The sequence below is a fragment of the Emys orbicularis genome, chromosome 25, assembly GCF_028017835.1.
Source record: "Emys orbicularis isolate rEmyOrb1 chromosome 25, rEmyOrb1.hap1, whole genome shotgun sequence".
In the NCBI taxonomy this organism is placed as follows: Eukaryota; Metazoa; Chordata; order Testudines; family Emydidae; genus Emys; species Emys orbicularis.
The window spans coordinates 13,864,341-13,934,289 of NC_088707.1; the positions used below are offsets into that span (position 1 = coordinate 13,864,341).

Genomic DNA, 69,949 nt, shown 5'->3' on the forward strand with positions numbered 1-69,949 from the left:
TCTACATCATCTGGCTTTTTCCCAAATACAGAAGAGGAATATTTATTGAACACTTCTGCTTTGTCTGCAGTTCTACCATTTCCATTTAGTAATGGACCAATACCATTGCTAGGATTCCTTTTATTCCTAATATACTTAAAGAAACCTCTTCTTATTGTCCTTAACTGTGCTGGCCATAGATGCCACCTTGTGTCCTTTTGCTTCCCTTATCAATTTTCTATAAGTCCTAGCTTCTAATTTATATTCATTGCTATCAACTGCCCCCTTTTTCCATTTGGTATCTATTGTTTTGTTTTATATATATATATATCTGTTTTCGCTTTGAATTAACGGCTTGAGACCTGGTTTATCAGAGATTGTTTTACACTTCATGATCATCCAAGACAGCTATTCTCCACATTAATGATGCAGCTGGACAGACCAGGCATGGACCACTCTCTGCAGCAGCCTTCCATTTATCAGCTCCACAGGGTGATGAAAGGTCTACGCCAAATCTATAAAGCCCTTGGAAAGAGAAGATGCTCTTGTGGCTAAAGCCCCTGCTAACCTGGAAGAGAAGCCCTGGAAAGCCTCTGCCATGGATTTCACACAGAGCCCATACACCATTTGCTGCAGAATGGCTGTGTGGGAGCAGCATGCAGGCAACGCTTCCAGGGTGATGTTCTCTAGAGGTCTAAATCCAGCAGAAAACATGAAGATTCAGGGGCCCTGCTTCCCAGCCAGACGTCACTGATTGTCACAAAGCACCGGTGCTGAAGCCTCTCCTCCAGGCTCACTGGGACATGGCCAGTGGGCAACATCGAACAACGCCACGGGCATGTCGGTGGCACCGCCCACGAGAGGATCTCCAAGCACTTTACCGATGTCTGTTCACTTGGCCGCACAGCCCCCGCTGTCGGCAGATATTAGTGTCCTCGGTTTACACATGTGCACACCGAGGCCCCAGGAGAGGAAATGACTTGCCCAATGAATCCGTGCCAGACCTGGGTGCAGAACCCAGGAGTCCTGACTCCCAGCCCCTGCTGTCTGTCCTAAGCAGACAACCCGTCCTTCCTCGTGTGTGTGTGTGTGTGGGGGGGGGAGAGACTGGGCTCTTCCCTCCGTATTAACATTAGCAAAGGGGGCTGTGTAATTCCTGCCACTGCCCAGCACCACCGACCACCAGAGCATCTTCTAGTCCCATCACCTCCCCCAGCACTCGGGCACGAGGGGCCAGGCACGGCCGGGTGGCACGGCCTACCCCTGGGGGGCGGGCGGCAGAGGCTTGGGGCCATGGAAGGGAGGGCCCAGGGGATGGGAGCCCCATGGTTAAAGGGGGCTGGCAGCAAAGCTAGGGCAGGGAGCTCAAAGGATTGGGAGTGGGAGGAAGGCCGAGCCCGCCCTGGGGTGGGGAGTCTGCTATGAGCTTGGAGTGCGGGAGTGGCTGGGAGACAGGGACGGACGGGAGGTTGGTGGACACCCTGAGGTGCTGGTGGAGCTGGGACTTTTCCTGCCTGTTTCTCGTGGCTCAGGGAATCCTGGGCAAACCCGGGGGCCTGGGTTCTCAGCCAGGGGGTGGGGTCTTGATTTCACAGGAGACCTTTCCGTGTGGGAGGGGAGCTGGAGTCTGGCAGACAAAGGGTTAAGGTCCCTGGAACTGGTGCCAAGTTACCAGCCCCCTCTCCGCTCTCTCCCCCTCCCCGGCCGGTGACTTTGCTGTAACCCTAAAGTGCAGGGCTGGGAAATGTCCCTGGTGCGGCGGGGAAAGGAGGTCCAGCCCGGGCAGCCTCCAGCCCTAGCCCAGCAGCACTGAGAGCAGGTAAGTGCCAGCAGGCCACACCCAGGTCCCCTGGCACACGGCTCTGGGCCCAGTGAGTGCTGGGCAGCGCCCCCCGAGCCAGCAGCCTTGTCAGACGCTCGGGGCGCCCTGGCTGCCTGTGCAAGGAGGGAGGTTCAGTGTCTCAGGTCACGGCGCTTCGCTCGGCTCTGCTGGGGGGGGGGGGGGGGGCTGGAACTTTCTCGGCAGCTTGGCAGAGCTGTTGGCACTGGGGAAGTAGCCCAGGGATCCTCGAGGGGTTTGGAGATATCCATCCCTGGGAAGCCTGGCCATGCCGCACTGGCGCCCAGCGGCCCTGGGGCAGGTAACGGCTGCGGACCTGCTAGGCATTAGCAGCAGGAAATCTGCTCCAGCCCCGTCCCCTGCACACCGGGCACAGACCAGGGGATGGCGGCTCCTGCGCAGAGGGAGGCAGGTTCTCTAGCAGAGGGAAGTCAGGACCCCCCCCAGAGGATGTACCAGCTACAGGTATTTTACTGCACCCCTGGGGACCCTGATGCTCGCTCCCCACTGTCAGCTCAGCCTGCCCTGCTTTAGGATCCCAAGGACAAACAAGGACCTTCGCGGTGTCATGCTCACAGTCCCGTCACTGACTGTAGCGACAGCTTAACCCTGGACTGTGGCTCATGATGAGCATCCAGGTCATCTGGGAATTGTCCCGCTGGATCAGGGTCTGGTTTGGTGCTGGCACCAAACAGGCCCCAGGTACAGCCTGGCCTTGGGCTGGTTGGTGCGAATGCCGCGTCCCCGGCACTGCAGGCCCAGTCTCACCCACCAGTGCCGCTGGGAGCTCAGCCTGAAGCCCAGCAGAGCGAACGCGCGGCCCAGCGATGCAGGGCTGAGGCACGGGAGCAGGCGCTTGCTGCAGCCGCAGGACGAGCCCATTGCTGGGGGCAGCAGGACACAGCACAGACCGAGTGGGTTCTATTCTGGGAACCTCCCTCCCCCCCCCCCCAGCCCCCGGCAATAGGAACAAGTGGCCAGCAGTAGCCCAGCCCTACACATGCCTTACCTGGGCAGCTCCTGAACGGGCCCCAGGGAAGCAGGGTTCCTGGGTTCTACCCCTGGCCCTGCCACCAACTCGCTCTGTGACCATGGGCGACAGACACCCGCCGCTCTCCGGGCCCCAGCTGTGAAGTGGGGAGAGGGAGGGGGGCGTGGGTGGTTCCTGTGGTAAGACACTTGCAGCTCTGTGGGGAGGAAGCACGAGGAAGTTATGCAGAGCCCTGGCTGGGGGCACCAGGCAGCCCCCGGAGTACAGCTCTGTGAGGAAGGGGACGCTGGAGGAGGGGAGTCATTGGCTGCTGGGGTTGGAAAGGTGGCTCATGGGGCCTGTTTGGCTGCAGGGGCAGGATGGTTATGGACGAAAGCCAGTGGGTCCCTGAGCGCGAAGGCACCGTCTCCACCAAGCTCCTGCAGAAGGCGGGTGCGGCCCCGTTCGTGCCTGTTGGTGAGTGGGTGTGAAAGGGTGTGACTGGGAGGGCAGCGTGCCCTGGGACCCAGCGAGGGGACGGCCTCAGGAGCTGCTTCCTGGAGGCAGGAGGCAGGACCGGAATAGCAGAGCTGTGGCAGGTCACATCTGAGCCAGGGGAGCTTATATAGCACCTGCCCTGCCTGGCCCTGCATCTGCCCCGCGAGCTGCGTGGCCATGAGAGAGACGTGAAAAACCCTTCCCCACCCGAGCCAGGGCAGCTCCCGGCTTCCCACAAACGCTGGGTGCAGAGCGCTGGCTGGCGTGTGAACGGACCCGTCCTCAGAGCCCCAGGGAGGGGAAGAGCTTGTAACGACCGGCCCGTATGCTGACCGGCCCCTGCAGGTGGAAGCGCAGCACTGATGGTGCTACGGGTGGGGGCTGCTGACGGGAGCGGGGTAGCCCAGAAGCCAGGAAGGGTAAAACAAACCAAAACTAGCAGGGAGGCCCTTGGCCAGCAGCTCACGCTGCAGCATCAGTCTCCTCCAGGCCTGCGGTGTGCCCAGGGGAGCCTCCCAGTGACCCAGCTGCCACGCGCTCTCCCTCCCACAGGCATCGGGGGCTTTGCCATGGTGGCCGCTTATGGCCTCTACAGACTGAAGGCCAGAGGAAAGATGAAGATGTCTGTGCACCTGATCCACACCCGCATGGCTGCCCAAGCCTGCGTGGTTGGCGCCATCACACTGGGTAAGTGAGGGCTGGGGGTTGCTGGGGCCAAGATGCACATGGGCAGTAGCTTAGGGAAGCTGGGAGCACTGCCGGGGGCTGCACTCTGCGAGGCGACGAAAACCCCATCAGGGCGGAGGATTCTGCAGCTGCTGGATGGTGCGTTGGCATTGGCCACCTCCTCCTGGGGCCGCGGCCTGAGTCACGCAGAGGAAGGGGGGGGGGGGGGTCACTCAATCAAAGGGGTTTATTTGAAATTGCTGCCAGATCAAAGCGATTTTTGTGTGTCACAGACTTGGGCCATGAAGTCCAAGGTCCCTGCCCTCGAGTACAAGGGGAGACGCTGTGTCCCCACCCAGGACTGCTGCTGAATATCACCTAGTGCACCTGAATCACCCAGACTGTAATGGGGCTGGGGCTGTGAGCGGCCTCCCCTTCCCCGCCCAGTGACAACGCAGCCCCTCTCTGCCAAGATGCCAGCGGGCAGGGGGGCCAGGCAGCTGGGGCCCATCAGCTGGGCGAGGAAAGCAGGTGGAAGGCTGATGGGCCCCAGCGAGCAGCAGCTACGCTCTCTGGAGCACGCAGTTAGCAACTTCCAGCAGGCCGAGTGCGTCAGCGCAGACGGTGCCGAGGCCACGGCCGCTGGGAAAAGCTCTCAAGAGGCTTAGTCCCTGTCCCCGACAACTCCAGCTCGGCGATCCTGCATCAGCTCGCTGGCCCCGAGTCTGGTTGACACTGCGAGCCCTTGCGGCGCGACTTGGGCAATTTGATTTGCCCTCCTGCACAGCCCCAGCCGGAGCGTTTCAGCCAGCGCTGCCTGCAGCGAGGCCAGCCGCTTGCCACCTGGGCGAAGGCGAATCGCCCGCAGCCTGGGGGTAGCTGTTCTCTCCCCCTTTGCCCCTCCCGTTTCAGCTGCCTGCTCCTCCGGAGTGGGTGAAGTGATCCAGAGATCTCCAGGACAAACGACGCTCTAGAAATACGGGTTATTTATCTGGCACGTTCCTGGTGCCGTTGTCCCTTTCGCTTTAGGGCCTGTGCTGATGTCACTGTCTCTCTTGCAGGTGCAACCTACACTATGTACAAAGACTACCTGCTGAAACCGGCTGCAGACAGAGCCCAGAAATAGACACGAAGAAGCTGCAGAGGTGGAGATGGAGCATCTTAGGGCCCCAGCACAGTATTCTTCCCTTTGCATAACCTAGGCCCTGCCGCCCAGCGCTCCCAGGGGCTGCTGTTGTGTATGTAACAAATCCTGCTTTTCTGGTTTATAAAGTTACAGTTCAAGGGAGGCTTGGCCCAGTTCTTGGAACGTGCTTGGAGCTGGTGCAGGGGAGCTACAGGCGGCACTTGGAGCTGGTCAGTAAGGCAGGCAGTGCAGCGCAGGGTCTGGGGGGCAGGACGCCTGGGTTCTAGTCCCAGCTCAGGGAGGGACTGCAGCTGGGCAGGGGGTGGGGGCGAGGGCTCACACTGCTGCATGAGGGATGAATGGTGCTAAGGCAAAGAGAGGAAGGGTGCCCCAGTGGGGGCCCGGGCCCCAGGCCCTGCTCTGCAACAGGGTAACCACCCCTCCTCCTCTCCCTTGCCCGGCCTGTAGCCTGGGGGTGGTACTGTGACAATGAAGGCCTGCCGCAGGGCTGGGAGAGGTGAGCGGCAGGGTCCTGGGCCAGAGCCACGCCAAGGGGCCGAGATCTCCACGGAGAGAGAACAGGGCTCAGGGCCCCCGCGGGCTTCTTACCAAGGTGCACTGAAGCCAGGCCCAGCTGGTCTCCCTGGAGCCGAGCCCTCTCATCCAGCCCTCGGCAGCCATAAGACAGAGACCTGCTCTGTTACGCAGCCCTGCTCCCCGCCGCTAGCATAGGGCCAAGGGCCATGCCCACAGCCTGGCACAGCGCACAGGTGCATGCCCATAGGACAGGAGCTCGGTGCTGCTGCCGGGGGCCTGACAGCCCCAGGACTTTCCACCTCGCCTCAGCTCAAGCCAGCCGGACCCACATGAGTGAATAAGGCAGGTGCTCAGCTCCTGCTGGCTCCAGAAAGGCCTGGGAGCTGCAGCCAGGGATGAGGAGGGGACCTGGAAGGGCCATGGCTAGGGCAGCCCAGCAGGAGGTCGTGGGTCCACCATGAACTGACACAGGGGAAGCGCAGACACATGGAGCTGGAAAGAGCCCAGGGCCCAGCGCAGTGTTCGCTCCACGAGACCAAACCCAGCAAGCTGGCGGGTGAACAGAGACGCCCCCAGAGCAAAGGCCCCAGACTATGCGGAGAGGAGGTACAGCCCGAGCAAGGGCAGTGCGCACTTCCCAACACTGACCCAGAGGGGGCAGCACTAGGGGTGAGGGCAAAAGGTCAGTGTCCACCATGGGCCATTCAGAGACTGACAGGAGATGGGACAGTTACTGTGCCCTCCTGCGAGCAGCGTGCAGGCTGGCTGGAAGCAGGAGACGCGTGAGATCTGTGACCGAAGGGGAAGGGGACATTACGATTTGCAGAGCTACGCTGGAAGGGAAACAGGAGAGCACAGGCACTGCACAGTACGTATGAGCCAACAGCCACAGGGCTGCCGAGAGGCTCAGGCAGCACCAAGCCAGCGTACCGGTGACCCCCAGGCTGCAGAGATGGGAGCAGTGACCCTGCCACGCAGGAAGCCGGGGTGATTCACACTAGTGCATCCTGCTTGTTGGAGAGAATCCACATGGGGGCTGCACCCAGCACACGCCTCCCCCTGAGACAGATGGGCCAGAGGATGGGTGCAGCTCACAGTCCAGAAGCAACCATCAGAGGGTCTTTGTTTCTGTGCTGTCTCCCTGGTTCCAGGGGTCACCATGTGGGCGCTGAGCCAAGCCTCTCTCCCCTCTGGGCAATGAGACCCCCGGGAAGAGACATGCCAAGGGAGAGGGGTTTTATTCAGTCATTACAAAGCTCAAAAATAAACTCGTACAAAATAGAAATAAAAATCCAGACTGGCGGCAGGTCCAGACTCCTGCCACCCGCTCCTTGCAAGGTCACTAACAACCCCCCAGATACAGGCCATCTCCCTTCCTCGGCACCCCAGGAGAGGCTCTGCCCCGCCCGGGAAGCCTGCACACGTCACTGGCTGCAGGAGCTTGGCGGCAACTCCCAGCTTTATCAGAGGCACCTGCAGGCGGCTAAACGCAGCATGAAACCCCTGCATGAAACTGCAGGTTGTCCCCAGTAACCCTAACGCCATGTTCCCTGGGGGAACACGGGGGGGAGGATTAACCCCTTTGGGCCTGGAACTGCCTCGTGTGGCTATAAAATTCACTTGTACACAGCAGTGGAAGTAACAGTCTGCAGGGGACCAAGAGTGATATCAGCCGTGTCCATATTCTGTCGATCTCGAGTGCAGACTCCTGGCCTAGGGAGGCACCAAACACACAGAGCCTGTAAGCTCGCGGGTAAGGGTCCTTAGCAGAAGTGCACGGCACATGCAGTACCAGGGCAGCCGGACTGCGAGGGAGGAGATGTTTGCAGGATGAGGAGAGCAGGGGAAAGAGCTGGGCCGGCAGACACTGGAGCAGTCTCTGGTTAGCCTCTGCGGCAGCACGGTCACATGGGGTAGTTCAGAACAACATCCTGCTTGGCCAGCTCCAGCAACATAGGGTCGTCGAAGAACTTGCTGATGCTCACGTCCTCGCTCAAGCCCTGCGGACGGAGAAGCAGCAGCATGAGCTGGAGAGGTAAGAGCCAGCAGAGCTCCCAGAGATCCGAGCAGCCCACCCTGGCGCGTTCAAAGCCCTGCTGAAAGACACCCTGGGAAACAGCACAGCCAGAGCACTAGCCCATTCCAGCCCCAGTGCAAGGGGATGGCTCCGTGTGTCAGGCGGCGTACGGAGTCCAAAGCACAGCTGTGGGCGAGGGGCACGTTGGGCCCTGGGAACTGTGCAGATAGGGGAGAAGAATCGCAGAGTGGGCGAGGCTGCTGCTGGCCTTACCTTTCTGCGCCTGGTCTTGATCATGAACTCTCTGGCCAGGTGAGGTGCTGGCTGGGGCTCCAAGGGCCGGATGACGATACTCTTGTCCAAGGGGTCTCCAGGCACTATCTGAAACACGGGCCAGAAAGTCAGCATGGGAGAGAAGAGCCACTGAAGGATCCTGGGAGCTACCCTCAACTAGAGCAAACCCTCGTAAATCCGAGTCCTGGCGACTCTGCAGTCACTGCTGCTGACAGCCAGTCTGCCCGCTCTCCGTGTGGGGCTAGGAAACTTAGTCTGCCACAGCATCACTAACTGTGCCTATGGCACAAGGGCACCCTGGCACAGACCTGTTTACACCGTGTGCAACTGGGTATCGCAGCAACACAGCTGCAGGCCTGCTCAGTTATTGCCACCAACCGTCCCTGACGGGTTAATCCTGGCTACGTCCAACCTCTTTCGGTTTGAGCATGTTACCACGGTGCCAGGCAGTGGAGAAGAGGGGTTTGCAGAACGCAGTAAGGGCTAGTCTACACGGGCAATGCTAAAGCGCTGCCAGCGCTCTAAAAAACCCACCTCCACGAGGGGCGCGGCTCCCAGCGCTGGGGCACTGTCTACACTGGCGCTTTACAGCTGAAACTTGCAGCGCTCAGCGGAGTGTTTTTCCACCCCCGAGCGAGAAAGCTGCAGCGCTGTTAATTGCCAGTGTAGACAAGCCCCAAGCTGTGTATTGGTTCAAAGCGTCACAATCAGCTTTAGGAAGGTACACGCGGGCCGATTTGTTGCCAGTCAAAACCAGGAAGGGTTTCGTTTTCTGAAACACAAGGTGTGTAACCCGTCTCACAAGCGTGGAGGCCAGATCCTGAGCCTAGACCCCAGGACCTCTGGAACGTGCATGCCAACCATCAAAGGAATTTACTCATCGCCGCAGATACGGCCGCCTGCTGGCAGCTCCCACTTGACTGGAGGTGCTGGCTCCGGGCTCATTCTAATGGGAACGTCCAGGCTAAGGAATTACAGTCCAGCCTAGTCGTTCAATGTCTGAGGTGCCCGATAGCAGGGAGCTATTGCCTGCTCCTGCCGAGGGAGGACTTGCTTGACTAGTCTCTTGCAGCCCAGCAGGCCCAGGTTTAGGCATCTCTACCATGCCAGTACGGTCGGAGGCCCACAGCTCAGCCGGCACTTTCACAGAGTAGAGAGGCATTGAAACAAGTTCTTTAATAGGTAACGGCTGAGGCGGAGCCTGTGGGCTCAAGGGCCCTGCACTGCAGAAACCTGGATCCCAGGTCCTGGCCCTGGTTTCTTGCTCCCCGAGTTGAAGGGCTGGGAGTGCCATTGAGGCAGCTTCCTCTGTCACTAATGAAGGACCCATTCGTGCCCACTAAGCAGCGGTGAAAGGGATCCCATCCAGACCACCTCATCCAGGGGGAAGCTGCAGCATGGATCCTCCTGGCCTGAGGCCTGGGACCAGTCATCTGGCTAGCAGCAGTAAATTTACAGCTAACATACAAACGGGACAGGAGCAGAGGCTCCTCCCAACCCCAGCCTGCAATCATCCATTCCCTTTGCTCGTGGTACCCAGCGAGGCTGGTGGGGCACAGGCCTTGAACCCAAAATGCCCCCCCACGCGGCTGCAGACGGTGGAGACGCTCACCTGCCAATGGTGGAAGACGGACAGAGAGAAAGCCTGTCCCTGCGTGTGAGTCCTCAAGTCAGTCTCAAACCCAAATGAGTCAATGGCTGGGATAAAGGCTTTGATGGTGTAAAGCGGGGAGCCTGGGATTGGAGCGTCCTGAGTCACATGACCTCTGGCGAAGAGTCACAAAGAATTAACCCTCCCACATCTGTTAAAACATCCCCTTGACATCACCTCTGTTCACCCCTCCACTGTCAGCACTGCAGGAGAGAACCACACACACAAAGGACCGAGTCTGATCTCTAACACCCCCTATGGCTGCAGTGGGGGCTCCCCGAGACACCCTCCCTCCGGCATTGGGGGGCAGTCGAGACCCGCCAGTGAAGGTTTCATGCAATGCCACTGGAAAACTAACACCGTGACTGCACGTATTGCAGCTCTGATTTCCTCACGTGGCCTGCAATGCCAAGGGGACATTGCTTCCGGGCAGAGTCACCACCTCGCAAACACACACACGAGGGCATCCCGCAGAGCCATGGTCTCCCTGCAGCTTACCTCCGCCGGGCCAGCACAGTGTACACTGCAGACACACAATCAGCAGGGGCCTGGACCTCCACAAAGTAGTACGGTTCCATCAGCCGAGGAGTGGCCTGGGAAAAGGAATGGGAAATTAGACGCCAGGCACACACCGAGCCCAGGCCCCAGGTGTTCCTACCGGCCAGGAGGCAGCACAGGTGTGTGAACAGGACACGGTCAGCACTGTGGGCACATAAGGGAAGGACCAAGTGATCCTGACCCCGCTGGCCAGGCTCCTGACCTGCTAAACGCCTTGCAGCAGATAAACAGAACGTTGTGCAGCTGCAGCGGGCGTCTGATGTGTTCTACGACCATCCCAGAGCAAACCCGCAGAGGGAGGATCCCTCGTCTTGGCTCAAAGCATCCAAGCTCAGAAGGCCAAACACAGTCATGGACCTGGAATGACACTGCTATTGCTGTGCCTGCCTCCTTCTCTGGGGACTGGGGAGATTAATCGATGACTGAGCTGATTTAGGCTGTAAATGTCTCAGGGCAGGAATTCACCACGCACCTCCGCGGTACTTACCGCCCACCCACCCAAACCCCCCAGTTCCACACGGCCCCCGAAGGAGACAGAAGCTGTGTTAGGCCCCGGCCTCACTATGCGCAGCACAGTCCTTACCATGAGGAAGGCGGAGTACACAACCCTCCTCGCTGTTGGGATAATCTGCCCTCCTCCCCGGTGCAGCGGCTCCTGAGCGATCACGGCATCCAGGATCTTAAACTTCACGTTGCGGATCACTGGGCGTGGGAAGGAAGAGAGCAGGGAGTGACTGACGCCGTGGCTGGAGGCAGTCCCATTAGGAACGGACGGTTAACCCTTCCGCAGAGACCAGCCCAAACCGCCTAGTCCGGGACCATCACGCCCAGCGCAGACACGCAGCTGGGGTGCACAGGAACAGGAGAAAGGCCAGAAAGGCCCACTGTGATCATCTCGTCTGACTTCCTGTGGAACCCAGGCCACAGAACGTCTCTGTTCGAACTAGAGCCCACGTTGTAGGAAAACATCCAGTCTTGATTTAAAAGTATCCAGTGATGAAGAATCATTATTTCTAGTGTAAATTTGTCTAGCTTCAACTTCCAGCCATTGGATCTTGTTACACCTTTGTCTGCTGGACTGATAATGGAGTCTTCAAAGTTTTGTTCCCCATGTAGGTACTTATAGATAAGGCTGCGAGTTTGTCACGGATTCCGTGACTTTCTGTGACCTCTGCAGCCCTCTCCCCTCCCCCACCCCCAAGCAGCTGCAGGAGTTTGGGTGGGGGGCTCAGGACTGGAGCACAGGAGGGGGTGAGGACTCTGGATGGCACTTACCTTGGGGGGTTCCCTGGAAGCAGCGTCATCCCTCGTCTCCGAGGGGGAGGCAGGCCAGGGGGCTCTGTGCGCTGCCTACACCTGCAGGCACTGTCCTCGCAGCTCCCATTGGCCATGGTTCCCGGCCAATGGGAGCTGCGGAGCTGGCGCTCAGGGAGGAGGGAACGTGTAGAGCTGCATGGCCACGCCTCTGCCTAGGAATGTCGCCGCTTCCGGGAAGGCGCGGAGCTGGGTAGGGAGCCTGCCAGCCCCGCCCCCATCCCCCCAGCACCAGCGTTGGTCCCGGGCTGCGCGCCACCCCACCCTCTCCCCAAGATCTAGTCAGGGGCATACAGTACAAGTCATGGACAGGTCACGGGCCGTGAATTTTTGTTTACTGCCAGTGACCTGTCCATGACTTTTACTAAAAATACCCGTGACTAAAACGTAGCCTTACTTATAGACTGTGATCAAGTCATCCCTTAACCTTCTCCTTGGCCAGCTCTTTTAAAACGCTTGGAGGCAAGTTCTCTGGATCTGCTGATTTAAAAATGTCTAGCTCTCGTACTGCTGTTTAACATCCTCCTTAGTTACGGTTGGAATGGAAAGTATTTCAGCAGCATATGACATCTGATTTTTCCCCAAACACAAAACAGAAATATTTGTGACTTCTGCCTTTTCTGCATTGTCAGACATCTAGTCCAACCTCCTGTATAACAGGCCAGAGAGTTCACCCAGCGAGTCCTGTTTGGACAGCAACACACCTGCTGGTTAAACTAGAGCAGACCTTTTGTCCTGGGGCATATCATAGATAGATAATTTGGCTGCCAAAGGGGAGAAGAATTCATTCTTCTTGTTTTATTATTTGCATCTGCCCGAAGATCTCTTACTTACACTCATCACAGAGGGGTCCTTCCCTTGTGCCCCACTGGAACCCCTGTACGATGCTGTCCTTCACAGAGCCCAGCAGGGCCTTATCCACCTACACAGAAACAGACACATTACAAATAAGCGATGGTGCATCCAGCTGCAGCAAGGGAAAGAGAGGGACCATTCTCAAGAGTGAATTTTTAGAGGAGTAGCATTGCTTTGCACTTCTGTATTCTTTTCCTTTGACAGAGGGGTACAATAAGGCAGAGAGCTCAGAGCCCACATTTCAAAATTTGGCCCCTCGATCCATAAATCAAAGTGGCTTGACTTATGTGGGTGCTAAGCAACAGGGCACTTAAGCCACAAGTGGCTGGGCCCAAAGTCAAGGCAAGTCAGTGACAAAGCTGGGACTAACTAGCCCATAGATGCCCTGACTGCTAGCCCCTGTTCTAACCAGTAAGACAGCTCTCTTGCAAAATTACAGCTCCAGACCCCTCCTGCCAGGGCCCGGGGAAAACATGTCGCCTCTGAACACCGGGGTGAACAAAGTTGCCCCAAGTCATTGCAGTGTGACTGTGCTCCTTCCTTTCCCAGGGCTGCCGTTCCTCACCTCCGAGGGCAGCGTGTCATCTACCAGAATGTTTGGGCCAGTAGCGTCTGGCCCAAAGGCCCAGATGGAGCGGGCAGCCAGCAAATCCCAGTCATACTTGGTCTGGAAGAACTCGCCCAGCTTCTTCCTGGTGGGAAGGGAACAGATGGAAAACGTTAGACAGCCCAGTTCCTGGCTCAGCGGGGAGAGACATGCAGGCACAAAGCAGCCTCACAGCTCCTCCTGCTCGTAGGGCGGCTCTACATTACAGTTAGGTCAACGTAAGGCAGCTGCAGTCTTGCTCCCGCCGACGTAAGTGCTCTACCACACTGACATCATAACTCCACCTCCACCAGGGGCAAAAGGCTTATGTTGGTGTAGGATACTCGGTACCAGCTGTGAAATTGACGAGAAGGACCCCACTCCCCTGGAAAGATGGGAGGCTGGACCCTGCACCTGGCTGGGAGCCAGGGCGAGAAGTCGGGGCGGCCCTGCCCGCTCCCTGCATGGAGCCTGACAGCCTTGTCAATTGAGCCCTGAAATTGACAAGACTGCCCAGATCCCTGGGGGAGAAGCCAGCTCCTGGAGGAGAACCGGAGTGGAGAAGCCTCAGACGGTTTCCCCCTGTTCCCAGCGGGGAATGGGTAGGGGAGAAGCCCTAGGTGGCTTCCCCCGCTCCCTGAGGGGAACGGAGAGTGGGGAGAGTGGGTAGCCGACCAGAAGTCTGTGGGGCAGCCGGGCTCCTGGCAGGGAGCTGCTAGTGGAGCTAAGAGACGGGGCTCTCAGCTCCACAGACTGCCCCTTTTAGGTTGGTGGAAGCGCTCCTGGCGAGGCCGCGCACCACTGACCCAAGGAGGAGTGTGGCACGTGCCACCACAGGAATTACTGTGGTGGCTATAAGCTGACTTAGGTGTGTAGTGTAGACATAGGCTTAGCCTCAGGGTGACCCACGGACTGGCCGGGTAGCACATTTAGAGACACCATCCCTATTAGGTTCCTCTTCCTCAGGGTTCTACACTGATGTTGTGTGACTTCCAGAGCTGTACATTTCCCTCCAGTTCTTCCCCAGCTACTGCCCTCTCACACATACAAAGCCTCTGCTCTCCCCAAATTAGCCAGACCTGTTCCAGGTGATCTGGACCACCTCGTTCTCAATGTCCTCCGCGAGCCCCTTCTCCAGTGGCTCAGCAATCATTGTGATCTTGTTCCTGTGCAGAAAGAGACAATGCCAATCAGCTAGTAGCAGAGATGGGAGCTTTCCCAGAGGGCAATCTGCACAGTTAGCAGCAACAGACTGAAATGAAAGGGGATGAGGAACCCAGAGAAAGTTACAATGGAAAAATATGTTCCCCTCTTGTTCTGTGGGAAACCACTGTGTTCTTACAACAGCTGCGTGCACCTGGGACGTGTGTGGCTGGGAGATAGAGCCAGCCACACACACACGCCTCAGTTTACTGCCTGTTTATATTTCTAGGACTGACTCGCTCACAGCTCTTGGAAAGCCAGGAGACTCAGAGTCCTGCCGTGGGAATGGCAGAACCTGGAGTTCAGCAGCCAGAGGGTTTGCAGATGACGACGTGCAGTGGAATGTGATTAGAATGAGCCCCGGACACTGGGAAGCAGTCCTTTTAACCAGCACGTGTCAAAATGGAAAGTCCAGGTCACAGAAACTCCTAGCAGGTCCCTTCCTGAGGCTGGTGTAGGACTGTGCCCTCTTGTACACTACAGAGTGCTGGAAACAGGGGTTGCCAGACCAGATCACATGCAAGGTCTATCTAGCCCAGTACCCTAATGTGGGATAATGTGTCTCTTCCCCCCTCCTCCTAACCACACCAGAGACTGGCTTCAGTCCAGGGGAAGGGATCCCACTGTCTCCCATGGGGACACCATTTCAGAGTTGGACTATCAGGTCACTAAGCCATACTTCTTATTGGGTGTCTCAGCAAAACACTTCAGGGAGGAAGTTTCCACAACAGTCTCGCAGAACGTCACAACCGGATCAGCAACCTTTAAAAACAACAACAGCAGCAGTTTGTGTCTTTTCTTTGAACTTTTCAACTTCACAAACACACTTTACACAGGGACTGTCTGAAACCTTTTAAACCTCCCATTGTTACCAGCAATGCCTGAGATCACTAGAATCAAAAGCAACGAGAGAAAAATCAGGGGCCTGTTTTGTTCAATGTTTCCTTTGGGCAACTGGCAGCACTGGGTGTCGAGTCCGTGTCCCCACTTCTCTCAGCTAGTTGGGCTGCCCTGGACAGATGTGGGTCATTGTGGGTCTTTCACAGCAGCAACGGAGAGAAAAACATTTAAAAACCAAGGAAGTTTGACCGTGAGGCCACAAGGGGCTCTGGGCAGGGGTAGCTCTGAAAACAGTTCTCAGGGATTGAAACTGACTGAATTTCAACTTGACAGTGTCTCTTTAAGGCACCTGGATCCAGGAGAGTGGCTCCCTAGGTTATACTCTGAGCCCCATGCACTCTGCAGCACCATGGGACCAAATTCTTCAGCAAACACCCCTAATGTGAATGTATTGCAGCTCCATGAAATATTCTTCGGTCCCACTCCTCCCCTCCCCAAACACCTGCCCCCAACTGGGCCTCAGGGCTGAAAGTGCTGTGACCTACTATGCAGTGGGGATTGTTTCCAGCAATGGCTATTTCTAACAATGGATTTTTTCTCTGTGTTCTCCAGGCAGCCCAGCTCTGTGGGCCTCAGTTGTCATGGTGTCATCTGGGCAGCCTGGCTCAGAATGGCCGTTCCCCCACATACGTCAGAGGAAAGGGGAGCTTGTCGTGAGCTTAGGTGGTTCCTGTCAGTTCTCAGGCCTTGGTTACTGGCTGTTCTACAGGCAGCATAGCTGCCCAGCCTACACTTTACTGCTCTGCAGCTCCCACTCCGTGGAACAGAAGCTCGAGAGCTGCAGTAGGTCTCGGCAGGAAACAAAACGCCGGGTGCCTGCATCCGGCGAAATGGTAACTTCTGCAGTAAAAATGCTGGATTCTACGGCATCTTGGAAAAACACCAAACAGCCAAGCTCAGGAGCTGTGGAGATGACAGGATCTAGGCTGTTCACCCCTCTCTGAGCCAGCCACTGAGGCTCTCTGCAGACTCAGACCTGCACTGGTTACACTCTGTTCAGGTTTTCAAAGTTATCTTTGCAGCCGTAAGAGCGAGAAGCTCAAATTTAAAAACATGGAGCTGAGATTCTGAGGCACGATTCTGTGCCAATAGACGCACAGGGCCCTGGCTGTCCTGGAGGGATGCATTTGCTTTCTTTGCTATTAAGAAATAAAGGGAAACTTCTCCCCATCTCCCTGCAACCCCTGGAAAGGGAATAACAATTCTTCGCCCTTCTCTAGTGCCTGTCATCTGAGGATCTCAGACATCCGAAACCTCACCCCTCCTGCGAGGTACGCACGTATGTCTCACAGAGGGATAAAGCGAAGCCTGCAACAGAAGGTAAGTGGCGAGTCCGAGGTCAGACAGCAAGTCAATGGCAGAGGTAGGAATAGCACCGCGAAGTCTCAGCCGTCTCTCTACACCTCAGGGGCTGCAGTCATAAGACCCTGTGGCGCAACGGGCCTGGGGCAGCAGCTGATTGCCACACTCCCAAGGGGGAGGAGGTCCCGTTTTATGTACCCTCAGTAATGACGACAGGAAAGGCTCGTTTCGCTTCCTCACCTTGATATCAATCTCCGAATACATCTTCCGTAAGTCATGCATCACACAGTCCAGGTACAGCTCCCCTGTCCCCAGGATCACGTGCTCCCCAGATTCTTCCACCTGAAACACCAGAACAGATGCCCCAAGCTACAGCACGGCATTCCTTCTGACCTAGCCCCTTCTAGCCTTGTCCACAAGGCCAAGGGAAATGTATTATAGTCAGAGAACCTAGAGGGAAAGTTCCAGGCTCCTGAGTCTAATCAACAAGGCAAGTGGGGCCAGCTCCTGGCTTGCTGAGAAGGAAGACCAGCCCCAGTCCTAGGTTCCCAGCAAGGGACACTGCAGGACATGCTGCAGAACCGTTTGGCTGTGAGGGAGCACCCAGTTACTCCGCTCCCAGCCTCTTCTTGCTGGAGATACAGGCTCTGTGGGAAACCTGTACCTTTGCCAGGCCTAACCCCTCCCAGCAAAAGATGCTCTAGGGCAGTGGTCTCCAAACTTTTTTGATCGCGCACCCCTATCAGTAAAAAATTTTTGAGCACGGACCCCCTGCCGCGCCGGCTCTACCATTTTTGCCAAAGCAAAAAAAAAAAAAAAAAAAAAAGCCGCTCAGACTCCCGCCCGAACTGCCGAAGCAAAAAAAAAGCGCTCCTCCTGCCACGCACCCCCAAGGATCCTCTTGCGCACCCCCTAGGGTGTGCACACCCCACTTTGGAGACCACTGCTCAAGAGGTGAACCCTACATCATTCCCTAGGAGAATCAAGCTCGGCTAGTCCATGCAGACTAACAGCAAGTGGGTTTCAGGGGAGAGAATGGCAAAGCCAAAACTGGGCTGGTTTTGAACATGTAAAGTGTTAACTGAAGATAGCACAAGGGGGCCCAAAGAGCAGCACAGCCGGGGGCACCTGGATCAGCCTCGCCTCAGCCACACACCTTGGTGGTGAGCGACGGGTAGCTCTTGTTGACTTTCCGCAGGCCATCCAACATTTTAGGGAGCTCCGAAGGGTTGACTGGCTCCACGGCTATTTTGATGACAGACGTGGTGTTGAACTTCAATGGACGGAAGATCTGAGCCTGAAACCAAATCAGAACAATCAGTAAGATTCTGGTGACAAGGGAAATCTCTGCTTTGTAGGACGACCACCCCTTGGAGCCTGGAGTCAGCCACAGGACATGCCCATCATTGCTGGGACAGCACCATGAGCAAGTGCAGGCTAGTAGGAGCCCAGCTGCATCCCCTGCATTCATAGTGGGGTTTGTTGTATTGACAGACACAGCCAGGCACCCTGAAGACTGACAATCCACAATGGGGCTGCCTTGCTCATGGGAGAAAGTAACATTCTGGTTGGAGGAAATCGCTGCCCCCCAAGCTGACCATCCTAGACCGCCAGCACGTCTGTCGCCCCTTGACACTCCCCTACTCAGAACGATGCTGAGTCACACACGGTACCTCCTCATTGCCTCTAGGCTCTGTGATGGTTGCAGTCTTCACAATGGGCTGGTCCACCCCCTCTATTAGGATCCAGTTGCCGGCAGGGACTCGGTTCACCTCTATGTGGTATCTGAAATACAGAATGGGATAGCACACCCATTAGTCACCGCTGTCCACACCTCCACGGCCCCTCATAATGCTGTCCGGCTCTGTTCATCTGCCCTCATCAAATCGCAACCTCTCGCCCCCTGGTTCTCAGACAAACGCGTCTGCACCTTCTTCCATGCTGCCTGCTCCCTGTGGAACGCTCCTGTGCTGAGCGGGAGACTGGCTGCACTCCTCTCCTGCTGCAACTCCAAGCACGCAGACAAAGGCCCCAACAAGGTTCTAAATGGGTGCTTATGTCTATGGCCAGATTAACCCATCACTGGGACCTAGCCTAGGCAAACATACACTTCTCCTGGCCCAGAGGGGATGGGGAAGGGCTGGAGAGTCAGTGTGCCCCACACTCACCTTGCAGTGGCAGCTCCTGTCCTGCAGGGGGGTGGGCCTGGCTCCCTGCTTCAGGTGTCACAACCTCTTGTATGGGGGTCGCAGCACCACTCGGGTTTGGCCAGCCCTTCAAACCTGAGTGATGCTGCGACCAACGCTGGGCCCAGCCCCACAGGATAGGAGCCCCCTACATGCTCGGTCTCCAACCCTCCCGCACCCCACCAGGGCCACCTCTATGCACCGGGCCAGGATTAGCCTCGTGGTGCTGGGGTGGAAGGTGCATATTTGTGATGATGGATCACAAAAAAGGTAGCATGCAGTTGGCGGGTCACTTAGTCAAAAGTTTGGGACCCACTGATCTATCGGATAATGGGAAAAGAAAATGCAAACACATCCATAGCTGTGCTGATCATATCCCTCTCTGCACCCTTTGAATGTCACTTATCCTCTCCCATTGTAAGATCTTTGGGGCTCAACGGGCATTTTGGATCAATTTCATAAACTCAACGGAGCCCCAATCCAGTCCGTCAATCTGGGACTTTTCCCCGCACTAAATGCACCCCTCCCCGCCTCCAAAGCCCCAAGCTTTTCTCCTGCACACTGCAGCATCAAGAACAGCAGCAGTGAGTGGGAACTCCTCTCCCAGATTGCCAAGGTTTGTCCTCTTCACTGATCCCCTGGTACCTTGCCACCGAGATCCAGAGCCGTCCCACAGTGCAGATCTGGGAATCCTCTTCATCCTCCAACGTGTAGTTTTCTCCCAGTACCTTCACGGGCTGCCCTGCATGGATGGTCCCACTCAGCACCCTGCCAAAGGCGTGGAACTGGACCCCGTCGTCTGTGCTGTACATTTTCGTGGTGTGACACATTAGTGGACCCTTCCCCCCCAAAAAGAAAGCAAAGTAAGTCACTCCCAAGACATACACTCACAAAGCAGTGATTAGACCCACGTGGGATTATCAGGAACTCTGTCTGAAAATCCACGAGGAACAGTTTTTGGGTCCTCAATTTTCTTCCTCTGCCTGGAATTCCCTCCCCATTGGCCAGACCCCTTGAAAGAGCATGGTTACGTGCATTTCTCCGGTGAATACTGAGGCAGATTGGTGCTTTCCTCATGCAGACACCACCATGGAAGCCTGTAGCCGTGCTACCTCACAATACGATCCCTGACATCGCAAACTGAGAAGTTTGGGCCAGGCCTCTACCTGGATGGACCACTTTAGAAAGGGGGGTTGGAGAGAAGAATGCCATTGCTGAACTGCCAAGTCACGCCTTAGCCTAAGACCCAGTGCTAGAATTTCTGTGCTGCTGGAGGTCCCATATTTCAGATGAGACACAAAACCCAGGTCATGCCTGGGTCGCATGACAGTTTGCACTGGTAAAACTCTGCTTGGGTAATTAATTTTCACTAGTTACACAGACCTTAACCGGGGTACGGCACTCTGTCTCTCTCTCAGCAGTTTAAAGGCGATGATATACTATTTACAGGTCAATTCTTCACTTTCCTTCCTAAGCTGCTGTCTAGCATTGGTGGGACTGTTAAACAGCTGCCGAGTGCCACCCCAGAGGAAACTACATTTGAAGAAGTGATCCCTTTAGTACAAAAGACAATATAAAGGCAGATACTCTGCTCAGGCTAGCTCAAACCAATTTTTCAGGTCAAATTTTCATGCAGAGAATCCACCTTCATCTAAAATGGCAAAATAATTGTCCACAAAAGGTCCCTAACATCCAGCCATCACAGTGCAGTTCTCAACTGCTGGGAAGTTCTGCCCAAATCTCTGCCTTTCCCTGCACATTCTCCAAGAATCCTCTCTCTCTACGGCTGCCCTGGCAGGTTGCTGAATTTCTCAGAGTGGAGAGATTTGCTTCAGTAGCAGAGGAGAGATTGTGAAATGCTGCTGGATGCCTCTCTAGGAGGCGGCTGCCTTGCCGACCCCAGGGAAGGAGGACTTCTCTGCTACCCCATGCTGCTTTTGGAGATGTAATGGTAAGTGAAAGGGGTCCTTACATCAGGGTCACACTCGCTCATGGCCTCCCCCAGGTCTGAGTCGACGCCGCCGGTGTAGGTGTGCTCGATTTTGGTCTTGGCTCCCACCTTTGGGGAGGGAATGTGCTGCACACACATGTCCACAAAGCCTAGGAGAGCAGAGCTTCATGAGAATGCTGCTAAGTGGAGGAATCCAGAGTTTAGCACTGAGGGGGCTTGAATAAAACACAACATCTTTAACCCGGAGGACTAGTCAGTCTACAGTCCTGGGTGACACAACTCACTTGGGAGCGGACAGCTTATACTGGAACTGCCAACAGGACACACTGTGCTGCTGGCGAAGGATCAGTGAACCTCCACAGGAAGCCAGCCCTACTGGTTTTTCACTGCACATTGAGGCATTCAGGGGCAGCCTTTCAGGAGAACACGCTAAAGGCAGAGTTGAGGGCATGTGTGCGCAAATGAATTACTTTCAGGGACTTCCTGGCATATTGTACCCAGTGCAAATCAATGTCATGTACAACGTATGGCCTGGAAACTATACCAGAGCTTCTGGGCACCTAAGTCCCACTTCCTCCAAAGGGGAAAGTCGGTCAACTGAGTTTAGATGCAAAGGCCAAGACCTTTAAAAACTAGAAACCGACAATTCAGCTCTAAATTCAAACATAGGCACCGAAATAAGCAGCCTGACTGGTGGAGCAATGGACACCACCAGCACCAACTGAGAAGTGAGGGGAACCTGCAACGTGGGGACATCACCACTGAAAACGGAGCCCTAATGCTCTGCCAACAGCAGGTTAAACTGGCACCTGGGGCATCCAGCTACCCGCCCAGAGTGCTGGCAAGAGCACTGCACAGCTACACGAGCCCAGCAGCTAGGGCAAGGGAGAAACAGGACTTACCTGTGAACTCCCCAAAGAACTTCTTGCAGACAAGCCTTAGCAGGGGTCGAATGTTTAGCTTCAGCTCCTCTTTGGTCAGGTGGATGCCCAGCTCATCCAGAGTGTGGGGGAGGGTGGTGTCCACATCACCAACCACCTGTGGGACGGCACACACCACCACCACAGTTACTGAGAGGTTCACTGCCATTGTCTCCCGGGTGCAGACAATGGTACATCCGAGCCATTCAAATGGCGATGGGCTAGGACATCAGTGTGAAAGGACTGGGGGGCCTGCAGCTAACATCTGGCCTTTTAGCCTGGGAGAGGGGTTCAGATCAGTTTAGTTCCTGCAGTGAAACTGGTTGGGTAGCTTAAAGTTAGTACTTGGTGGTCACTGGGACACATCCCCAAACCAGCGCACCTGGTGCAGGTCCTGCTGAGGAGAGCACCATGAACGGAGGGCGTATTTGGAACGAGGAGCAGAATAGGTGCAGGAGGAGAAGGGGCTGCCCCCTCAGACACAAACATTTGTGACTGTGGCATTTTCCTAACAGGACAGCAGACAGCTGTCATATGTAGCGCCATCTAGTGTTCAGTCTTTAAACACTACAGGCTTCAATTACTTGGTACTGCAGTCACATGAAAGGAAAGGGGAAAGCAAGCGTGTACCTGCGCCAGGATCTTGTACAGGGGCTCTAGGACAAACTCCACAAAGCTCCGCTGGGAACTGCTGGTCGGGGCCTTTTTAGTGAACTTTCGTCTGTGCAGGAAAAGCCAAAAGGAAAGATGTGAATGGAAAATGCTCTGCCACCCAAAAGCACTATGACCTCTGTGATATGTACACTAGCCCCTGCGTGCCTGGATATTCATATTTCCCCCTTCCTTTCCTGGTCCTTACGCAGAGTGTAAGATCTGCAGGGCAGGGAATCTGACCTGACCTGTCCCGGGGAGCTCTGTGCACTCCTATGGAGCTATACACATTATTCAAAAAAAGGGACCCCAATGAACCCTCATGGGCATTTAGTAGGAACTGGTGGTCCCTAGGAATTGAACCTGCAACCCATCCAAGGTACCCACAACCACTCAGAAAAACAGGAAATCGAGCCACATGCCATCCCGCATCCCCCTCCAAAATCCCGGGGAGCTAGAGCAGGCATGTCTATGCCCCAGGGTAAGCCCAGCAATGACAGCTAGCGATGCCTGTGGAGGAACATGAGCGCTCTGCCACCAACTGGCAGGACACACAGCAATGTGGATTCACACCTAGTAGAGGAGAGGCTCAACTCAGCCTCTTCCAACTCCTCTGTGGTTCTACAGGATGGGGGGGAGGGCAAGAGATGCTGCTTGGACAGTAAGAAAGCTGGTGAACAAAGATCACTAAAAACACTACGTACGTCTTGGGGTTGAAGTAGATGTCACCCCAAAGCCGCTTTGCAAACTCCTGGTAATTGATGTCTCCTACAAGGGAATAAAGAAATAACCTCGGCGATCACCCGATGAAATACCTCTCTCCACTCATGGGGTCATGTTTTCTTTGTCAATGGTCACGGGAGTTCAGAGCTGCAGAAGGGCACTGGCTCGACAGCTCTGGAGGCTGAACTTCAGGCAGCTGCAGCGCGAGATGCCCTGACACCAACCCTCAGCAGGAAAACCATGCAGGGGTGAGAAGGGAGTGCGGGGTCTGTGGCCTGACTGCTGACAAGGGGATCAGTCAGGGCCCAGGGCGTGCGTTCAGTTCCAAGGGACACTGGAACTCTCTCAGAAAAATGATGACTGAAAAGAGCCGACCAGCTGGATCCACTCGCTCTCCAACTGACTTAACGTCTCATGCTAAGCACTGGAGGGCAGCTGGCATAGCATGATCTCCACCTCCCGCCCAGGCTCATTGCAATATTTTCTGCCTAGGAGCATCTCTCAGCATCCCCTCTCCCTCACTTCCCTAGCTTTTAGATCTTAAATCCACACATGAATATCCCTCCTCAAATGCCCCGGGAATAGGCGGGACTGTAGCTCTAGATTTCACGTCATGCTGAGTTTACAAGTGATAAGACATCAGCACCCACTCACACCACTTCCACTAAGAGGACAGTCCATTAGCGTGCCTGACCAACCGCTGCCCGCATGTTAAATTAGCCTGAGAGTCGGGAAAACCTCAGGCCGGGCACCAAAGGATGCCATAATGAAAGAGGATCTTGTTTATTCCATCTTATGGTGCATGAGAGCATCAGCCCCCTGATCTCTGAACAAAGGCTGCTTTTCATGCCCCCCCAAAGTTGGGCCAGCTGCCTGGCAGCACCTCCTAGATCCCAACTTCACCACAACTGCAGCCCCGTGGAACACTGCGAACCGGGGACTCGCCAAGTTCTAGCTGGCCAGGCTAAGCACATGGCTATTCCTTTACTGCCTGCTCTTTCAAACCAGAGACTGCCTCAGGCTGGCATCGAGGGAGCAGAGATGCAAACCACAGCCAGGACAGTTACATAAAAAAGATCCAGGGGACAGCTCGAGGGCAAGACCCCGCAGGGCCAAGCTTCCGCCTCCATACAGCTGAGTCTCAAATCCGGAGAACAGGGCTTTCCTCAGGGCAATGCTGAAAGATTCTTAACCCTTTCAGCTCTGAACCATTTTGTTACCCCATGCAGAGTGCAGCACGTACGCAAGCGTTTATCTAGAACAGCGACAGTGGGTTTTCTCCACTATAGACATACGTACCACCCATTCCAATATTTACAAGATAAAGAATTACAGGAGAAAATATTTATCCAGCAATGTTCCTCATCGGGATTCCGGTTTCCTCAACAACCAGAAAGTGGCTGGTGAGAAATACCCCAATTGGGCTCTGCAATAACTCTCAGCTCCCTAAATGTTTCTGAGTGCCTGTGCTAGCATATAAGTGCCTACACGAGCCAGCAGAGACCTGAGTTGCTGTAAGTACTTGAAAGGGCTCCACAGAAATGAATGGGACTTGAGATGTTGATGTGTGCATGGTTTTTGGCTGAGTCTTACCAAACGTGTCTGCATAAATCTTTGCAAAGGAGCCAAGCGTGAAGCAGATGCTGTACTGGGAACTGGAGAAGCAGACGTTCCCCAGAAGAGGGGAGAGGATCAGGTTCTCGTCAGTGGAATACATGCTGAAACAGAGAGAGCTTTTATGTACAGCATAATTCTATAGCGTGATGGAGCAAAGACTGGAGCTATAAACAGAGGAAGACACTGTCAATGAACCTAAACCCAAACCACTGGAGGAACTCTGCACTGCCCACAGGGGCCTACAAGAGGGCTCCAGCACTAAGGAGATGTGTTTTAGGGTTGGTTGGTTGGTTGCCAGAGAGAGAGAGAGAGAGACAGACAGACAGACAGACACACACACACACACACACGTATTTTGCAGTTTAATTAACTATTGTTTTCTCTTTTTAAAACACATCAAACAAATGGAGAAGGAAAAAAACCTTTTGGACAATTGAGGGGAAGAGACCAACAGAGGACAAACAAAGCAGGGATGGAATAAAATGAAAACGTGAATCTGCAAGATGCCACTATCCCAACTGCCAGTGCTGCTCTGTAGGGTGCCTGTTAAAGCAGCGGGCAGTAACACATGGTGTGTATGGAGAGCAGTGAAATACTGCCTTCCTCCCTTCTGCCCTGTTCAGCAAGGGCCCCACGGCACCAGGGGCACAGCCGTACGCAGGGCGGCTTGAGACACAGCACTACTTCACAGGGGATTTAGCAGATTGGGACGCCCAAGTCCCACTACCTTTTAATGGAAATTGGACACTCAAATCCCTTGGTCAGCTTTGAAAAAATCTCAGCCCAGTCTCTAAAAAATTATCTAGGGCTTCATACCATTTTGAGGACATCCACCATGGGACAGGCTGGCCCTGTCAAAACACCAGAGAAGGGGAAGGGGAAGGGCCAGGCCCCCCCGCACCAAAAAATTACATGCACACACTGTAGAAGAGTGAAGTCCTTTCCACCAAATGTGTGTTAAGTGAACAAATCCATTCCAAGTTACGTGTCTAGTGCATGCACTTGCTATGGGTGGAAACCATTCCATGACATTCGACTGTAATGACTTATACTTTTGATTTTAGCATGAGTGATGCTCAAACACAGACTCCAAGATGGACTAAGTGGGCCAAGGATACCATGCTCCAATGACCACCCCCCACCTCACAGATCTGTACCTGATCAAGCCGTTGACCTCATCTACTATGTGTCGGAGTTTGTAATAGGCATCGGTGGGGGGAAGCTTCAGCTCCAGGATCAGCCGATCTATCTTATTAATGCACACGGTCACTGCCAGCCTCTCCTGCACTGCGTGCTTGATCAGCCTCTCTGTGTTCAGCATAACCTGCGGAAAACAAGGAGCATCACCAGACGAGCTAAAGCCCTTGATAACACGCTACATGGGGCGTGACAGACAAAGCAGTGACCCTTATCCAAGAGGCCAGCAGCCTGTAGAAAAGTCTAAGCTCGGCCACCAGTGACCTGCTAATAATTTGAATTTTAGAAGTATGTGTTTAACCCCACAGCATTCCTTTAAGTCACCCCTTCCAACACCTCTGATATAAATAATCATCTTTATTTCAGATGTGGGGGGAAGTGGAGGTACAAAGTAGTTAAGCGAGTAGTCCAAAGTCACAGTGCATCAGTGTCAGACCTGGAAATAGAACCCAGGAGCCATGACTCTCTGCTTCAATAGCTAGAAAATGCGCCCCTTTCTAAATCAGCCTCCAAAGAGCCCCCTCACTCATGCAAGTGAACTCTACACAGATTGCTTCAGCTAGATTGAAGTCAGGATCAAGGAGGCCAAGAGATTCTGAAATACATCCACAGGGGGTAAAAGAGACTAACACTTACCCCCTCGGCCGCATCAATGAAAAGCACAACTCCGTCTGAAATACGAAGGCCGGCAGTAACCTCATCAGAAAAGTTCACATGGCCTTCAAAACAAAAGCAATCAAAGCTCAGTGATCCCAGTTCACAGAGATCACTCGCTGGAGTGGGGAAAGCTGCCCCGAGCTGTGGGGACCTGTCATTGGTCACAAGCTTGCACTCCAGAGGGCAGGGGTGAGAAGAATGGTGTTCCTTTGCCTTGCAGAAAGCACCTCAGTTAATCTAGCAAGGGCACTGTTGCCAGCATTGTGTATAAGGACCTTCCACACTGTCTAATGCTGATTTTTGAGACTACAGCAGGCTACTAATGTTGTTTTTAACAGTCATCTGTTTGCAACTGTAACTCTATCCCCAAAGCTTTGTGTAAATGCCCGAGGAAAGGTGGTAATTAAAGTAGTAATTTCAGAGCGGTGAATATTGTAATAATATAATAAATAATATATGGAGATATACCTATCTCATAGAACTGGAAGGGACCTTGAAAGGTCATTGAGTCCAGTCCCCTGCCTTCACTAGCAGGACCAAGTACTGTCCCTGACAGTTTTTTTTTTTTTTTTTTTTTGGCCCCAGAGCCCTAAATGGCCCCCTCAAGGATTGAACTCACAACCCAGGCCAATGCTCAAACCACTGAGCTATCCCTCCCCCCAATGAACTAGGTTAAGGAGCAGAGCTGGGCAGTAACCAACATAATCCCTGCAAAACCCTCCTCCCTCTTCTGGCGTCTTCTGTGCTTGTCTCTCCTTGGCTTAGACTGAAAGCTCTTTGGACACAACTGCGGTGTTATTTTGTAATGCGCTGTGTCAGTCTCCAGTCCCCAGCTGTTTTGTAACTCCATACATCAGAAGCAGAAGTGTGGCTCTGGTTAGAGCAGGAATGAATCCATTTCAGTTTCTTGCCCAAATGGGCCATCTATTCAAAAGAGCTCAGTACGTCAGGCACCAAGTTCTTCTGAAAACCTAAGCGTAAGTCTCACAATTGCACTTTGGAAAAATCCGGCTCAAACGTGGGTGCCGAGACCTTGAAAATCTGGCCACACATCTACTTCCCATATATTTAAGTCACCTCTGCTGATGCAGCTCAGACACAAACAAGTTTCATAGGTTCTAAGGCCAACAAGGGACCATTCTGATCATCTTGTCTGACCTCAAAAAAGAGAGAGCGCAATGTTCTCAGTCCTATTAGCCCTGAAGGAACTAGTCCAGCTACGAGAGCATGAGCTGAAGCCTATGCTGCCTTAAGCATCAGAAACAAAAAACTACCAGCTAAATTCCAGCTGCAAAATCCCTCTATAGCTGGTAGTGTTTTCAGAGCAGCCAGCTGGAAGGTCAGATTTGAAGCTCTGTTAGGCTGAAATGGAATCACTAAGATTAAACATGAAACCCCAGGATGTCATCCTTGAAGGGAAACTTTTCAGTGTGTCATTGCACTTTATAAAGTCTGAACTGACTAACTGGTCTGTGAGATTTAAATAGACAGACATTGGATTTGAGAAAATGTAAACTGGTTTGGTGCAAAACCCCATTATGCCCTAGCTCCAAAGCCCCCCTCAGACCCTCCTTTGGTAGACAGTGGTTTATATTTTTAGTATTCCATTCATGTCTATGCACCTTCCTTCAGAAGACCTATAGGTTTTGTGAACTGGGGCCCATTTGTAGAAGCCTTTACTGAAACGTGCATTTCTTACTCACACCAGTAGCACCACTGGCTTTATTGAAACTAACTCACAAGCAGGATTGCCAGGATTAAGCCCACAAATTGTTAGTGTCTGGATTGGCTCAACACACCTGGCGTGTCCATGACGTTGAAGAGAAAGGATTTCCCCTTGGTGTCTGGTAGAACCACAGTCACTGGGGTACTCTTGATGCCAACACCCCTCTGAAAGAAATGAAGTCAGGATTAGCAGATAAATTACAGTGCAACATGACTGGGGGAAGCGGCAGTCAGCCATGGAAAGAGAATTCATCAGACAAGACATAGAAAATCGCCCATCCATCCCAACGTCCCATCTCCTATCATACTGGATTGGGCTGTTGATCCAGACACCCAGTAAACTTGCTCTAGCAGTAGCCAACACCCAGTTCATCCGAGGAGAAATCTCCTGAATACTGTACTCAGCTAACAGTGCAATGCTGTACATGGGAGAATAAATTCCTTCTGCCTCCCTTCTTGCTGCTGTCCCCAGGTCATGCCCTGACACGTGAGCTCTGCCCATAGGCAATGTAAAGAAACAGTGAGGGGATGGAAATACCATGTTCACAGAACAGACCCAGACATGACTCTGCACCAACATGTAATCAGTATGACCCAGGTTTTTTTTTGTTAAATATAACCAAAGACCCCAGTCTAAAGGTTCAAATCCCAGAAAGCCCAAGGTTTATGAAAAATAGAATCTGTTTATTCCGATCTCAGCGAATAACCCCTGCCCTGCGCCTTCCCTTCACAGACTGAACCCACTTGTGCCACTGGGACAGCCTCCAAAATTAAAGAGTTTACGTTTATAACCGTCATCATCATCACGGCAAATCTCCCAGGGACACGGCCTCCTCACGGATCAAACGCCACCTGCATTCTTAAGGAGTCTGTCTGACCTTACTGTGCCACTGAGGCTTTTGGTTACCATGTGATTGCCAAATGCATAGTGGCCTTTCTTGGTACACACACTTCAGCATTCACTGGTCTTCCATCCAAATAATACGTCCATCACCAATTTTACATTTACCTCCAACACGCAGGATATCAAATGGCCCTTTCACAACACTACATTGGCCATGTTAGCCTCAGCATCAGAGAAACTCTTGGCTGTTTCAATTACAAGGACAATTGACCAGATTGCCACAGGTGGTCAGCTTCAGTAGGTTTTTTTATTTAATTAAACGTGACTATTAAGGTTTTATATAGGGAGGCAAGAGTAATGGAAGGAAGATAAGGTTTGGTCTGCTTGTCATTGCCTTAAGCGATAAGATCCCTGGTTTATAGATCAACTGGTGCAGTAAATCAAAACGAACTTTCCTCCCAACATACAGGGCACAAGAGGTCACACTTGGAAGCATTACGAGTGAAGAATTGATTTTTTCATGTCTTTCTGCAGCTTGAGCGCAGTTTGCCGGAGTTAGTGCCTATCTCAAGGTGCACTCACCTCTTGCTCCGTGAACAGTATGTCAGTGTAGCAAAGCTGCAGAAACAGAGACAGTTCTCCGGGTCAGATCATGAAACAAGACGTTTTTATATCAAACATTTTAAAGTCTGAAATAGGAAGCGATGGCTGTTTACATATAAATAACACAGTAAATAAATGGCAGAACTAGGAACAGAACCCAGAAGCCTGGCTTCCAGTTCTCGGCTCTAACCTTTAGATCACATTCTCCCTCATGCACAGAATCTCTCCATTTGAATGTGAGCACCCTCTGCCCTCCCGTCATCCCAAACGATCAGAACGTACTGAGATGCCACTTACATCCTGGTCGTAGCGCTTCCTGATCTCTGGGTGCGTCTGCTCTATCAGGCAATCCACAAAACAAGTCTGAAAGTATCAAAAGGCAAGAAAAAGCAAGGTGACCTTATGGGTGATAAACAGATATAGATGGGCCACCAAATCTTTGCTATTTTAGCCAGAGAGGTGGGAGGGAGCGGAGCTGGTGGCTAATTGTATGTTATTTGAAGTGGAGTCTCAGAGCAATCTCTCAAGGGACTAAAACTATCAGACTAGCGAGTAGCGATAAAGTAACTGACAGATCATTACTACTACTACAGTTTTACTATGGGCCCACTCAGGATGGGGGCCCCACTGTTTGGGCACCAGTACAAACATAAATTGATATAGTCTGAGCCCTGAAGGGCTTCCAATCTAAAACACACAAAAGATGAAGGGTCACGAACAACCCTTAACCAGGGGGTGGGGCTACTCAGGAAGACCAGGGCTTTAAAAAGACTGCTCCTAAGCGACCAGAGAAGCTAGTGAACAGGAGCAGCTAACAGGGGAGTTTTGTGAGGGAGTTTACAGGGGGAGTGTGATGGTGGGGGCGCTACATACCACTTAACATTTCTTAAACTTCTTTAAACTTAAGCTACAAAACATCCCCATATAAAAACAAAACAACAACAAAGGAACCAGCTGCAGAAGTAAAAAGAGAATGCAGGCAGAAGTCCAGCAACAGAGTGGGGGCTACCCAGTTTATTGCACCCAATGCAGCATGTCTGATTACCTGCCCTATGGGCTGGTGGTGTATGTATGCATTTGGTGCAAGGAGCTCCTGGCCCTCAGAGGCCCTATGGGCTGGTGGTGTATGTATGCATTCGGTGCAAGGAGCTCCTGGCCCTCAGAGACTGTGTACGGGTTTTGGAGGCCAAGGTGGCTGAGCTAGAGGAGCTAAGGGAGACAGAGAGGTACATAGATGACGGCCTCTGTGCTGCTGAGGAGGATGAAAGCCTCAGGGATGGAGAACATCCAATTAGAGCAGAAATAAATGATCCCATAGTTAGGACCATCCTTCCAGATGATGTTGGGGTATCCTCTTGCACTGAGGTTACCTCTCCGGGGGAGGGAACTCCAGTTATTAGGAAGAGACGGGTATTAGTAATGGGTGATTTGATTATTAGAAACATAGATAGCTGGGTTTGAGATGACCGGGAGAACCACATGGTGACTTGCCTGCCTGGTGCGAAGGTTGCAGATCTCTCGAGACATCTAGATAGACTTATGTGTAGTGCTGGGGAGGAGCCGGTGGTCGTGGTACATGTAGGTACCAATGACATAGGGAAGGATAGGAGAGAGGTCCTGGAGGCCAAATTTAGGCTGCTAGGTAAGCGATTGAAGGCCAGGAACCCCATGGTAGCATTCTCTGAAATGCTTCCAGTTCCACGCGCAGGACCAGACAGACAGGCAGAACTGCAGGGTCTCGATGCATGGATGAGACGATGGTGTAGGGAGGAGGGGTTTAGGTTTATTGGGAACTGGGGAAACTTTTGGGAAAGGGGGAGTCTATACAGGAAGGATGGGCTCCACCTAAACCAAAATGGAACCAGATTGCTGGAGCTTAACATTAAAAAGGTCGTAAAGCAGTTTTAAACTAAAGGCTGGGGGAAAGCTGACAGGTGCAGAGGAGCACGTGGTTCGGACATCCCTTAGAGGAGGATCTATAAATGGAGATTCCCTATGTCCTAATAAGGAGGAGAGGATGGAAGATCATAAAATACAGGTAGGATCTGAAGAGAAACTGTCAAATGAAAAACAGTCCCATTCAATTACATCAAGTGATGGCAGGCAGCTAAAAAGTGACAAGTTTTTAAAGTGCTTACATGCCAATGGTAGAAGTCTAAATAATAAGATGCATGAACTAGAGTGCCTCGTGTTAAATGAGGAGATTGATATAACAGACATCACAGAAACTTGGTGGAATGAGGATAATCAATGGGACACAGTAATACCAGGGTACAAAATATATTGGAAGGACAGAACAGGTCATGCTGGTGAGGGAATGGCACTATATGTGAAAGAAAGCGTAGAATCAAATGAAGTAAAAATCTTAAATGAACCAAACTGTACCACAGAATCTCTATGGATTGGGGGATTTCAACTATCCCCATATTGACTGGGTACATATCACCTCAGGAAGGGATACTGAGATAAAGTTTCTTGACACCTTAAATGACGGCTTCTTGGAGCAGCTAGTCCTGGAACCCACAAGGGGAGAGGCAATTCTTGATTTAGTCCTAAGTGGAACACAGGATCTGGTCCAACAGGTGAATATAGCTGGACTGCTTGGTAATAGTAACCATAATATAATTAAATTTAACATCTCTGTGGCGGGGAAAACACCACAGCAGCCCAACACTGTAGCATTTAATTTCAGAAAGGGGAACTACACAAAAATGAGGAGGTTAGTGAAACAGAAATTAAAAGGTACAGTACCAAAAGTAAAATCTCTGCAAGCTGCATGGAAACTTTTAAAAGACACCATAATAGAGGCTCAACTTAAATGTATACCCCACATTAAAAAAAATAGTAGGAGAACCAAAAAAGAGGCACCGAGGCTAAACAACAAAGTAAAAGAAGCAGTGAGAGGCAAAAAGGCATCCTTTAAAAAGTGGAAGTTAAATCCTCTAGCAAATGAAGTGTAAAAATATAATTAGGAAGGCCAAAATTTTTTTTGAAGAACATCCAAACAGCAAAAACATTTTTTTAAGTACATCACAAGCAGGAAGCCTGCTAAACAACCATTGGGGACACTGGAGGATCAAGATGATAAAGGAGCTCTCAAGAACGATAAGGCCATTGCGGAGAAACTAAATGAATTCTTTGCATCGGTCTTCACGGTTGAGGATGTGAGGGAGATTCCCAAACCTGAGCCATTCTTTTTAGGTGACAAATCTGAGGAACTGTCCCAGATTGAGGTGTCATTAGAGGTGGTTTTGGAACAAATTGATAAACCAAACAGTAATAAGTCACCAGAACCAGATGGTATTCACCCAAGGGTTCTGAAGGAACTCAAATGTGAAATTGCAGGACTACTAACTGTCAGCTATAACCTATCATTTAAATCAGCTTCTGTACCAAATGACTGGAGGATAGCTAATATGACACCAATTTTTTAAAAGGGCTCCAGAGAAGACCCTGGGAATTACAGGCCGGTAAACCTGACTTCAGTACCAGGCAAACCAGTTGAAACTATAGTAAAGAACAAAATTGTCAGACATATATATAATTTCTTGGGGAATAATCAACATGGTTTTAGTAAAGGGAAATCATGCCTCACCAATCTACTAGAATTCTTTGAGGGGGTCAACAAGCATGTGGACAAGATGGATCCAGTGGATACGAAAGGCTCTTAATCAAAATAAGCAGTCATGGGATAAGAGAGAAGGTTCTCTGGATTGGTAACTGGTTAAAGGATAGGAAACAAAGGGTAGGAATAAATGGTCAGTTTTCAGAATGGAGAGACGTAAATAGTGGTGTCCCCCAGGGATCTGTACTAGGCCCAGTCCTATTTAACATATTCATAAATTATCTGAAAAAAGGGGTAAACAGTGAGGTGGCAAAATTTACTCAAGATAGTTAAGTCCCAGGCAGACTGTGAAGTGCTATAAAAGGCTCTCTCAAAACTGGGTGACTGGGCAACAAAATGGTAAATGAAATTCCATGTTGATAAATGCAAAGTAATGCACATTGGAAAACATAATCCCAGCTATAAATAGAAAATGATGGGGGCTAAATTGGATGTTACCTCAAGAAAGAGATCTTGGAGTCATTATGGATAGTTCTCTGAAAACATCCACTCAGTGTGCAGCGGCAGTCAAAAAAGCGAACAGAATGTTGGGAATCATTAAGAAAGGGATAGATAATAAGACAGAAAATATCATATTGCCTCTATATAAATCCATGGTATGCCCACAACTTGAATACTGGGTGTAGATGTGGCTGCCTCATCTCAAAAAAGATATATTGGACTTGGAAAAGGGCAACAAAAATGATTAGGGATATGAAACGGCTGCCGTATGAGGAGAGATTAATAAGACTGGAACTTTTCAGCTTGGAAAAGAGACGACTAAGGGGGGATATGATAGAGGTCTATAAAATCATGACTGGTGAGGAGAAAGTAAATAAGGCAGTGTTATTTACTCCTTCTCATAACACAAGAACTAGGGGCCACCAAATGAAATTAATCGGCAGCAGGTTTAAAACAAACAAAAGGAAGTATTTTTTCCACACAATGAACAGTCAACCTGTGGAACTCCTTGCCAGAGGATGTTGTGAAGGCCAAGACCATACCAGGGTTCAAAAAAGAACTAGATAAATTAATGGAGGATAGGTCCATCAATGGCTATTAGCCAGGACGGGCAGGGATGGTGTACGTAGCCTCTGTTTGCCAGAAGGTAGGAATGAGCGACAGGGGATGGATCACTTGATGATTACTTGTTCTGTTCATTCCCTCTGGGACACCTGACATTGGCCACTGTCGGAAAACAGAATACTGGGCTAGATGGACCTTTGGTCTGACCTTGTATGGCCATTCTTATGTTTAACAGAGAAAGAACATACAAGTAGATGAACACTGTGAAGAATGGGCACAGCATGACTAGTAACATCTGGGTTTTTTTTCCTTTTCTTTATTCATTGGGAGTAGAGGGGGAAATGGGGGAGTTAGTAAGAGCAAAGGAGGGAAGGAAAGAGGGACTGTCACACTCTGTCAGCTCCCTAACCGTGAGGAGCAGGCCTGGTTTTGTAGGCATCACAGCAGAGGGGAGCCTTGACAAAGCCATGGTAAGGGTATTGCTCCCCTCTCCCCCAATCGGTTAGATTTATCTACCTATTGTACTGATATATGCTATCAAACACTCCCGAGCTGATGCGTACACATCACTTCTTAAAGCAGTTACATAACCACATATGCATTAGCTAGAGAACACAGAACTGAATGCATAAACTGGCTTCTGGCTTACTACTTTAACCACTGAGAGACTATCAACAATCAGCTTGGCCTCCTAATCAAAAAACAGTCACTACTGTGAACCAGTGAGCTCTCACATAGGCACTATTAGCAAGGCATGTCCCTGCACAAGTGCGCTGTTATCCTTCAACAGCACCAGCTGATTCATTAACACAGAAGACACACTCTGTCCTCAGTTAGGCACAGCCCTGTATTCATTGTACCTTGCCATGGTGGAGATGCCCGCACAGGGTCACATTCCGAATCAGCTCAGAGTTGTCCATCAGATCTGCCAGGAAACTAGAGGAAGGGAAGAAACAAATGACAGTTAGCTGCTTCTATTCTGCCCACAGTACGATCCCCCAGTAAGACCTGGCACTTCAATTGCACCTTTCATCCCAGGGTCTTGAAGTGCTTTAGAACATTCATTCTCCTAGCTCCCTGCCAGGTAGGTAAACATCCTCAATTCACAGACTGGGAAGCTGACCCACAGAGATTAAGTATTGGACCAATGGTATTGATCCATTGCTAGATGAAATGGTAGAATTGTCAAAAACAGTGCTGAAAAGGTGGAAGTGTTCAATAAATATTTCTGTTCTGTACTTTGGGAAAAGCAGATGATGTATTTATATCATACGATGATGATAATACACTTTCCATTCCAACAGGACCGCTAAACAACAGCTACTAAAGCTAGAAATTTTTAAATCAGGAGGTCCAGAGAACTTGGATCCAAGAATTTTAAAAGAGCTGGCGAAGAAGCTTGCTGGACCGTTAATGTTGATTTTCAGTAACTCTTGGAACACTGGGGAAGTTCTAAAAGACTGAAAGAAAGCTAATGTTGTGCCAACATTTAAAAAGGGGATGACCCAGTTAATTATAGAGACCCGTCACCTTGACAAGATAATGAAATGGCTAATATAGGGCTCAAGAATTAAAGGAGATTAATATAATTAATGCCAAGTAACATTGATTTATGGAAAATAAATATTGTCAAATTAATGTATAGTCCCTTCAAACCACTATCAAGTTCAGCATAAAAGGTAATAAATGTTGATCCCTTCGGTAACACATCTGACTTGGTACTGCATGACGTTTTGTTTAAGTAACTAGAATGATACGAGATCAACATGGCACATATGGATTAAAAACTAAGAGACAGGTCTCCAAATGTAACTAAGTGGGGAATCATGACTGAGCATGTGCTCTTCTAAAGGCATTCCGCAGTTCTTTGCCCTATGCTATTTAACGACCTGTATGAAAACAAAATATGCACTAACAAAATTTGCAGGTGACACCAAGATTGGAGAAGTGGTAAATGAAGAGACTAGGTCATCGATACAAAGCGATATGGATCACTTGATAAACTGGAGGCAAGCAAAAAAGATGCATTTTTATATGGCTAAATGTAATGTTATACATCTAGGAACACAGAATGGACGCCATATTTTTAGGATGGGGGACTCTATCCTGGGAAGCAGCGATTCTGAAAAGAACATGAGGGTCAATGGTGGATAATCTATGGAGCTCCCAGTGTGACGCTGCGGCCAAAAGAGCTAATGTGATCCTGGGATGTATAAACCGGGGGAATCTTGAGAAGGAGTAGAGAGATTATATTACTTTTGTATCTGGCACTGGTGCAATTACTGCTGGAATACTGTGTACAGTTCTGGACAATTCAAGAAGGATGTTGATAAATTGGAGAGGGTTCAGAGAGGAGCCATGATGATGATTAAAGGATTGGACAAAATATTGTCTAGTGATAGACTTGAGGAGCTAACTCTATTTAGTTTATCCAACAGAAGGTTAAGGGATAACTTGATCATAGTCTATAAGGACCTATGTGGGGAACAGAAATGTAATAACGGACTCTTCAATCGAGCAGACAGATATAACAAGATCCAATGGCTGGAAGTTGAAGCTAAACAAATTCAGACCAGAAATAAGGCACAATTTTTTAACAGCGAGGGTAATTAATCACTGTAAGAACTTTAACGTAAGAACATAAAAATGGACAATGGCCCTTCTAGCCCAATATGTTGGTCTTCTGACAGTGGCCAATGCTAGATGCTTCAGAGGGAGTGACAGAACAGGGCAATTTATTGAGTGATCCATTCCTTGTCATCCATTCCCAGATTCTAGTAATCAGAGGTTTAGGGACACCCAGAGCAAGAGGCTAATAGCCACTGATGGACCTATCCTCCAGGAATTTATCTAATCTTTTTTTAACCCAGTTATACTTTCGGCCTTCACAAAATCCTCTGGCAACAAGTTCCCCAGGTTGACTATGTGTTGTGTGAAGAAGTACTTCCTTATGTTTGTTTTAAACCTGCTGCATACTAATTTCATAGGGCAATCCCTGGTTTGAGTGTTATGTGAAGGGATAAATAATAATACTTCCCTATTTACTTTCTCCACACCAGTCATGATTTTATAGACCTCTGTCATATTCCCCCCAGTCGTCTCTTTTCCAAGCTGAAGAGTCTCAGCCTTTTAATCTCTCCTCATATGCAAGCTTGTTCCATACCCCTAATCATTTTTGTTGCCTTCCTCTGTACTTTTTCAACTCTAATTTTTTTTTTTTTTTTTTAAGATGGAAGGACCAGAACTGCACGCAGTATTCAAGGTGTGGGGTGCCATGCATTTATATAGTGGCATGATGATATTTTCTGTCTTCTTACTGGTTCGTAACATTCTGCAAGCTTGTCTGAGTACCGCCGCACACTGAGCAGATGTTTTCAGAGAACTATCCACAATGACTCCAAGATCTCTTTCTTGAGTAGTAACAGCTAATTTAGACCTCATCATTTTCTATGTATGGTTGGGATTATGTTTTCTAATGGGCATTACTTTGCATTTATCAATATTGAATTTCATCTGCCATTTTCTTGCCCAGTCACCCAGTTTTATGAGACCCCTTTATAACTCTTCGCAATCTGCTTTGGACTTAACTCTCTGAAGTAGTTTAGTATCATCTGCACACTTTGCCAACTCACTGTTTACCCATTTTTCCAGAGCAGCGATGCCCCAAGAGCAGCTAAGATTTAGTCAGGGGCATTTATAGTAAAAAAAAGTTATGGACAGGTCAGGGGCAGTGAATTTTTGTTTAGTGACCTGTCCATGACTTTTGCTAAAAATACCCATGACTAAATCTTAGCCTTATTTATGAGTATGTTGAACAGTACAGGTCCCAGTACAGATCCTTGGGGAACCTTCCTATTCACCTCCTCTATTGACACCTCAATCTGGTACAGTTCCTCAGAATCTATCACCTAAAAAGAACAACTCAGGAGTTTGAATCTTCCCTCAGATCAGAAGACGGATGCAAAGAATTCATTTAGCTTCTGCAATTGCCATGTCTTCCTAGCTCCTCAATCGTCCAGTGGCCCCACTGATTGTTTGGCAGGCTTCCTGCTTCAGATTGTTACGTTTTTGTGTCTTTTGCTAGTTACTCTTCAAATTCTTCTTTTGGTCTGCCTAATTATACTTTTACACTTGCCTTGCCAGAGTTTATGTTCCTTTTCATTTTCTTCACTAGGATTTGACTTCCGATTTTTAAAGGATGCCTTTTGTCTCTGCCTTTTTTATTCTGTTGTTTAGCCATGGTGGCTTTTTTTGATCCTCTTACTGTTTTTTCCCCTCTTTTTTATTTGGGGCATAGATATAGTTGCAGCTTCTATTATGATGTTTTAAAAAAGTTTCCAAGTAATGTGCAGGCATTTCACTCTTGTGACCATTCCTTTTAATTTCTGTTTAACTAGCCTCCTTGTGTTTGTGGAGTTCCCTTTTTTGAAGTTAAATGCTACTGTGGTGGGTTTCTTTGGTATTTTCCCTCTTACAAGGATGTTAAATTTCATTACTTTATGGTCACTTTATGATCACCACATGAGTGTTTCAGCTATATTCACCTCTTGGACCAGATCCTGTGCTCCACTTAGGACTAAATCAAAATTGCCTCTCCCCTTGAAGGCTCCGGGACTAACTCCTCCAAGAAGCAGTCATTAATGGGGTCTAGAAATTTTCATCTCTGCATTCACTCCTGAGATGACAGGTACTCAGTCAATATGGGGATAGCTGAAAGTACAGGGGAGTCGCATCTTACGCGGGGGTTAGGTTCTGAAGTCAGCGCGTAAGGTGAAAATCGCGTATAGTTAAACGTTCATTGAGTGGAATGGCGGGCGGAAGTGCCCGCACTACAGGGACAGTATTTAAATTGTTATTTTTTTTGTTTTGCCGAGCATATATAGTTAAAATCGCGTAAGTTAAATGCGCCTATGATGCGACTCCACTGTATTGCATTATCTGTTTTTGTAGTCTCTCTAATCTCCCTGAGCATTTCACTGTTACCATCACCATCCTGGTCACGTGGTCAGTAGTATATTCCTACAGCTATATTCTTATTATTCAAGCACAGAATTTCTATCCATTGAGATTCTATGGTACAGTTTGATCCATTTAAGATTTTTACTGTATTTGACTCTATGCTTTCTTTCACATATAGTGCCAGTCCCCTACCAGTGCGACCTACTTTGTTATTCCAGGATATTTTGTACCCTGGTATTACCATGTCCCACTGGTTACACTGGTCTACAATTTTTGAGAAGTCGTCTGCTTCAGAGATAAAATGTGCTATTTATTATGTATTTTGATGTGCTGAATTCAAATATGACAATTAAAACAACTGATTGGCTACCGTTTCTAAGATATTTAAGTTTTTACATTTTATGTCTATGTATATTGTGTAGATAGTAGAGTTTTAATCATAAATTGTAAACCTAGGTCTTTTCATGTGTTTATGGTTGCTTTACATGATAATATTTCACCTGTCCTGTTTATGTAACACTTTAAAAATCAGCAAAAGGGTTATATAAATAAAATTTATTATGAAACAAAAGGCAAACAACTATTATGTACATAGTTTAGTCCTATTCAGTGTCTACTCGGCGCTTCTTGGCTTGTCTCTTGTATTCATTAAATGGAGCATCTCTTGTCACTGTCCAGCAATAGTCTGCAAGCATTGATGGGCTCCATTTGCCCTGATAGCGTTTCTCCATCGTTGCAATGTCCTGGTGAAATCACTCGCCATGCTCGTCGCTCACTGCTCCGCAGTTCGGTGGAAAAAAATCTAGATGAGAGTGCAAAAAATGTATTTTTAGTGACATGTTGCAACCAAGGCTTTTGTATGCCTTGAGGAGGTTTTCCACCAACAACCTGTAGTTGTCTGCCTTGTTGTTTCCGAGAAAATTTATTGCCACTAACTGGAAGGCTTTCCATGCCGTCTTTTCCTTGCCACGCAGTGCATGGTCAAATGCATCATCTCAAAGAAGTTCACGAATCTGAGGACCAACAAAGACACCTTCCTTTATCTTAGCTTCACTTAACCTTGGAAATTTTCCACGAAGGTACTTGAAAGCTGCTTGTGTTTTGTCAATGGCCTTGACAAAGTTCTTCATCAGACCCAGCTTGATGTGTAAGGGTGGTAACAAAATCTTCCTTGATTCAACAAGTGGTGGATGCTGAACACTTTTCCTCCCAGGCTCCAATGACTGTCGGAGTGGACAATCTTTCTTGATGTAGTGGGAATCTCTTGCACGACTATCCCATTCGCAGAGAAAACAGCAGTACTTTGTGTATCCAGTCTGCAGACCAAGCAAGAGAGCAACAACCTTCAAATCGCCACAAAGCTGCCACTGATGTTGGTCATAGTTTATGCACCTCAAAAGTTGTTTCATGTTGTCATAGGTTTCCTTCATATGGACTGCATGACCAACTGGAATTGATGGCAAAACATTGCCATTATGCAGTAAAACAGCTTTAAGACTCGTCTTCGATGAATCAATGAACAGTCTCCACGCATCTGGATCGTGAACGATGTTGAGGGCTGCCATCACACCATCGATGTTGTTGCAGGCTACAAGTTCACCTTCCATGAAGAAGAATGGGACAAGATCCTTTTGACGGTCACGGAACATGGAAACCCTAACATCACCTGCCAGGAGATTCCACTGCTGTAGTCTGGAGCCCAACAGCTCTGCCTTACTCTTGGGTAGTTCCAAATCCCTGACAAGGTCATTCAGTTCACCTTGTGTTATGAGGTGTGGTTCAGAGGAGGAGGATGGGAGAAAATGTGGGTCCTGTGACACTGATGGTTCAGGACCAGAAGTTTCATCCTCTTCCTCTTCCTCGTCTGACTCAAGTGAGAATGATTCTGGTGCATCAGGAACCGGCAGTCCTTCTCCGTGGGGTACTGGGCGTATAGCTGATGGAATGTTTGGATAATGCACAGTCCACTTTTTCTTCTTTGACACACCTTTCCCAACTGGAGGCACCATGCAGAAGTAACAATTGCTGGTATGATCTGTTGGCTCTCTCCAAATCATTGGCACTGCAAAAGGCATAGATTTTCTTTTCCTGTTCAACCACTGGCGAAGATTTGTTGCACAAGTGTTGCAGCATATGTGTGGGGCCCACCTCTTGTCCTGATCTCCAATTTTTCAGCCAAAATAAAGGTGATAGGTTTTCTTAACCATAGTGGTTATACTGCGCTTTTGTGATGCAAAAGTCACTTCACCACAAACATAGCAGAAGTTATCTGCACTGTTCACACAAGTACGAGGCATCTCTGCTCACTTTGGCTAAACAGAAATGTGTCCCTTTGCAAAATCAAACACTGACAAATAAGAGAGCACGACACTGTATGATTTCTAGAGCTGATATAGGGCAATTTGTTCAGCAGAGTGATGCAATCATAACGAAGCTTACATCATCCATGACTTCTAGGAATAACATGATGCAATTCATATCATGTATGACGCAATACCAGCTTCAGATTGCATCATTCATTGTTTTGCCTAAAAAGCAAGTACTGTCCAAACCCAGTCATAGATTTATTCATAGATCCAGTCAAAGATGTATTTTAGTCATTTCTGGTTTAAATTGAGATCCCTTCCCTTTATAACTCACTTATCCTCCGGCATTCCCAAGTCAAGGGTTGTATATACTGACCCAATAGCATATCTTGAAAACTAGAGCCAATCAACAATTTTAAGCATCATTTTCGTTCTCAGTGACCCAGAATTAGTAAAGTTTGACTACATTTATTTCAGAAGCATTTTGGCTGTAGAGCAGTGTTATCATTCCACCAAGCTTCTGTGATGCCTAGTAATCCTCATTTAATACCAGGCACTCAAGTTCACCCATCTTCTTGCATTTGTACACAAGCTCTTATAAAATTTGTCAATATTTAGTTGTCTGCCTTTATGTGATGTAACTGAATGGGACTCTTTCCTTTGACTGTTTCTCTTCAGTTATTTATCAGGGGCTTTGATGGATTCTCCATCACTGGACATTTTTTAATTGAGACTGGATGTTTTTCTACAAGATCTGCTTAATGCCTCACACTGCATTATATAGAATGTCAAAGACCACAATGGTCCTTTATGGCCTTACAATCTACAAAGTGCCTCATACAGTCAGTAGGACAGCTGTAACTAGTATCCAGGATTCTGGACTCTCTCTCTATTTTTTCTGAGTGACTCAAGAAAATAGGTTTTAAGTGAATTCAAGGTGTGGGTTTCTGACTGACAAACTCCACGTTAACTGGGGGGGGGGGGGGGGATGATGATGAAAACTAAGGACTGAAGTTAGTGAAGTAAGGACACTATGCGTGCTGTGCAGTGCAGTGAGTGTAATGCATTTTGAAGCTTCAGTTCCTTTTGTACCTTTTTCCTTCTCCCCTCTAGCTAGGGAAAGGGGAACCAGTTGCTCTTGCAGTTCTGCCGATGGTGTCCCTATGCCAATGAAAGGCCAAACTGCTGCTGTTTTGGAAAGCTGGAAAACAAGACGTTTTCACCTCCAGTCTAGAGCAGCTTTTTCCTCTGAGTAGTACATACCAATCCCTCTTATCTCCCCTCAGGCTGTGAACATGGGAAAGCGAAGGATACACTGTATGAACTACTTGAACCAAATACGAACTTTTGAAAGAAAAAGCCACACAGTACTCACTCCATCTCATATACAGTGACAGGCAACGTCTGCTCCATCAGGGAGAATTTCTTGGTTTTCACAGGTTTAATAATAGGCTCTGAAAACAAAAAAAAATGAAAAGGTATTCCTTAGTACCCCTCAGACGCAACATTCTCTCTAATTTTAGAGGTTCACTGTAATAAAGAGTAGACAAAACTTTAAGCTGTGCAGAGGATCAGAAACTAAACTGAAATAAGTTTTAATTTGCTTTCTTTAAAGTAACTCATGAACAAAATTATTCTTTCTTAACTATCTCAATAGAACTTCTGTTAAAATGACAGAAACAAAACGCTAACCAGAATGAATTCTGAAGAGAGGAAACTAATAATACTGCCAAAAAACTCTAACCCTAACCCTAATGATACTGCCAACAGCAAGACTTTATTTTCCTTCTCCCTTACAAGTTTGTTTTAAGAAGCCCTCCCTGATCACACCCACAATTTACTAACCTATCATTACTCACCAGTGAGAGGCTGGGTATCTTCCTCCTGCACTATGGTCTCTACCTCAGGTCCGTAAACCTCTTCAGCAGTCGGATAGTATTTCTTATCCTCATGCAGTACCACCTCCATTCCAGGATGATCTTCATCATGATCTCCTATATCATCGTCATCATCATCATCATCAAGCTGAAACCAAGAACAATACTTTGCTATTCTTTAGAGCACTATACAAACATTAAACTCCGTAGTATTATCATCCCTATTTTACAGTTAGGAAACTGGAGGCAGTGAGCGGGAAGGTGATTTGCTGATGGTCACACTTCAAGTCGTTGACACAGCTGGAAAAGAATCCAGCCATCATAACTACCACTAGAATCTAGATCATATGCAACTACAGTGCAGGTCCCAGTCTTGCTGTATCAGGCACTGATCAAAGTCAGGTTCAGAAAAAGGTTCTGGGGGCTCCCCCACTTTTTGGTTTGGAGGCCATTTTTCCACCTTGAATCCATTCCAGATAGCCACAATGAACAGCAGGTCATCTTTAAAACAGATACCAATGCCACATGCAAGTGATGCTTGCACAGCAAGCAATCGATACCAATACCCTTTATCAATGTGCACAACATACCCAAGGCTGGCAGTACAAGTAGTGAGACACACTAGACCCCTTCTGCATCAAGGTGCGGCTACCAAACCCTGTGCATTAAACCCCAAAACCCCACACGTGTGAGAGTTATGATTTCACTAGTACAATAATGATTATTTTGCATATGCATATAAATACTTGCACCATTAGGAGCTCTACTACTTTAAAGGAACAACCCAGTGATTAGTTCCAATTTCTTAGGTCACTAAAGATCTACCAAAGAAAGTGAAAGAGCAATTTTTTACAGTGAAAGAGCAATTCCTAAACATATCAGTGGCTATTTCTGTTTTCATAAATATAAATACTACTCAAATTCCTCTATTCCATAAATGTTCCTACACCTAGCTCATAACCATAATCTCTGAACACCTTCCAGTCATGTATTAAACATGATTAACATGTGTCATGTGTTGGTGTTAACATCTCTTAATGGGAGACACTGGAAAGTATGAGTAAAATAATGAGGGACTCAGTGTAAGGATCTTGCTTAAAACACAAGCTATGGAGCTCCTACTTGAAAGCGTACAACAGCAGGGAAACTCGCTTAAAACAGAGAAAGTTTCTTATTTTTTCACACATTCAAGTGGAAGCTGAATTTCCTTGTCTTTTTCTGGCTATCAAGAGGGAAGCTTCTTATTAGATTTTTAATTTTTATTATGTTTTTAGAAATCTACTAAATCAGAAAAGTTAATGGTACATCAAAGTTTTCCTTGAAAACATTAAGTAAGTGTGCTGTGGTATGGGGTGTTTTTGTTTTGTTTTTTGAGAGAGAGAGAAATCATTTTCTGGGGACAGGAGACACTGACACATAAGGAATAGTTACTTTTCAGCTTGCACCAGAGATCTGTTGATAACTATAGTCAGGATTAAAATTCAGGAGAAACAGGTTAGAGCAGGAGGAGGAAAACTTAAGACATGAATAACCTTCATTTCAGTATTACGTTATTTTGGTGAAAATATAAATTAAGATTTTTTTGCACAAGTCTCACTGCACCTCATCAAGATCCTTGGCCTCTCTGCCCAGTTCATCATCATCATCATCAGAGTCGAGCTCTGGCCCAATGTAATTCCCAAACTCATCATACAGGTCTGTGTCCATGATGCTAAGTACCAAGAGAGACAAAGCCATGTGTAACTAGAATAATCGAGGCAATTGTTTTCCTGCACCATGGATGAAGCTGCATCCCGCCCCCATCCCTCCACCCAGTCATTTACGTTTATTTGTTAAACACATTTGATAACTGACTCCCTCCGCCAGCACCCAGTGCTCCCCCCCATGGCCCTTTCCAGGGCCCCCCTTCACCAGCTCCCATCCCACATCACCCCCTCTAGAGCCCCTGGTTAATCAGCAACCAGAGCCCACCCTACACTGCACCCCTGCCACTCCTAGCACATCACCCCCACATCATCCTCCCCAAAGCCCCCATCACAGCACCCTGTGTTCCCCCAGATAACCCCTCTCTGCCAAGTCCCCCACAGCACCCCAACATCCTTCCGAGCCCCAATCACCAGCACCACCCACATTACCAGACCCCAGCACCCCCCCCTCCAGAGCCCCTTCTGCCAGTCCCCCACATCCCCCCCAGTCCCCAACGTCCCCCACATCCCCCCAGCCAGTCCCCTGCATCCCCCCCGTCACATCGCCTCGTCCAGAGCCCCCAGCGTCCCCCCCACACCAACGTCCCATCAGCAGCACGCAGCCCCCCATCCCCTCCCAAGAGCCCCCATGGCCCAGCTCAGGCCAGGCCCGCACGCCTCACCCAACGCTCGCGCTCCGCGCCTTCCGTTGCGGCAGCCGCTGCCTGCGACAGTGCGACACCAGCGCGGAAGGCCCCGGGGGCTGGCGGTTCGACTGCCTAATGGGCCGCTTCAAACCCCGTTGCAGCCAGCGCCGCGGCCGGGGCGGGAAGTTCGGAGATGTAAGCCCGGCTGGGTCCGCGGCCCGTGGGGCCGGGACGTCTCGGCTGTGTAGCCGGTTCTGATCAGGCGTTTGGCAAGACAGCCCTAGCCGGGGGCCTCAGCTCCGCGGCGCGGCCGTTGTTATGGAGACCGCAGGTGAGGCCGGGCGCCTGGCTGGCGCGTTGGGGTCCGGGGGCGCAGCAGGGGTCCCCGAGGGCTAGGTAGGCTCAGCTCCGCGGCGCGGCCGTTGTTATGGAGACCGCAGGTGAGGCCGGGCGCCTGGCTGGCGTGTTGGGGTCCGGGGGCGCAGCAGGGCTCCCCGAGGGCTAGGTAGGCTCAGCTCCGAGGCGACCTGGCCCGGCCGGGCCCTGACTCCCTCCCGCCCCCCCCCCCCGAACTGTCGCGGCGGAAACAGTCCTGCCCCGCTCCGCGCCCCACTGTGGCCAGGGCCCCTGTCCGCTAGTGGAGCAGCCGCCGCTGGGGTCCCTCGCTGCGGGTCTGTGGGCGGGCGAGCCCCATCAGCAGCCGTCCACTGGGCGCGCCCTGGAACTCCTCTGACTGGTGGCACCTTTGGAGTCGTAGTGCCGGAGCTAATGTCTGGCGCGGGGGGGGAGGGACTTTTTGGCCCCAGGGCCACATCTGGGAGTAGAAATTGTCTGGCGGCCACGAATGCTCCCAATTGGGGTTGGGGTGGGGGAGGGGTGGGGGTGGGGGAGGGGTGGGGCCGGCTCCAAGTTTTTTGCCACCCCAAGCAAAAACATTTTCCCGCGACCCCCGCCCCCCCCCCCATTCCAACCCCTTCCCCAAATTCCCGGCCCCGCCTCCTCCCCCGGGCGCGCCGCATTTCCCCTCCTGCCCAGGCTTGCCTGGGAGGGAGGGAGGAGAAGCGGAGTGGCGGCACGCTCGGGGGAGCAGGCAGCAGTGGAGTGGAGGTGAGCTGGGGGGGGGGCAGTTCCTCTGCCCCCCCCCCAGGGTTACTTCCTGCGGCCCTCCCCGCACCCCCAACCGCTGCAGCTCACCTCCGCTCTGCCAGCTCCCCTGAGCGCGCCGCCACTGCTCCGCTTCTCCACCCCCCCCCCCCCCGCTTGCCGCAAAACAGCTGATTCACGCGGCAAGCCTGGGAGGGAGGGGGGAGAAGCGGAGCGGTGGTGTGCTCGGGGGAGCAGGCGGCAGTGGAGCGGAGGTGAGCTGGGGGGGAGCGGTTCCTTGTACTCCCCCCTTGTACTTCCGTTGCGGCAGCCGCTGCCTGCGACAGTGCGACACCAGCGCGGAAGGACCCGCGGGGGGAGTAGGAGTTTGGGGTGTAGGAGGGTGCTCTGGGCTGGGACTGAGGTTCAGAGAGCAGGAGGGGGATCAGGGCTGGGATTGGGGCGTGGGGAGAGGTTCAAGGGTGCAGGCTCTGGACGGCGCTTACCTCAAATGGCTCCCGGAAGCAGCGCCATGTCCCTTCTCCGACTCCTAAGTGGCGGCGCAGCCAGGTGGCTCTGTGCGCTGCCCTGTCCGCAGGCGCCGCCCCTGCAGCTCCCATTGGAGCGCCAGAGGGGGCCATTGGAGCGCGTAGGAGCTAGTGTGGAGTGGCCCCCTGACCCTGCTCCCCGGCTGGAGTCACGTGGAGCGGCCCCCTACCCTGCTCCCCAGCAGGAGCACTGGAGTGGGGAAAGCCCCAGACCCTGTTCCCCAGCGGGAGCTCGAGGGCTGGCTTAAAACGGCTGGTGGGCTGGATCCAACCTGCGGGCCGTAGTTTGCCCACCCCTGGTCTAGAGCCCCCGCCCCCCTGCTGGGACCACCCCAGCTATAGTTATTGTGTGGGAAGCCTACACAAAGGGGGTGTCCTAAGGCAGGGGGATGTTAACGGGCCCCTTAGAATATGTGCTAACTGTTTAGCATAAGTAATCTGTTTGATCTGTGAGCTGTGACACTGAGTACCTCCCCTGCCCCCTGAGGAAGAGTTCTGTGTAGAATCATAGAATCATAGAATATCAGGGTTGGAAGGGACCTCAGGAGGTATCTAGTCCAACCCCCTGCTCAAAGCAGGACCAATTCCCAACTAAATCATCAGGTAACGCATTCCAGTGCTTCACCACCCTCCTAGTGAAATAGTGTTTCCTAATATCCAACCTAGACCTCCCCCACTGCAACTTGAGACCATTGCTCCTTGTTCTGTCATCTGCCACCACTGAGAACAGCCGAGCTCCATCCTCTTTGGAACCCCCCTTCAGGTAGTTGAGAGCAGCTATCAAATCCCCCCTCATTCTTCTCTTCTGGAGACTAAACAATCCCAGTTCCCTCAGCCTCTCCTCATAAGTCATGTGCTCCAGCCCCCTAATCATTTTTGTTGCCCTCCGCTGGACTCTTTCCAATATTTCCACATCCTTCTTGTAGTGTGGGGCCCAAAACTGGACACAGTACTCCAGATGAGGCCTCACCAATGTCGAATAAAGGGGAATGATCACGTTCCTCGATCTGCTGGTAATGCCCCTACTTATACAGCCCAAAATGCCGTTAGCCTTCTTGGCAACAAGGGCACACTGTTGACTCATATCCAGCTTCTTGTCCACTGTGACCCCTAGGTCATTTTCTGCAGAACTGCTACCTAGCCATTCGGTCCCTAGTCTGTAGCAGTGCATAGGATTCTTCCGTCCTAAGTGCAGGACTCTGCACTTGTCCTTGTTGAACCTCATCAGGTTTTTTTTGGTCCAATCCTCTAATTTATCTAGGTCCCTCTATCTGATCCCTACCCTCCAGCGTATCTACCATGCCTCCCAGTTTAGTGTCATCTGCAAACTTGCTGAGAGTGCAGTCCACACCATCCTCCAGATCATTAATAAAGATATTAAACAAAACCGGCCCCAGGACCGACCCTTGGGGCACTCCGCTAGAAACCGGCTGCCAACTAGACATGGAGCCATTGATCACTACCCGTTGAGCCCGACGATCTAGCCAGCTTTCTATCCACCTTACAGTCCATTCATCCAGCCCATACTTCTTTAACTTGGCGGCAAGAATACTGTGGGAGACCGTATCAAAAGCTTTGCTAAAGTCAAGGAATAAGACATCCACTGCTTTCCCCTCATCCACAGAGCCAGTTATCTCATCATAGAAGGCAATTAGGTTAGTCAGGCACGACTTCCCCTTGGTGAATCCATGCTGACTGTTCCTGATCACTTTCCTCTCCTCTAAGTGTTTCATAATTGATTCCTTGAGGACCTGCTCCATGATTTTTCCAGGGACTGAGGTGAGGCTGACTGGCCTGTAGTTCCCCGGATCCTCCTCCTTCCCTTTTTTAAAGATGGGCACTACATTAGCCTTTTTCCAGTCATCCGGGACCTCCCCCGATCGCCATGAGTTTTCAAAGATGATGGCCAATGGCTCCGCAATCACATCCGCCAACTCCTTTAGCACCCTCGGATACAGCGCATCCGGCCCCATGGATTTGTGCTCATCCAGTTTTTCTAAATAGTCCCGAACCACTTCTTTCTCCACGGAGGGCTGGTCACTTCCTCCCCATACTGTGCTGCGCAGTGCAGCAGTCTGGGAGCTGACCTTGTTCGTGAAGACAGAGGCAAAAAAAGCATTGAGTACATTAGCTTTTTACACATCCTCTGTCACTAGGTTGCCTCCCTCATTCAGTAAGGGGCCCACACTTTCCTTGACTTTCTTCTTGTTGCTAACATACCTGAAGAAACCCTTCTTGTTACTCTTAACATCTCTTGCTAGCTGCAACTCCAAGTGCGATTTGGCCTTCCTGAATTCACTCTTGCATGCCTGAGCGATATTTTTATACTCCTCCCTGGTCATCTGTTCAGTCTTCCACTTCTTGTAAGCTTCTTTTTTGCGTTTAAGGTCAGCAAGGATTTCACTGTTAAGCCAAGCTGGTCGCCTGCCATATTTACTATTCTTTCTACACATCGGGATGGTTTGTTCCTGCAACCGCAATAAGGATTCTTTAAAATACAGCCAGCTCTCCTGGACCCCTTTGCCCTTCATGTTATTCTCCCAGGGGATCCTGCCCATCTGTTCCCTGAGGGAGTCAAAGTCTGCTTTTCTGAAGTCCAGGGTCCGTATTCTGCTGCTCTCCCTTCTTCCTTGTGTCAAGATCCTGAACTCGACCATCTCATGGTCACTGTCTCCCAGGTTCCCATCTACTTTTGCTTCCCCTACTAATTCTTCCCTGTTTGTGAGCAGCAGGTCAAGAAAAGCTCTGCCCCTAGTTGGTTCCTCAGCACTTGCACCAGGAAATTGTCCCCTAAACTTTCCAAAAACTTCCTGGATTGTCTGTGCACCGCTGTATTGCTCTCCCAGCAGATATCAGGGTGATTAAAGTTTCCCATGAGAACCAGGGCCTGCGATCTAGCAACTTCTGTTAGTTGCCGGAAGAAAGCCTCATCCACCTCATCCCCCTGGTCTGGTGGTCTACAGCAGACTCCGACCACGACATCACCCTTGTTGCTCACACTTCTCAACTTTATCCAGAGACTCTCAGGTTTTTCTGCAGTTTCATACCGGAGCTCTGAGCAGTCATACTTCTCTCTTACATATAACACAACTCCCCGACCTTTTCTGCCCTGCCTGTCCTTCCTGAACAGTTTATATCCATCCATGACAGTACTCCAGTCATGTGAGTTATCCCACCAAGTTTCTGTTATTCCAATCGCATCATAGTTCCCTGACTGTGCCAGGACTTCCAGTTCTCCCTGCTTGTTTCCCAGGCTTCTTGCATTTGTGTATAGGCACTTAAGATAACTCACTTATCGTCCCGCTTTCTCAGTATGAGACAGGAGTCCTCCCCTCTTACGCTCTCCTGCTCGTGCTTCCTGCCAGGATCCCATTTCCCCACTTACCTCAGGGCTTTGGTCTCCTTCCCCCGGTGAACCTAGTTTAAAGCCCTCCTCACTAGGTTTGCCAGCCTGCTTGCGAAGATGCTCTTACCTCTCTTCGTTAGGTGGAGCCTGTCTCTGCCTAGCACTCCTCCTTCTTGGAACACCATCCCATGGTCGAAGAATCCAAAGCCTTCTCTCCGACACCACCTGCGTAGCCATTTGTTGACTTCCACGATTCGACGGTCTCTATCCAGGCCTTTTCCTTGCACAGGGAGGATGGACGAGAACACCACTTGTGCCTCAAACTCCTTTATCCTTCTTCCCAGAGCCACGTAGTCTGCAGTGATCCGCTCAAGGTCATTCTTGGAAGTATCATTGGTTCCCACGTGCAGAAGCAGGAAGGGGTAGCGATCCGAGGGCTTGATGAGTCTTGGCAGTCTCTCCGTCACATTGTGTATCCTAGCTCCTGGCAAGCAGCAGACCTCTTGGTTTTCCCGGTCGGGGTGGCAGATAGATGACTCAGTCCCCCTGAGGAGGGAGTCCCCGACCACCACCACCCTCCTCCTCCTCTTGGGAGTGGTGGTTGTGGAACCCTCATCCCTAGGACAGTGCATCTTTTGCCTTCCAATCGGTGGAGTCTCCTTCTGCTCCCTTCCTTCAGATGTGTCATCTAGTCCACTCTCCGCATTAGTGCCTGTAGAGAGAACATGGAAACGATTGCTCACCTGTATCTCCATTGCTGGTACATGGACGCTCCTCTTTCTCCTTCTGGAGGTCACATGCTGCCAAACTTCTTCACCATCCTTCTGTCCCTGCTGCGCCTGCTCTGAATCTTCAGAACATTGTGGCCGTAGAAGCATCTCCTGACATCTGTCCAGGAAATCTTCATTTTCCCTTATGCAACACAGAGTCGATACTCGTTTCTCCAGACCTCGAACCTTCTCTTCCAATATGGAGACCAGCTTGCACTTTGTACAGACAAAGTCGCTTCTGTCCTGTGGAAGAAAGACAAACATGGCACAACCTGTGCAGGTTACAACAGCTGATCGCTCACCTTCCATATCACCTTCCTCTTAAGAGCTTCCTCAGCTGTTGCAGTAACTACGCAGAGAAACCTGCAGATGAAAGCCTCAGTGAGCTGTCCCCAGGCAAACTCCCTCTGTTAGCCTCTGCTGTTCGCCGCTCCGCTGGTTCGCTGCTGACTGCCCTTATATACCAGTCAGGCCCACTCAAGGCCCACCTGGAACAAAGCACTCCCAATTCACACTTTTCAAACAAACAAGCAAGCAATCAAGCACAGGGTCAAACTGACAAACTGTCCCAGCAACAGACACTCAGATACTCACCAACACAGCCCCCCTAATGCAGCACTTAGCGTACCTCCTCTCGGACAGATCCCAGGCAAACTCCCTCTGTTAGCCTCTGCTGTTCGCCGCTTGAAAGCTTGTCTCTCAGCAACAGAAGCTGGTCCAATAAAAGATATTACCTCACCCACCTTGTCTCTCTAGCTTCTGTTGGTGAAAAAGACAAGCTTTTGAGCTACCCAGAGCTTTTCTTCAGCACTTTGAAAATAAAACACAGGGTGCCACACCCTGATGCACTTTGAAAAGTACCTTACTCCATGAGTATTGCCATTGAAATAAATGGGAAGATTTGCAGGGTAACATGCTACTCAGCATGAGGACGCGTGCCTGACTGGCACATAGTGTTTTTATTTTCAGTGTCTGTATCTGACCCTGAATATTGTTAAGAGTATGTGTGAACTGTAAATTGTTTATACTCTCTGGCAACGTGACCCTTGACATTTTTTTTAACCCTTAGAATTCATTAACTGTAACATAGTCTGTAATTTTAGCAAAGTTTATATCCTGGCAGCCTTAAGTTAATGTTTAGGGGGTCTGATGATAAAGTGATATACAGTTATACCTGTTTTCAGTGACTAACTGGGAGTCCAGAATAAAAACATTTGTGTAATAAAATTGCACTGGAAAATGTGGGCATACTTCAGGGGTGCTGGAACAATTTATGTAGTGGGGGTGCTGAGACCCATTGATCCAAACTGTAAACCCTGTATATAATGGAAACCACTTCAAGTCAGGGGGTGCTGCAGCACCTCCCACACCCTTAGTTCCAGCACCTATGGCATACTTTGAAGTGACTATTTAAGACAGGAGTTTGCCTGGCAAAGGTGGGATCATTAACGCATGACACACCCTGTACTATTAGTTACTTATAGTGAGTCTAGCAAGAACTCTAGTGATGAAATGGATGGATGGGAGAGTGAGGAGTATTTTCTTGTATGATGCTTATGCACCTAAAGTCACTCTCATGGTTATATGTGTTGCTCTTAGGTTTTTGAAATGGAGGAAACTGGAGCAATAGATTTTTGTGCTTTAGAGAGAGAACTGCAGGCTGCTGTTGCTGCTGATGAAAAGTATCAAAGAGAAAACGATGCCAAGTTCCGAGCCATTCATCAGAAGGTGGCATCCTATGAAGAATTCAGGTTTGCAGGATCTTGTTTTCTATGGCGAGTCACAGAATTGGGAATATAACAATTGAATGTTTCTTTCATCAGGATGAAAGTTTCATATTTGTGATTCAGAGAAATGTAGGACTGGACGGTACCTTGATAGGTCATCTAGTACAGTGGTCCCCTGTGCTGAGGGGACAAAAAGTTTTGCCGACGACAAGCGCCGGTGTGAACAGCACTTTGTTGGCAGGAGCACTCTCCTACTGACAACGCTGATGTCGCTAGTTGGGGGTGGAAGTTTTTTGTCGGCAGGAGAGCTTTCTCCTGCTGACAAACAGCGGCTACACTGCGCGCCTTTTAGCAGCATGGCTGTAGCGGCACAGCCATGTCACTTAAAGCTGCGTAGTGTAGACATAGCCTAAGTCATTCTTAACTTGTTCTTTCCCTATTTTAGCCTCAGATCCTACCTCATTTACACTGACGTTCACTATGTGAGTTGCACGGTCACTGCTAACCTTTCTGGCAAAAACTGAAGCAAAAAAGGCATTTAAAACTTTGGCTGTTGCTGCCTTTTCTGTTATTGTCTGTCCCTCTTCATTGAGTAATGGGCCTACCCAGTCACTGGTCTTCCTCTTGTTTCTAATGTATTTGTAAAATGTTTTCCTAATACCCTCTATGTCCCTAGCCAGTTTAATCTTGTTTTGTGCCTTGGCCTTTCTAATTTTGTCCCTACATGTTTGTCCCTATGTGCGCCTTCATAATTTGACCTACTTTTCACTTTTTCTGTGATTCTTTTTTGACTTTCAGGACGGAGATCTCCAGGTTAAGCCAGGGTGGTCTCTTGCCATACTTCCTGTCTTTCCTATGCATTGGGATAGTTTGCTCTTTTGTCTTTAATAATGCCTCTTAAAAGCTGCCAGCAATCCTGAACTCTTTTAAACTTGCTTCCAACAGGATATTTGGGATATTTCCCTCCTACAATTCATTAGAATCATGACCTCATATCATTTCATGATCACTTTCATCCAAACTGCCTTCCACCTTCAAATTCTCACCCAGTTTCTCCCTATTTGTCAGAATCAAATCTAGAACACCCTCTCCCCAACCATCCACATATAAACCCCCAGACATGTGCCTGTATGTCCTCAGAACATGCGTGTGCTAGCTTGTCTGGGGGCATAGGTACAAGCTTGTGGCCTACTGTAGTGCATGTCTCTGCCCACCCACTTTAGAGTGAGGATGTAGCTAAAGTACGTGTTGCTGTGCTCATGATCAGATAGCCTGCCAGTGCTATCCCACAATTCCCATGGTGTTAAACATATGCCATGTTAGACCCCAGAAGTGCTTGTACATCCTCCTTCCTTTCCATTTATTCATCCATCTGTATCCAGCTACATTGTAGTTTTTCTCTTTTTAATCTTTCTCAGAATCACTTCCACGAGTTCACATCACATCCAGTTCCCAGTCTCTGCTTCGCTACTGTCCAAAGCTTCCTCTAGCAGTCAGCCGTTGCCCTGTACTCTGATTCCAGCACCACTGTTGAAGTCCCTGTTTTCATGTGAGAATCAGGCCTGGTCTACGCTACAGAGTTAAGTCGACGTAAGGCAGCTACACTAAAATGTTGCTCCCACTGATGTAAATGGCTCACTACACCGACTTAATAACTCCACCTCCGCAAGAGGTCCAGCACTTAGGTCAACGTAGTTAGGTGGACACAGTGTCAGTGTAGACACTGCGTTACTTATGTCGACTTTAATGGTCTCCAAGAGATGTCCCACAGTGCCCCACCATGACTGCTCTGGTCACCATTTTGAACTCCACTGCCCGGTGGCCAGGTACACAGGTATACACCCCTCCCCTCTAAATCCCTGCACATTTTTGAAATTCCATTTCCTGTTTGTTCAGCATGGAGAGCTCACCTAGCAACTGCCCAGCTGATTATGCTGCAGATGCGCTCCTGCCTGGAGCACACAGGAGGTGGTGGATCTCCCAGGTCTGTGGGGAGAAGAGGCTGTGCAGGCACAGCTCCGATCCAGCCATGAAAACATTGATATCTATGAGCAGATCACTCAGGGCTTGGTGGAGAAGGGCTAAAAGAGGGACCCTCAGCAGTGCCACATGAAAGCCAAGGAGGTGCGGCAGGCCTACCAGAAAGCAAGGGAGGCTAATAGTCACTGGTGCAGAGCCGCAGACATGCCACTTTTACAGAGAGCTGCATGGCATTCTCGGCGGAAACCCCCACCCCCAAGAGCCGTATGGATACTTCAGAGGAGTCAGAGTTACTGGCCCCCGGAGTGAACAGTGAGGAGGTGGCGATGGATGAGGAAGAGGAGGAGGAGTATGGGGGACAGATGATCGGGGGATCCAGTCCTGCAGCGAGCCAGGACCTCTTTTTGACCCCAGAGCAGTCGAGCCAGTCCCTACAGACCAGCACGATGCAGGGGAAGGAACCTCTGGTAAGTATGCAGTTTGCTTTGATATTACAGGGACACATCCGTTCATTTATTCTTTTTTAATCATGCTAGAAGAGGTAGTGAAATAACCAATAGAGGCAGAGTTGCTGTCTGCTTCTCATTCCCCTCTACAGTTAGGCAGAGGGGGCCATGCAGAACAGTTCGTTTATGTGCACCGGGATGTCCCGTGAATCCTTCATGGAGATCTCGAGGAAACGTTCCTTGAGGTAGTCTACAACCCTCTGTCAAAGGTTTCTGAGGAGGGCTGCCCTATTTCTTCCGCCACGGTAGGACACTTTCCCACACCACTCAGCAGTTACTTCACCAGCCACCATTGCAGCATACAGACTCTCAGCATGCGGACCTGGTCTGCAGCCAGATGCGTACAGGACCTGTTCCCTTTCAGCCTCCATTACCCTCAGGAGTGAGATATCAGCTAAAATAACCACCACCTGTGGAAAATGGTGCCAGTATTCAGTTCAGTTACCCTAGCCGCATATATTCATGCTTGTGAGCTATCCCCCCTCCTTATTGTCCCAAATTGCCCCCGTACTCACCATGGATGGGACTGCTGCTGTGCTCTCTGAATCCCAAGGAGAAGTGAGAATGTAGTGCTTGTAACTTGTGTGGATCAAGGGGAGTGAATTCAGTATACCAAGTTTCCATTTATCTTGTGAATACACTCACAATAGTACCTCTGTGCATTGTATTTTTTGCAGCTGGAAATGTGGCCTTGAGGGTGTTTTCGTCCACACCAGTGGAGCAGCTCAGCCGGATAAGGAGGAGAAGGAAGATGACGTGGGATAACATGTTCCAAGAGATCCTGAAAGCCTCTGGTATTTTGGATACCGAGCACAGGGCTTGGAGGATCGCCCTTGCAGACACAATGGACAGGGATAGAGTGGAGAGGAGAAAAGCACAGGAAAAGAAGTGAGATGTGCAGCAGGAGATGCTACTGCTTCTCAAGAGGCACATAGACATGCTGGAGACTCCTGTTGACCTTCAGATTCAACAATCCCATGCTCACCTCCTTCTGCAGCCCATCGAGAACTGCATTCCGGGACCTCCCTAATCACCACCCCTGCATTCCACGTGGCGTCTGGGGCTGCTACACTACCCCACCACTCCACCCAAGGGGAGAATATAGGCAATCACAGCGGCACATACACTGACCTGTGAGCAACACGGTTGGTGTATGTTTTTGTGAAATGGAAATGACTGTTCTTTCCCCTTCAAAAGTTCTTTTCCCTGTATTTATAAAGTTTCATTCACTTATAAATATGTCTGTTTGCATGAGTTCGAAATAAAAGTCTATTTATGGAAACTTAAGTCATCTTTATTAGTTCACCACATATGCTGGCTGGGGCTGACATCATTCACAGATAATAGCAATAGGTGCATTTGCAATGTTTTATTACTACACACACAGCACTCATCACAAGATTCATATCAGGGTGCAAAAAAACAATGCCAGGCAGAGTACACTACAGCAACACACATCACTGTGGTTCACTATTATAATGGTCTTTCAAAGCCTCCCTGAGCTGTATAGCTCCCCGTGAAGCTCTTTTAATAGCCCTGGTATCTGGCTGTTCAAAATCAGCAGACAGCCATTCTACCTCCATCCTCCACCCCAGCAGAAACTTTCCCCCCTTTGCTTCACAGATATTATGAAACAGTAGGCAGCTATAACCATTGGGATATTTTTTTCACTGAGGTCTAATCTTGTGAGTAGACAGCGCCAGCGGCTTTTCAACCAGCCAAAGGCACATTCAACTGTCATTCTGCACCTGCTGAGTTTGTAGTTAAAGCACTCAGTGCTGCTGTTGAGGTGACCAGTGTATGGCTTCACAAGCCACGGGAATAAGGGGCAGGCAGGATCTCCCAGGATCACTATTGGCATTTCAAGTTCCCCAATGGTAATCTTCTGGTCTGGAAAGAAAGTCCCTGCTTGCAGCTTTCTCAACAGGCCTGTCTTCTTAAAGATTCACACATTATGCACCTTCCCTGACCATCTGACGTTGATGTTGGTAAAACAATCCCAGTGATCGGCCAGCACTTGCAATACAATAGAAAAGTAGCCTTTTCTGTTGATGTATTCTGTGGCAAGGTGGTCTGGTGCCAAAATAGGGATATGCATGCCATCTATCGCCCCACTGCAGTCCAGGAACCCCATTGTTGCAAAACCATCCACTATGTCCTGGGCATTGCCCAGAGTTCCAGTCCTTCATAGCAGGATGCAATTGATGGCCCTGTTCACTTGCATCACAGCAACCCCCACAGTGGATTTCCCAACTCCCAATTGGTTCTTGACTGATGGTAGCAATCTGTCGTGGCAAGCTTCTGCACAGCAATCGCCACTTGCTTCTCCACTGTCAGTGCAACTCTCCTTCTGGTGTCACTGCACTGGAGGGTTGGGGCAAGCTCCACACACACATCCAGGAATGTGGCCTTGCGCATCCAAAAGTTCTGCAGCCACCACTCATCATCCCATACCTGCATAACGATGTGATCCCACCAGCCATTGCTCGTTTCTTAGGCCCAGAACTGGCGCTCCATTGTCTGCAGCTGCTTCATGAATGCCAACAACAACCTTGAATTGTTTCTTTCTATGTCCCACAGCAATCTGGCCTCCAACAAATCATCATGTTCCCCGCGGCTACTCTGGCGGCTCTGCAAATATTGCAGGATCAGGCGCACCATGCTCGCAACACTCATTACAATAGTGCAGAGCAGCGCAGGATCCATGTTTCTCACACAGATAGATGGTGGACGCGCAGGTTTGCGGAGCTTTTGAAAAGCAGCGTGAAACATTATGTGATGCAGATAAAATTATGGGATGGAGAAAACTGCATCATGGGACGTTGAAACCATATTCCCAATCCCAGTCACCCCTGTGTGACTTGTTTGCCCCAATGAGGCATTGCAAACCCTTCCCAAAACACCCTGTGAGTGGTGAATTGCACAGTGGGATAGCTACCCATGGTGCACTGCTCTCTGCATCGATGCGAGTGCTGCCAGTGAGGATACACACCACCAACACAAGGAGCATGGACATGCAAAAGTGATTTAATTACTATGGCAGCTGTATGTCGCATAACTTAGGTCAGCTTAATTTTGTAATGTAGACTTGCCCTCAGTGTCCCTCCGTCAACTAGCAAATGGAGCCCTTGCTGAATACTGCTGAGGTGGTTACTGTCTTCAGATCACCATTGCTAATTAATGTTCACACTTAAGAGCCACAGCATTCTTGCCATTTCTTGGGTAGATAAAAGTTTTCAGATACAAAGTGGGTGAGGTAATATCTTTTATTGGACTAACTTCTGTTGGTTAGAGAGACAAGCTTTCAAGCTTACACAGAGCTCTTTCTCTCTTCTGCGGCACTTCGGTGGCAGGTCCTTCACTTGCTCCCGGTGAAGGACCTGCCACCGAAAACCCGGAGCAAGTGGACCCGGTAGGGAACTGGTTCTTAGGATTTTGGGAGCTCATCACTGCCTGAAAGCATGGATCCTGAACTGCTCACCAGTCTGGTGATGTGTTATGAACACAATGCGGCTGGTCCTGCAGTATTTCATGAGCTGTGAATCAGAATGTGAATTGGGGGTGCCTGCCCTGCTGCGTGCCATGGAAAGAAATAATTCAAGGTTGCTGCTGGCATTCATGGAGCAGCTGCACATGGACCTTCGGTACTGGGCTCGGGAAACAAGCAGTGAGTGGTGGGATTGCATCGATATGTAGGTCTGGGATGATAAGCAGTGTCTGCAGAACTTTCAGATGCACAAATCCACCTTCCTGGAACTGTGTGCAGAGCTTGCCCCAGCACTCCGGCGGGCGCAAGGACTCCAGAATGAGAACTGCTTTCACTGTGGAAAAGTTAGTGGCGATTGCTGTGTGGAAGCTGGTAACTCCAGACTGCTACCGGTCAGTCATGAATCAGTTTGGAGTTGGAAAGTCCACCGTGGGGGTTGTGGTGATGCAAGTATGCAGGGCCATTAATCACCTTCTGCTACAAAGGACTGTGACTCTCAGTAATGTGCAGGAAATACTTGATGACTTTGAGGCAATGGGATTCCCTAACTGCGGTGGATTAATAGATGGAACGTATATCCCAATTTTGGTCCCAGACCATCTTGTGACAGAGTACGTGAACCAGAAGGGCTACTTCTCCATGGTCTTGCAGGTGCTGGTGGGTCACCGGGGCTGTTTCACTGACATCAATGCGGGGTGGTTAGGGAAGGTGCATGATGCGTGCATCTTTAGGAACACTGAACTGTATAGAAAGCTGCATGCTGGGACTTTCCAGACCAGAAGATTCAATTGGGGGGTGTAGAAGTGCGGACTCACCCAGCGGCGCCTCCTGCTGGTCTCTTCTGGGAATCAGCTCGATTTCCAGCCCAGAGCGCTCTCTGCAGGCCAGTGATCCGCCTGTCCTCTGGACCCCGGTGCCCTTGTACCTGGGGTGTTGCCCCCTGGCAGTAACCCCACAGTCTTAGGGTCTCCCCTCCCTGAGGAACCCCCACCCACTATCCCCACCTCAGTATCAGGCTACTGCCAGTCTTCGTCTAGCCCCACACCTGGGGCAGACTGCAGTATCAGCCTACTCATCACTGGCAAGGAGGGTTCTTCTTCGAGTGCTTGCTCATATCCATTCCAGTTAGGTGTGCGCGCGCCGCGTGCACGATTGTCGGAGAAATTTCTACCCTAGCAACACCCGGTGGGTCGGCTGTGGAGCCCCCTGGAGTGGCGCCTTCATGGCGCTGGATATATACCCCAGCTGACCCAGCGCCCCCTCAGTTCCTTCTTACCGCCCCTGACGGTCGTTGGAACTGTGGAGCGCGGCATAGCTGTTCTCCACTCTCCCTAGCTTATCCTTCTAATTAGTGTAGATAGTTCTGTTATAGTTGTTAAACTGTTTAGATAGTTATTCATTTTAGTTTTATAATAGTTGTAAATAGTTAGCGGGGGTTAAGGGGGTTGTTTTCCCCCCTTTTTTCCCCCGGCGCGTAGCCGGGCTCATGCCCAAGGCTCCTGGCTTTAAACCGTGCGCGTCCTGCGCGAAGCCTATGCCCACGAGTGACCCGCACACCTCTTGCCTGAAGTGCCTCGGTGAATCACATCAAGCAGATAAGTGCCAGATCTGCAAGGCCTTCAAGCCTAGAACTAGAAAGGAGCGGGACTTTCGGCTTCGGCAGCTCCTAATGGAGGCGGCACTTAGCCCGGATCCTCCCTCGGTGCGCCCAGCCCCGGCACCGAGCGCCTCGGTGCGCAGCGCCCCGGCGGCTCCGACCGGTACTGCGGACAAGTCCTCACGGCACCGGCCGACTTCGGCACCGCGACCGCCTCAAGGGACTCGGCGCCGATCCCTATCTCTGGGCCATAAGAAAGCCCGCAAGACGCAGGACACGGCTGTCCTGAAGACGCCGGCTCCCCCGGTGCCGGGGGTAGAGCCGCGTCCGCCTTTGGACCGCCAGAAGCAGGCGGCCACACCGTCGACTCCGGCACCGAAGCCGTTGAGTCCGGTGCGGACTCTATCACCACCTCGAATGGTGGTAGAACCTTGTCTCCCTTCCACCCCGGAGACATTTGCGACGGCGAGAGACCTTATTGCCCTCACGGAGCCGGCACCGTCTCAACTTCCGGCACCGTTGGCTCCACGGGTAGTGCAATCCAGGGGCAAGCCTGCCCTGGTGCGCCCACCGTCTCCAGCCGTGGACTCTCGGCACCGCTCCAGGTCTCGGAGCCGGTCCCGACGCCGCTCGCAGTCCCGGTGCCGACTATCACCTCGGCACCGGTCGCACTCGCGGCTAAGATCCTCTTCGCGGCGCCGCTCGACATCTCGGCACCGTCGCGACCACCGGCACCAATCGGACTCTAGGCGGACTTCTCGGCACCGGTATGAGCGCCGCTCGACTTCGAGGGACCGCTCCCGGTACCATGTCTCGTCGCGGTCATCGTCCCGCTCAAGATCCGGCTCTCGGCACCGGCAGGGCTACCGGCACCGATCCCGATCCCGGCACCGCTCTCCGGCACCGCGCAGGGACCGTTCACCTTACGACCGGCACCGATCGGCACCGTACCATCCGGCGCCAGTTTCGTCGCGTTCGGCACCGCCTTGGCCCTCGAGATCGGCATCTCGCTCCTCCGAGCGTGCCTCCAGATCGGAGTACCCTCCCCAGGGTCAGGCGGCTACGGCTGATTTGGGCCATTGGCAGGAGGCGACCGGGGACCCCGCACAGGGACCTGCGCACTGGTCCTTTTGGACTCCGTGGGCCTATCATCAGGCGCAGGGGGCCCCACCACCATCAGCCTCGCTCTCAGCACGCTCTGAGCCCAGGGCCCCGGAGGCCACCATCTCCCGCCCTCCCCCTGGGGGAATGGAGGCTCCCGTGCCCACACCTACGGCGGCCCTGGACCCAGGGTCAGGCGATGCCCAGCTCCACGAACCCCTGGAGCAGGACCTGCCATTGGATCCCTTGCCACCGGAGGCATCCTCCTCATCTTCCCCTGATGAGGCGGTGGCGGGCACAACCAACACGGGCCCGCCCCCTATAGACCTTAGGGCCCACCAGGACCTGTTGCGCCGGGTGGCGCATAATATGGACCTCCAGGCGGAGGAGATCGTGGAGGTACAGGACCCGGTGGTGAACATCCTGTCCGCTGATGCCCCATCCAGGGTGGCGTTACCGCTCATTCGCACCATCCAGGCTAATGCCACTGCGATCTGGCAAACCCCCGCCTCTATTCCACCCACAGCCAGAGGGGTTGAGAGGAAGTACTTCGTTCCCTCTAAGGACCACGAGTACCTTTATACCCATCCCCCACCGTGCTCACTGGTGGTGTCGTCAGTGAATGCACGGGAGCGCCACGGCCAGCAGGCTGCAGCGCCCAAATCGAAGGACGCTAAGCGCTTCGATTTGTTCGGACGCAAGGTTTATTCGGCGGGAGGGTTGCAACTTAGAGCGGCCAATCAACAGGCGCTCTTAAGCCGCTATAATTTCAATTCCTGGACATCGATGGGGAAATTTAAAGAACTTGTCCCCCATGAATCAAGGGAAGAGTTCGGGGCCTTAGTAGAGGAGGGTAAGCGGGTGGCACGTACCTCCTTACAGGCCTCCCTAGATATTGCAGACTCCGCCGCTAGAACTCTGGCATCGGGTATAGCCATGCGGCGAACCTCTTGGCTCCAGGTGTCAGGCTTGCCGCCAGAACTGCAGCAGACCCTGCAGGATTTACCCTTTGAGGGCCAGGGCCTGTTTTCCGAGAAGACGGACTCTCGGCTCCAGAACCTCAAAGACTCACGGACAATGATGCGCTCCCTGGGGATGCATGTCCCAGGTCCTCAGCGCAGACCCTTCAGGCCCCAGCCTCAGAGGTTCTACCCTCCCCCGCCTCGTCCGAGACAGGACTTTCCCAGAAGGCGGGGTCGAGGTGGTAGGCGAAGGTCGACCGGCCCTCAACCGGCTCAAAACCAGGGACCGCCTAGGCCACCTTCAGGCCCTAGGCAGAACTTTTGAAGGTGCGATCGAGGACGGCACCACAACCAGTACCCAGGATTCAACTCCCCCCTTTCGGGATCGCCTCTCCCGTTTCCACCGTGCTTGGTCCCTTATAACCTCGGACCGTTGGGTCCTTCGCACGGTGGAGAGGGGATACGCTCTCCAGTTTTCCTCGCCCCCCCCCTCCCACTCCCCCTCCCCCTCCCCCTCCCCGTCCCTCTTCAGGGACCCTTCTCACGAGCAACTCCTTACACAGGAGGTTTTTGGGCTCCTCTCTATGGGGGCCATAGAGGAGGTTCCACCAGAGTTAAGGGGCAGGGGGTTTTATTCCCGCTACTTCCTGATCCCCAAGTCAAAAGGGGGTCTACGGCCCATCTTAGACTTGCGCGGACTCAACAAATTCATAGTAAAGTTGAAGTTCCGCATGGTATCTTTGGGGACCATTATCCCTTCCCTGGATCCTGGAGACTGGTTCGCCGCCCTCGACATGAAGGACGCATATTTCCATATAGCAGTCTATCCGCCTCACAGGCGTTTTCTGCGATTTGTAGTAAACATGGTGCACTACCAATTTGCAGTCCTCCCCTTCGGCTTGTCCTCGGCTCCCAGAGTGTTCACAAAGTGTGTGGCGGTCGTCGCGGCATACCTTCGTCGGCAAGGGGTACAGGTGTTCCCGTATTTGGACGACTGGCTGGTACGCGGCCGCACCAGAGACCGAGTTCAAGCTCACGTCCACATAGTGACACAAACTTTCCACGAGCTGGGCATTCTACTCAACAGAGAGAAGTCCACTCTAGTGCCAACCCAGAGGATAGAGTTCATTGGAGCAATCCTCGACTCCAGACGTGCCCGAGCCGTTCTGCCAGACAACCGTTTTCTTACCATCACAAGCGTCATTCAAGGACTCAGGGCATTTCCGATTACCACAATAAGGACATGCCTCGCCCTGTTGGGTCACATGGCTTCATGCGCCTACGTAACCAGGCATGCCAGACTGCGGCTCCGCCCACTACAGGCTTGGGTATCTTCGGTGTACCGTCCTCACCGGGACAACCTGAACATGGTGGTCACGGTTCCGCCCTCGGTCTTGACCTCCCTCACCTGGTGGTTGGATCGCACGGCGGTCTGTGCAGGAGTGCCGTTTCACGCCCCACAACCCTCCCTGCACCTGGTCACGGACGCTTCATCTCTAGGTTGGGGCGCTCACCTCGGGGAGCACCATACCCAGGGCCTGTGGCCCGCGTCCCAACTAGCCCTGCACATCAACGTCCGAGAGCTGATGGCGGTGCGCCTAGCCTGCCAGGCATTCCTCAATCTCCTACAGGGCCGTTGCGTGTTGGTTCTCACCGACAACACCACGGCCATGTTTTACATCAACAAGCAAGGCGGAGCCCACTCATCGCTCCTATGCCAAGAAGCCATTCGCCTGTGGGACTTCTGCATCGCCCACTCGATACATCTCACGGCCTCGTTCCTTCCTGGAGTCCAGAATTCGTTGGCGGACCGTCTCAGCAGGTCCTTCCAGACACACGAGTGGTCAATTCGCCCGGACATCATCCATTCCGTCTTCCAGAGGTGGGGATTTCCCCAGGTCGACCTGTTCGCATCTCGAGCCAACAGGAAGTGCCAGGCATTCTGCTCCCTACACGGGCGAGCTCTAGGCTCTCTGTCGGACGCCTTCCTTCTAACGTGGAAGGACCACCTGTTCTACGCCTTTCCTCCATTTCCGCTGGTCCACAGGGTACTGCTCAAGATCCGCAGAGACCATGCACGCGTAATTCTAGTCGCTCCAGCTTGGCCGAGGCAGCACTGGTATACCACACTGTTGGAGCTTTCGGTTCAAACGCCGATCACGCTCCCCTTGAGTCCGGATCTCATCTCTCAGGACCACGGCCGACTGTGTCACCCCGACCTGCAATCGCTCCACCTCACAGCGTGGATGCTCCATGGCTGAATCGGACGGAACGGCAATGCTCGCAGTCCGTCCAGCAGATTCTGCTGGGAAGTAGAAAGCCCTCTACACGGTCCACTTACTTAGCCAAGTGGAAACGTTTCTCCTGTTGGTGTGAGCAACGAGCTACGTCCCCCTTGCAGGCGCCTATTCCTCTCATACTGGAATATCTCCTATCCCTAAGACAGCAGGGCTTGGCGATATCTTCAATCAGGGTTCACCTCGCCGCTATTTCGGCGTTCCACCCAGGAGAACTCGCGTCCTCGGTCTTCTCTAACCCGATGGTCGTTAGATTCCTCAAGGGCTTAGACCGGCTGTACCCACAGCAACGCCAGCCGGTTCCGACGTGGGACCTCAACCTCGTTCTCTCCAGGCTCACAGGGCCTCCGTTTGAACCTTTGGCGACCTGTTCACTCCTGTACTTATCCTGGAAGACAGCCTTCCTCGTAGCTATCACCTCAGCACGGCGCGTTTCTGAACTCAGAGCGCTCACGTCCGAACCCCCATACACGGTGTTCCACAAGGACAAGGTGCAACTTCGCCCCCACCCTGCCTTTCTTCCAAAGGTGGTCTCACCTTTCCACGTGAACCAGGATATATTTCTCCCGGTCTTCCATCCAAAGCCACACGCTACTCGTCAAGACCAGCGTTTACATTCTTTGGACGTACGCAGGGCCCTGGCTTTCTATATTGACCGTACAAAGCCATTTCGAAAGACGACACAACTCTTCGTTGCGGTAGCCGACCGGATGAAAGGCTCACCGGTCTCCTCACAGTGCCTGTCCTCTTGGATCACGTCCTGTATTCGTGCTTGTTACGACCTAGCCGGTGTCCCGACTCCGCGCCTCACCGCTCACTCCACAAGGGCCCAGGCCTCCTCGACTGCCTTCCTAGCTCAAGTCCCGATCCAGGACATTTGTAGAGCTGCAGTTTGGTCTTCCGTACACACATTCGCTGCTCACTATGCGCTGGTGCAACAATCCAGAGACGATGCTGCTTTCGGGTCAGCGGTTCTGCACACAGCGATGTCTCACTCCGACCCCGCCACCTAGGTAGGGCTTGGGAGTCACCTAACTGGAATGGATATGAGCAAGCACTCGAAGAAGAAAAGACGGTTACTCACCGTTGTAACTGTTGTTCTTCGAGATGTGTTGCTCATATCCATTCCACACCCGCCCCCCTTCCCCACTGTCGGAGTAGCCGGCAAGAAGGAACTGAGGGGGCGCTGGGTCGGCTGGGGTATATATCCAGCGCCATGAAGGCGCCACTCCAGGGGGCTCCACAGTCGACCCACCGGGTGTTGCTAGGGTAGAAATTTCTCCGACGATCGTGCACGCGGCGCGCGCACACCTAACTGGAATGGATATGAGCAACACATCTCGAAGAACAACAGTTACAACGGTGAGTAACCGTCTTTTGGACCTGCTGCCTTGGCCTACCCCTGGGCTGCCCTCTGCAACCCCCAGTACCTGTTGGGCTTATGCTAGGCCGCAGCCTGGGGCTTTCCAGGCTGGAGCTCCCCAGCTCCTCTGCCTTTCCCCAGCCCTGCTCCACTCAGGTACCCTGTCTCTAGCTCCCTGCAGCCAGGCCCTTCTCTCTCTGAACGCAGAGAGAGACTGTTGAGCTCCTGGCTCCCAGCCTTTTTATACAGGCCAGCTGTGGCCTGATTGGGGCATGGCCCAGCTGTGGCTGCTTCCCCAATCAGCCCAGCTTTTAGAGCTGCAGCCCTCTGCCAGGGCTGTTTTAAGTCCTTCCAGGCAGGAGCGGGGGACCACCCCACTACCGGGGAGGTGGAAATGCCCATGGGGATCTTGGGACACCCCGCCTGCCCCTTGCTCCCATGGTTCATGAAGCCTTACACTGGGAACCTAGACAGCAGCAAGGAGTGCTTTAACAATAAGTTCAGCAGGTGCTGAATGATCATTGAATGTGCCTTTGGCTGATTAAAAGGTTGCTGGTGCTGCCTTTTTGTCAGGTTGGACCTCAGTGAGGAAAATATTCCGATAGTTATTGCAGCCTGTTTTGCTCTGCATAACATTTGCAAAGCGAAGGGGGGAAAGTTTCGACAGGGGTGGAGCACTGAGGTAGATCGGCTGGCTGCTGATTTGAGCAGCCCGATACTAGGGTAATAAGAGGGGCACAGCAGGGGGAGTATTCAAATTAGGGAGGTTTTGAAGGAGCATTTTGACAATTATTCCCAGTAATGTGTCTTTAAGTGATGCATTCAGCCAGGCAATGTTTACTTGCTGCCTTGAATGACCCCTGTAGTGCTTGCTTTCTGAGCGTTAATTGTACTAGATATCAAAGTTCCTACGGCTGGAGCAAAGCTGCGACTGCAGAGCCTCCTCTACCCACAGACCCAGCAGATCCAACAGCTCTAGTGTACTCCACGCGGGAGCGCGTCTACTGTGGAAAGCCGGCATGGTCAGCTGGGAAGATGCTGTGTGAACTGTCCACGCCGAGCAGATAGGAAGAGGAATTTTTAAAATTCCCAGGCCTTTAAACGTGGGAGAGGTGCATACCTGTGTACCTTCGGGGCAGTGGAGTTCAAACTGCTGACCAGAGTAGTCACGGTGGGCATTGTGGGCCACCTCCTGGAGGTCAATTAGGACAATGCAAGAAAGCACAGGATCTACACTGATGCTGTGTCACTCTAACCATGTTGCAAAAAGCCCTGTGCCTCTTGTCGAGGTGGTTTTATTATGTCAACGTAGCAGGGGAGTTATATCGGCAGGAGGAACATTGCAGTGTGTACACCTCCACTGTTTTGTCGACCAAAGCTGACTTTTGTTGACAAAACTGTGGAGTGTAGACAAGGCCCTATACATGCAAGCTTGCTGCTTTCTCTAAGGCCATGTCTGCACTACAAAATTAAGTGGACCTAACATGTCAGCATACAGCTGCCACAGTAATTACATCGCTTGTGCCTGTCTATGCTTTGCTTCTTGTGTTGGCAGTGCGCATCCTCACCAGGAGCTCTTGTATCGATTGTACTGTCAGCGTGGGGCATTGTGGGACAGCGTTTCACAGCCAGTAACAGTCGACGTACGCAATGCAGTGTCTACACTGACACTGCATTGACGTAACTGCATCAACCTTGACTCTACGCCACTCGTAGAGGTGGAGTTATTAAGTCGGCGGACCTGGGCAGTTACATTGGTGGGAGTGAAATTTAAGTGTAGACACTTCCATAGTTAGGTTGATGTAAGCTGCCTTGCATCGACCTAACTCTAGTGTAGACCAGACCTTAGAGATAGTCCAGTGAGGATACAAAGATCCGTAAGGATGAGTAATAGCTTCCTTTCCAAAGGCTTAACTACCACTTGGAAACCTCATTTCACAAACCAGTCTGCAGGTCTCTGACACACACACGCTTTCTCTCTCTCTCTCATTAGGAACTTTCAGTTAGGGACAGAGGTCCAGACTCTCTGTCACAGTGCCCTTAGCCCCTTTTCATTCTGGGATGGGAGATCAGACTTGAGAAGTGGAATCAGGTCTCTTGCATGTTAGTCAGTGTAGTAGTGAGCGGTAACTGGGAACATGTGATCTGGCCACAAGAGATTTTGTGATCTTGATTTGAACCCACATCTTTTACATGGTAGAACTTTGCATCACAAACTCAGTGACTGTGCCAGTCTCACAGAGAGGAATCAAACTGGAAATGGCGAGCATTTGCTCTTGCTGGGTTTACCACTCCCTTTATATTTCCTGCAGGGATATTGTGCTGGCATCACACCTGAAACCTCTAGAGAAAAAGGACAAAATGGGAAAAAAGAAAAACCTGTGGAATTCCTATGCTACCCAAGCTAATGGCAAGCAGGACAGAGAGATGGAGCTAGCCCAGGTGAGGAGGAAAACTCCATCAGTAGGGGTTTGTCTACACACAAAAGTTAATTCAAATTAACGTAGGGTGTGAATTTAAAATGCAATAGCTATTCCAGATTAACTCCATGTGTGGACACGTTTTCCAGAATAAGAATGCCTTGTTCCACTTTAGTTTAATCTACTTCCAAAGTGGATTGAGCTGATGAGGGCTTGTCTACACTTAAAAGTTAATTCAGATTAAGGGCGGGGGTGAATTTTAAAGCACAATAGCTTTAGCATAGTGGGTCTCAAACTTTTTTACTGGCGACCCCTTTCACATAACAAGCCTCTGAGTGCGACCCCCCAATAAATTAAACACCCTTTTTAATATATTTAACACCATTATAAATGCTGGAGGCAAGCGCAGTTTGGGGTGGAGGTTGACAGCTCGCGACCCCCCCATGTAATGACCTCACGACCCCCTGAGGGGTCCTGACCCCCAGTTTGAGAACCCCTGCTTTAGCACAATGTGTAGACAAGCAGTAAAAGAAATCTCCAGAATCACCACAGTAGATCAGACCAAATGTCCATCTAGTCCTACATCTTGTCTCTGACAATGGCCAGGACCAGCTGCATCAGAGGAAAGTGCAAAGGACCTCCTAGGGAACAATCTATATAATAATATTCCAGGATTCACTCCGGGTGTCACTCTGAAGCGTAGAATGTCTTCTGAGTCTGTGTGAAATGATGGAAACAGCCACAAGCGTGGTTGAAAGCTCGTTTTGTTTAGAATATCAGCTTGTTCAGTCATCACTGGGATTGCAGGTCTGTTACTGTCCAGTTTTTCAGTCCTCTGCCATTCTGATGTTATGAATTACACCCATGTGACAGCAAGGCATGCATCTGTCTATGCCATGCCAAGAGTTCTAGCCATTGTGATATCAGAGATAACTCAACCAATCAGTAGCCTTATGCTACATGTAGTTTGCATTCAACGGTTTCATTGGTTGTAATGAGTCGGTGATATAAGGGAGACTGCACAGATGGTGAATTACTTGGACCAGTTGCCACAGTTCTTCAAAGGTTGAATTGTCACCCATACAACTTTACATAAACTCCCCCAACAAATCTATGCAAACTCCCCACCATAACACACATACCCAGACAAATCAACACAAAGGTCCCAGCAGCATCCACACAACAACCCCAAACACACAGCGCCACACTCACCACAGCATACAACCCCTCATTTGCTACCCAAACAAATCAACACACATCTCTCAGCACTCCCCCAGACACAGTTCAA

The 69,949-nt window shown here is 50.8% G+C and overlaps 3 protein-coding genes across 4 annotated transcripts in view; 2 read left to right on the forward strand and 1 right to left on the reverse strand.

Moving 5' to 3' along the window:
- Window positions 1-1,400: 1,400 nt before the first annotated feature.
- Window positions 1,401-5,079, forward strand: HIGD1B (HIG1 hypoxia inducible domain family member 1B). The gene is made up of 4 exons (XM_065422754.1): window positions 1,401-1,465; window positions 3,163-3,266; window positions 3,840-3,974; window positions 5,015-5,079. The coding sequence occupies exons 1-4, from the start codon at window positions 1,401-1,403 to the stop codon at window positions 5,077-5,079; spliced, it is 369 nt and encodes a 122-aa protein (XP_065278826.1).
- A 1,758-nt stretch (window positions 5,080-6,837) lies between these two features.
- On the reverse strand, window positions 6,838-47,122 carry EFTUD2 (elongation factor Tu GTP binding domain containing 2). 2 transcript variants are annotated; one of them, XM_065422797.1, is made up of 28 exons: window positions 47,064-47,122; window positions 44,745-44,853; window positions 43,125-43,290; window positions 42,641-42,719; window positions 34,861-34,936; window positions 29,668-29,733; window positions 29,350-29,385; window positions 27,998-28,088; window positions 26,178-26,260; window positions 25,502-25,668; window positions 24,321-24,445; window positions 22,709-22,772; window positions 21,984-22,074; window positions 21,336-21,471; window positions 20,455-20,582; window positions 19,128-19,321; window positions 17,970-18,081; window positions 17,453-17,593; window positions 16,537-16,638; window positions 14,774-14,856; window positions 13,971-14,057; window positions 12,871-12,997; window positions 12,285-12,372; window positions 10,720-10,838; window positions 10,077-10,171; window positions 9,540-9,693; window positions 7,907-8,014; window positions 6,838-7,616 (listed from the first exon to the last, which is right to left on the reverse strand). In XM_065422797.1, exons 2-28 carry the CDS (start codon window positions 44,847-44,849, stop codon window positions 7,521-7,523), a joined length of 2,919 nt encoding a protein of 972 aa, XP_065278869.1. In that variant the 5' UTR covers window positions 44,850-44,853; window positions 47,064-47,122; the 3' UTR covers window positions 6,838-7,520. The 2 variants fall into 2 exon arrangements, with proteins under 2 accessions (XP_065278869.1, XP_065278867.1); XM_065422795.1 differs by lacking the exon at window positions 47,064-47,122 and adding an exon at window positions 45,511-45,578.
- Window positions 47,123-52,829: 5,707 nt separating this feature from the next.
- Window positions 52,830-69,949, forward strand: part of CCDC103 (coiled-coil domain containing 103) — an 18,006-nt gene continuing 886 nt past the window's right edge. The window contains exons 1-2 of the mRNA XM_065422733.1: window positions 52,830-52,972; window positions 68,554-68,683. Coding sequence (XP_065278805.1) covers window positions 52,830-52,972; window positions 68,554-68,683 — 273 coding nt within the window. The remainder of the gene's footprint in view (window positions 52,973-68,553; window positions 68,684-69,949) is intronic.

What these genes read in the sequence shown, in the direction of transcription:
- HIGD1B (XM_065422754.1), top strand. Translation starts at nt 1,401, where the DNA reads ATGAGCTTGGAGTGCGGGAGTGGCTGGGAGACAGGGACGGACGGGAGG. An exon ending in GGCCCCGTTCGTGCCTGTTG is followed by an intron (nt 3,267 to 3,839) that starts GTGAGTGGGTGT and finishes TCCCTCCCACAG; the next exon opens with GCATCGGGGGCTTTGCCATG. An exon ending in GGTTGGCGCCATCACACTGG is followed by an intron (nt 3,975 to 5,014) that starts GTAAGTGAGGGC and finishes TCTCTCTTGCAG; the next exon opens with GTGCAACCTACACTATGTAC.
- EFTUD2 (XM_065422797.1), bottom strand. Translation starts at nt 44,849, where the DNA reads ATGGACACAGACCTGTATGATGAGTTTGGGAATTACATTGGGCCAGAG. An exon ending in TACTGTTCACGGAGCAAGAG is followed by an intron (nt 28,089 to 29,349) that starts GTGAGTGCACCT and finishes CATTTCTTTCAG; the next exon opens with AGGGGTGTTGGCATCAAGAG. An exon ending in ATTCGGAGATTGATATCAAG is followed by an intron (nt 14,857 to 16,536) that starts GTGAGGAAGCGA and finishes TTGTTTTTAAAG; the next exon opens with GTTGCTGATCCGGTTGTGAC.